We start from the raw sequence: 72,089 nt of genomic DNA on the forward strand, positions 1-72,089 counted from the left end.
CATTGCCATGCCTTATCTGCCCTCCGCTGCTGTCAAACAGGTTTCAGCAGGAAGAATTGGCCGGCCGGTAGTGTTGGGTGCCGACCGGCAAAACAGGTTTGGCCGAGAGCATGATGTTTAGCCGATGACCATTCTAAATGGTCGATGATGATCTCACTCAGCCGGTAGTGTCCCACAACACTCAGAGAAGCAACCTTGGGAGTTGTGCAATTTTCGGAGAAGCAAAACAGTCAAAGCAGAGGCAAACTTGTGCATGGCAGTGACTTTCCGAGCGGGGCCGAGCGCGCATTGCATTGGACCCTCTTCCCGAGGCCGTTTACTACTTTCATTAGATTAGTTAATTTGTTAATTAATTAATTGGTCTGTAATAATTAATTAGCTTGTAGGTTAATTAATTTGTATTATTCTTTTGGTCCCTCCGAGCGAGGGCGAATATGTAATAAGTGTGTGTGCATGTGTGCATGTCTTCCAACCCCTACTTCTTTCTCCCTTTTACTTACCTACTTTTGATGGTTAATATTAGGTCATATTTAAATTAGCATACCTTATGCTATGCATGCGTGCATCCATACATTTGTCTTGCATGCACTGGGCTCGGTGCATCATACTAACTGTATTGTATTTCAATTCCAAGTTGAATATGTGTTAGTTGTAGCATCATCATATGTCATTCATAGATGAGCCGAGCCTATTGTAGCTGCATCTTGCATGTGTTGCATTAGCCATCTTTACATGAACTAGGATCATGCATATGATTACTAACTAGTTTCTGTTTTGGCTTGGAGTACTCGGTGAGCATTTATGTTTTAGCATCCTTGCATGCGTGTGAGTGTTGCCATGACAGCATGCTTACCATGAGGCTACTTGCTTATGTGATATAGCTGCTTGAATGCCTGTGGGTGGAGGTTGAATTACCTAAATTGGAATAATGTATTAAAACTATGAGTTTTAAGCCCACTAGCTAGTGGCAAAACCATCTTTTCTAAAGCCCACTTGAGGGTGGCAAAACTTGCATTTTAGCCTACTTGCGAGTAGCAAACTATTTTCAAAACAAACATGCAATGTTTTGTTCCAATTTAGGCGATTTGGTCTATACTTGTTTGCTGTGCGCATAACATAGTAAATCTAGGCTAATAACCGGAATAAGAACACATAATGTTTTCAAAAACGGATATCACGGTTAGTAGAGGCCGATCTTCGGATCGGGCGAGAGGGGGTGCTCATAGCTGACCTTCTCCAATCGTACCCAAGCTCCCGAGCCGAGGCAACTTTGGTGATGATGGACACGTGGCCTTTGGCACCGAGTCGGGGTTTCTTAAATTCCCCCATAAAAAATATTTAGGTGGCGACTCTGTATCTGGCAAAACAGTCCATGTTTGGCACTTCTTTTCTAAAAATCTGTTTTCTCAAAACGATTTGCCGGATTTGGACTCTTTGGCTAAGATTAAGAACCGTGACAAATTGAGTCCGAACTGTAGTGAGGCCCACGGGCGCATCTACACTTTCATATTTTCGTTTTAATATAACGGGATGAACATTGATATTACCCTCTGGCATGCATCAATCGCACCAGTGTATCTGTCATGTCCGAAAAATGATGTGACGATATGTTCATGGTGCAGAGGTTACATATCTTTATTTAGAATCAAAGTCTACATGTGTAATGCATAAAGGTCATTGACGAAAACATTTGTCAAAATATGTCATACACAATTCACAACGTAGCTTTAAACACTTACTTACCGACAGATATACGGGAAAGAACCAATCAGTGTGCCTCCCGTCATTGTGTAAATCCCTCTGTCGATTAGTCAATTGCACCACCACCAAGTTGATTGGCTGGAACATTGAATGCAAGACACAAGGCAAGTTGATTAGAAAGGTTTCTGAGTTCAGGGGTGCTGAAAAACGCAGATTCATATTTGTGCAGCCAACACTTACAGTGTCGGATAGCCACGACCCTGGTTTGAGCGTGCGCATGTCACGCCAGGTGCCAACTTCACATGCCCGTCCATGAAGATTCATGGAAACAACAATGTCCCTATAAGCAATAAATGACCCTTAGAACGATAGTTATTTCACAGTGGACTGTCATTTAAAATTTGCAAGTAGTAAATGAAACAATACATTTCATTTTTGCTATCGTCAAATACATAGTGAAGAAGTTTTTGTTCCTCCACCGATAACAACCCTTCGTTGTCCAACATCATCAACGAGTCGTACAAAAATAAATAGCCAACTAACAGTACACATTTCATAAAAATATTGAAGCTTACATTACAAGGTCGGTAGTCATAAAAAAGAACGTGAAATGATGTAAAAACTGTGAGCCTCAGAGTTTTCCCAACTTGTGATGTTTGGTGCGGAGTTTGTTAGAAATATGTACTAACATATGGCAGCAGTCATAACTACAAACATGCAATTCTTTGACAACTAGTACAATACAACACAGATGATTGTAAAATTACTGATTCACATTATTGATGTGGGCATGAATTGGGTATTCAGAACTTGTGGGGCATTAAAGGCAGTATTTGTACCTTGTTCACGTTGTCCACACCATCAACATCCACAGGTGAACTGCTGTCGTCAACTCCACTATTTTTTTTGCTATCGATGCACAATTGCATATCCCCGACCTCAGTGGCTTGAACTCCACTTCCGCGCATTTTTCCTTTTCCTTTTCCTTTTCGTCTTCCCTTTGCACTTCCTCTAACGATTCCAGTTGCTCCCAATGGTTTGCCAAGCTTAGTAGGAGAAGTATGCACATCGCACGCCACGTTCTTCACGCCCACTGACTGAAGGTCAAGAGTGTATTTATCTTCAGTTTCATATGTTTCCCCTGACTGAAGGCCTCCCTTCTTGTTGTTGTCCCCACCTTCTTCGATGTTCAGCTTGTGCCCATCATGCAAATGACTTTTGTCCCTTGCCAAGGTTCCCTTCAAAATCTGTTGTTGGTGATCCACCCCTTGTACATCTGAAATATTACACTCCATTGGGTTAACTTCGTCAGATGGTTTGACCACGCCATCGTCATGCGCCTCGACTCCAACAGCAAGGTCCACACCCTGTTTGGCCACGCCTGCCGGTTGCGGTGTAGAGAATATACCTTCGATGAGGTGGTGTAACATTTGCTTCAGTTCACGTAAATTGGTTTGTTCAGTGAACGGTTCGTTGCAGCCCAAACTGAAACGTTGAAGCAGTTGCTTCAGCATTTCCTTCAGTTGAGCAACATTGGAGGAGAGGTTAATGATACACACATCATTGCCTTCCACCTAATCATACATACACATTTGTGAACTTAGTCTTACAAACCATCTTCAAATGATGTGGCTCAACTGTGTGAAAATTGCGTAATGCTTGGATGGATTACCTTGTCATTGCCAACAACTTGCTTGCCTTCGAAATGTCGCAACATCTCCATTAAATCTGTTTGGTTGTGGAGAACTTGCTTCATCATTTCCTTCAGTTTGCGAATGTCAGACTCCAAATTGCTCATACGGACTTCATTGTACTGTCCTGTTTGTTGGTTCTCGACATGGCATGCATCCATGTCAGCATCATCGGCATTACTGTAATCAAACTCCACCTAATCATAGAAACGCATAAATGAAGTCTGACATTGTATGTTGAAGAGTGGGTCGATGGTGTGAAATGTGCATAGTGGTAGGAGTGCTTACCGCAATTGTTGGGAAATTTTGCTTCCTTCTGATACATCGCAGCGTCTCCCGTATTTGGGTATCACCCCAATCATGAAGCCGAGGTGTGGACCGCGTCGTAGTCGAGCTCAGACAAACACAATCAAGGTACAACAGCTGTGGACATTAAGGGGCACACCATAATTAAGTTGTTCTTCCCACAAAAATGAACTATATTCAGTAACAATGACATTCATTATTCTCAATTTTGCAGTGGAACGTACATAGCATACCGATTTTGTTGAAGATACTGTCAACTTTATAGGCACATATCATGCAATGTTTTTTGGGGGAAAAAATGTACAGCACACCAAGGACTTTATTGATGAAACCAAGAAAAAAAATTTATGTACATGTTCCCCTCTTCGCAACGTAGTTTTAATTGGTTCCTCCATTGAGGTTCGGCATACTTTTTGCCCTGTACTCTTTGTTCTTAAATTCATGACGGTAGTCACACAAAATATATTTCTGCAAGTACCATACTTGGTCAGGAAGAGTGTTGTTTGTCGTACTCACAAAGCAGGTACCATTGTATGTCCCAATCAAGGCCAATTTGTTGAACCATGACAGAACAATGCATGAAACACATGAAGGGGGAATGGAAAAAAAAAATCAAGTTATTGGCATACCATTAGTAGGAAAACACATCCAGTTGCACCGCGATGACCTTTATACTTGCGAACGCCGTTGTGAAGGAATTGCAGTGTCAACTTTGCCCAATTACAAGCTCGCATACGATTCACGTCCTTCACGGCATGAATGAACGATGGCTTCAAGCCGGTCATTGTGGTAGGACACAACATGGCCCCCAACACGTACAGCGCAAATTTTTGCCGAAACTCGTCCTCCGCACCAACAGTCTCGGTCAGATAAAGTCTCAACTTGTTCAAAGGAATGACTCCGTTAACAACTCCAACCTCATCGTAGATATTGGGATATGCTTCTAATGACCCAGCCAACTGCACGTCATCGCCTTCACATCGTATTCCCAATAAAACATTAACTTCCTTACACGTGAGCCTGACTTGACAACCATGAACATTCAATGAACTACTGTCAGGATCGAAGTTCTGTACCAACCATGCGCACAAGTCGTGATCTATACATGTACACTTCATCCCCAGGAGGCCAGCAAACCCAATGTCAATGACTGCCTGCTTTTATGCTTCGTTGAACCGGTTAACTAGCTCAACAATTGACTTCAATGATATGCGGAGTTGCCTTTTACCCTGCACATTTTTTACCCTTAAATTAATATAAAAATACAACCAACAATGTCAGCAAAGCAGGACCTAGCCAAATGCATTTACGAAAACATGAAGTACGTAATGACCTTTTCAGACTTCGGTGCACATGGTACTACTTTGGCGTGTTCCTCAGCGCTCGCCTTAGCCATTTCCGCAAACCTCTTTTTCTCATCAGAGGGGAGTGCCTTCCACCTTTCCCCAATCTCCTTTCTAGTCTTTAACCAAGAAAATGACAGACGTACAAGACAAGTAACAACTATGAGTCCAAAATTACTGTAACTACAACTTTATGCCAAACGCAATCCGCGTGCATTGTTGGTAATTAAATAAGATTGCAAATACAAATAACAGTTGCAGCAAAAAGTCAGCGACAAAACGTAGTTGGACTTTTACAACGAATTGAAATTTACAAAAACAATAGGAAGGTGACATTATTACATGCTACAATCCTACAAACGCGAAACAATCAAAAGCCCACTACGACCATTCAATACAACGTGTGGATAGCAACCCAGCGATGTGTTTCCATCATAGTGTATTATAGAGAATACAGATTTCGACACTCACCATTTTTCGTCGAGTGTTGTCTGGCCCTTGCATTTCCTTGAATTGTTGCTGGCTGCATGCAAGTATCGTGAAGCTTATCATCACTAAATGTTAAATATGAATACATATATATATATATATGCAAGTTTTTATGTCAAGTTGGCCCCGAAATCGGCATAAGACAGCTTTCGTACATCCGGGACTAAATCGACACCAATTTAAACATTTTCAGACATGCGGAACAAAACCAATTTGAAACATCACAAACTGAACTTCGACGAGGCGCGTAATTTCAGTACGAAAAATATAATTCCAGATTGTCAAAGTAAACAACTAGTACCTGTAACAAATGAATGGTGCAACTGGCCGCTTTCGACAAGAGCCAGCGATAGTGTCAGACATTTGGATATGTTGTTCGGCAATTGTTTTCAATCTTTTCCTTCCCCTTATGAAAGAGCAAATCATACAAATTAGATTGAAGGGAAAATTACAGGGGTGGTGTACACATTTTGTTCGTTGTCTAATTTGGATCGATGCACTTTAAACTACCTAAATTGTGACAGTCCATTTCAAATTTCGTGGACATTTTCGGTCAAATTGCTAATGTCGTTTGTGATTTTTAAAACAAAGATTGTAATGTCAATTGATTGAGATTATGTAAGTTCAGTAAAGTTATAAGTTGACTACAATAAAAAGTACAGTTGCCACGTATATGCATATTTTCTGATACAAAACAGTGAAGAGTTGTAATCAAATGGACGCAATTGAAACAAAAGTTCAAAATTGATGCTGCAAAGCGAGGCCATTCAAAATTTGTGCAAAACAAATAACACAAACACAAAAGTACACGGGCTGCTGTAAGAATTGATCCGGAAAAAAATCAGCGTATTCCTTGGTGATGGATTTCGTTTGTTTACAAACATATGTACGAAACCAACTGGTAGCAAGTCTTTAAGGAGAAAACTAACATTGTTGGTGCGAGGTGACCAATATCCATCAGATGCAATGACGACAACTCCTGCAAAGTATTCCAATCAATATTTACAAGAACACAAACAAACGGCTGCAACATGTGGCTGTTAACCTCAAAATTTTGCGTAAACACAGACAACAACACGCAGAATTTCCCAACACATATACAGATTTTGAAACAGACAAAAGAAAGGACACACATCAAAATTTTGCATTTCGTTCACACAGCTTACAATTAAAATAATTATGTGTACAAGCGATAAATGCATAATTTCCCAAATATTGAAGAGGAATGACTACATTATGTTTTTCATTTAGGGCTGAAGGACTACACGCACATACTTTTATAAAGGCCCGACTACAAAGGACAAAGAAGCAACTGAACTATTTCATGATGGGGTTAAACAATTAGGACACGATTCTGCTGTCAGAGAAATTGGTGCTCATCCCAGGCACAAAAACCAGATGAAACCCCATCCATCAAGTTGAGGGCTTCAATTTCCTACTAAGCAACTTGGTTGCAGAGAATCGAGGTGGCTGCATCCTGGCCCATGCTCCATTACCTTCGGGTGGTCAGACAGTGGGCAGATCAGAGAAAAATACTTTTCCGGCGTACAAGCAAGTTTCATCAATTGTATGTCACAATGAAACAAGCAAGGAAATTGAAGCCCTCAACTTGATGGCTGGCCTTTCCAACAACTTAAGCGGCCGGAGACGATGGCTGAAAACCAATACCTTCTCCCCACCTAACTCGGACAAGCCTAACAGATTAAGGAAGAAGTTTGCTTTCAGTCCTTCTCTAATATCCAACTTTTCTAAGATGTGGTCCTTCCGGGCATCGTCAATGCCCTCTGTTTCTGTGGTTGACGTGTCTGTAGGTGAACTCTTTAGGAGGGATCTCAACTGTGCGTGCACATACAGTGTGCTCCCATCCCAGGTGATGTTCAACTTCTTAATTACGTTGTTCAGTTCTTCAACTTCACGAACTATCATAAGGGTGAGGTGAAGAAATTCATAAAAGTCAACAAGCCCAGGCAATTCATGAAGAAAATCTCATTCGTAGAAATGGACAACCTTGCCTGCCATTGCACACAGCTTTTGAATGACAGTTACCTTTCTCTTGAAGTTATCATCTTGCATATATATACAATAGTTACATTTGAAGAGGAAGGTAGCAGTCATTCATGAGTTGCGGGTTGTCTGGACTTTATTGAGCGAGTTCATGAAATGCGTACTCTCATTTGTCTTTTTTTATGACCTTCGTGCAGAATGAGAATGGATGGGTAGGTTAGTAATATTTGTTGGCAGGCAGTGGCAGTCTTGCTTGTTTCATTGTCACATACAATTGATGAAACTTGCTTGTACGCTCGGAAAAGTATTCTTCTCTGATCTGCCCACTGTCTGAGCACCCGAAGGTAATGGAGCATGGGCCAGGATGCAGCCACCTCGATTCTCTGCAACCAAGTTGCTCAGTAGGAAATTGAAGCCCTCAACTTGATGGTTGGCCTTTCCAACAACTTAAGCGGCCGGAGACGATGGCTGAAAACCAATACCTTCTCCCCACCTGACTCGGACAAGCCTAACAGATTAAGGAAGAAGTTTGCCACTGCCTGTGAACAAATATTACTAACGTACCCATCCATTCTCATTCTTCACGAAGGTCATAAAAAAGACAAATGAGAGTACGCATTCATGAACTCGCTCAATAAAGTCCAGACAGCCCGCAACTCATGAATGACAGCTACCTTCCTCTTCAAATGTAACTGCTGTATATATATGCAAGATGATAACTTCAAGAGAAAGGTAACCGTCATTCAAAAGTTGCGTGCAATGACAGGCAAGGTTGTCCATTTCTATGAATGAGATTTTCTTCGTGAATTGCCTGGGCTTGTTGACTTTTCTAAATTTCTTCACCTCACCCTTACGACAGTTCGTGAAGTTGAAGAACTGAACAACGTAGTTAAGCAGTTGAACATCACCTGGGATTGGAGCACACTGTATGTGCACACACAGTTGAGATCCCTCCTAAAGAGTTCACCTACAGACACGTCAACCACAGAAACAGAGGGCATTGACGATGCCCGGATAGACCACATCTTAGAAAAGTTGGATATTAGAGAAGGACTGAAGGCAAACTTCTTCCTTAATCTATTAGGCTTGTCCGAGTCAGGTGGGGAGAAGGTATTGGTTTTCAGCCATCGTCTCCGGCCGCTTAAGTTGCTGGAAAGGCTAGCCATGAAAGTGAACGCTTCAACTCTTGATTTAGAATTGGGTGTGGGAACGAATAGCTCTCTACAAAATTTGGAAATCGTCATCCTCATTTCAACTCTTTCAATTGGCTTTCCTATGTTTTAAGTTGAATACCGTCAACTATGCATGAACTTCAGCACTGAAAGAAAGAGTTGTTTACTGTGTTACACAGACTTGGGTACGGGTGTCGGGTGCGGTATGTATGTACAGGTCCGACTCATTAAATCTTAACCCTACATTCAATGGCACGCGGTGTGGGGAAAAAATATCATATTTTTAATCTAATATGTGACATAAAATGGTACTATATGTAACTCACAGTGTCAAAATCACATTTATAGTAATTTCACAATAATTTGCACATATAATAATTGTGTTATATACAATTATATAAGAAGTGTCCGTTGAAAAGTATCCGATACGTATCCCATACCCTTGTCCGACTCTCAGGTGTCCGACACAGGTATTTGATCTATTTTGAAGAGTCCGTGTACCACAGATTGTTTCTAAACATAAGTTCTGGCAATATAAAATCACCGAGTACTACAAAATTGAAAGCAGAATTCAACCGAGTGTGCTACCTGTTGTGGAAACAAGATTAGTCATTGTTTGTTTATCGAGTTTCTTATTTTTTCTTTTTTAGCTACTCGAAAAAAAAAATTTGTTTTTCCCGTGCCAACATTACACAAATTTTTTTTAAAGTCTTCTTTCATTATATATAATCCAACCTAACAAGTTCGCCATGTAAATGCAGAACACCTTTTATGCTTGTTGCTAACTACTATGATACCTATGTTCAACTTGCAGCACTGATAGCAGAGGGAAGACTTCCTATTCGAAAGGGAGAAAATACAAAAATCAAGGACAGAACAGTTCCTATTGGGTCCATTTCGGTTAGCAGAGGGAAGAGTTCCTATTCGAATAGCACAAAATATGAAAATGGAGTACAGAACAGTTCCTATTGGGTCGATTTCGGGTTGGGTGTGAAGGTATATGCGAATGATAGAAGACAAACAAGGAGACAGATAATGTACCAGCACGAAATAAAGGAAATACCAACCGGATCAGACGAATCGACGGTGGTGCTCGATTAACCCTTACGGTTGTGCTCCACCGACAAAAATCAACTTAAAAAAAGTATTTATGCATCCACTTCCATGGCTAGCCTTCCCAAGAACTTAAGCTCGGCCCTCAAATATTTTTCTCTGTAAAACCCTACAGCTACGGGGAAATGGAACAACGGAGAGACGGGCAAAGAGAAAGACAAACAAAGAGAGAGGTCCGAGATAGAAGAGAGACGGACGGGCCGACGGAACTTACACCTCTTCTGAACACTTCTGCATTTTGGAAAATTTTATACTTGTTCTGACAACTTACACCTTTTAATGAAAACTGACATCATTTATAAATTAATTTTCTTCATAAAAGTTACACCTTGGAACTTATATCTTTACATTAATTTTCTTAATAAAAGTTACACCTTGGATCTTTTCTAAAAACGAAACATTCAGCTTTATTGGGATTGGTCTTCTTTGGGAACTTATATCTTTTGTAAAAACGAAACATTCAGCTTCGATGATTGATCTTCTTTGGGAACTTATACCTTTTGTAAAAACTCACAAAGTTTACAACTATTCCTAAATTTTACACGTTTCCTAAAAATTTACACCTTCTCTCGGAAATATTTACAACTTCTTGAAAAATTACACATTTTGTGGAAAAACCTTTTTCATAAAATTTACACTTATTATTTCAAGTTACACCTTTAGTGAAAAACAAAACTTACATCTTTTCTATGGTCATTTACACCTTCTTCGGACAAACATACACCATATTTGAAAAGGTTATACCTTTTGTCAAATAATTTCTTTTAACAAACTTTATCAAAAGCTTATTTTCCATAAAACGTGTAAATTTTCAAAAAAGGTCTAACTGTCTTCACCAAAGATGTAACTCCTATTTAAAAGGTGTAAAATTTTTTAAACATGTTTGCTTCACAAAAGGAGTACCTTTTTAGAAGAGGTGTAAGCTTTTAAAATAAGGTGTAAACTTGCTAAAAACATATTTTTCATAGAAGGTGTAAATTTTTTAAAAAGGTGTAAGTTTTGCTGGCAGAAAAGTTGTAATATCCCATAAAAAGTGTAAATTTTATGAAAAAAGTTATTCACAAAAGCAGTAACCATTCAGAAACGGTGTAAGCATTCCCACAAAAAGGTGTAATCATTCAGAAAAGGTTTATGTTTTTAACAAAAGGTATAAATTTTATTCAAATACTCCTTCCATGCAAGGTGTATATTTTCAAAAACATGTATGTAGTTTTCACAAAACATGAAAGTTATGTCACAATGGTGTAACTTCCCATTGAAGGTTTAAATTTTAGGAAAATATAATTCAGATTTCCATAAAAGGTGTAAGCATGTTCAGAAAAGATGTAACTTATTTCAAAAAAGGTGTAAGTTCTATTCTCAGAAAAAGTGTAAGTTCCAATAAAACGTGTAAATTTTTTAATAGACATGATTTTTAATAAATTAGTAACTTCTCACAAAAGGTTTAAGTATTTCAACGAAAAGGTCTAAATTTTATAAAATAAATTATTTCACAAATGTGTAACCTTTCACAAATAGTGTAAGTTTTTTCACAAGGGATGTGAGTAACTTCGCAAAACGTGTAAGTTCCATTTTTCCCCCCCAAAACCTGGAAGTTCCTAAAATCCAATCACACTGTATTTGTCTTGTTCAAATAATGGCAATGTGAGAGAGAAGGGCGTTTCGGAGGGCTTGGCCTTTCTCTCAGTAGAACTCCGTTTCAGAGACGACGAGTCTGGGAGGGCTTGGAATAGCGACTCCGAGTCCAAATCCAACCAAGTATGTCAATGTAAAAGATAACCGTTTTTAATATAGAGCAACGGACAGGCAGAGAGAGAGAGAGAGAGAGATAGACTGAGATCAACAGACATAGAGACCTAGATGGACACTGATCGACAGAGCAGACACTCCGAGATCGATAGAGGGACCGAAATCGACAGAGATCGATGGAGAAGAGACCCACATGAACACAGACAGACCAAGATCGCTGGAAACAGACTGAGATAAACAGGGATCGACAGAGAGAGACCGACATCGACGGAGAATAGGCCGACATCGACACAGAGAGACCAAGATCGATAGCCAGAGAGAAAAAAACCTTTGATTTGTGGCGGCGGTGCCAGTGGAGGTGCCGATCTCAGAAGGCTGTGAGCACCGGAGGCCATCGACGCTTGGGTGGTCAGCGGGGGTCACGAACCCTTTGATTTGTTCAGTGGTTGTCCCAATTTGTTTATGAACACTTCGAAATGTTACTCATTTTGTGTTTACTACGAATACTTTGAAATGAACACTTGATGTTACTCCTTCTGTGTATACGAACATTTTGAAATGAACGCTTTGTTACTCCATTTGTGGTTATGAACACTTTGAAATGTTACTCCTTCATACTTTTCAAGAAAATACTTACATTATTTTTGAAAAGTTACTCCTTTTGTTCAAGAATTTTTACCATTTGTGAGCGGCAACTTAAAGCTTCGTCGGAAGTCACTTATACCATTTGTGAAAAAAAAAATTCATCAAATTTACACATTTTGCTTAAGCTTACACCTTTTTGTGGAGGGGCTTACACAATTTTTGAAAAGTTACTCCTTTTGTGTAAGAATTTTTGGCATAACATTTATACTTTTTCTTCCAACTTACACCTTTTGTGAAAGCCCAACTTAAAGCATCTTCGGAAGTCACTTATACCTTTTGTGAAAAAAACAAATTCATCAAATTTACCCCTTTTGTTTAATCTTACACTTTTTTGTGGAAGTGATTACACCATTTTTGAAAAGTTACTCCTTTTGTGTAAGAATTTTTGGCATAACATTTATACTTTGTCTTCGAACTTACACCTTTTGTGAGAGCCCAACTTAAAGCTTCGTCGGAAGTCACTTATACCTTTTGTAAAAAAAAAAATTCATCAAATTTACACATTTTGCTTAAGCTTACACCTTTTCGTGGAAGTGCTTACACCGTTTTTGAAAAGTTACTGCTTTTGTGTAAGAATTTTTGGCATAACATTTATACTTTTTCTTTGAACTTACACCTTCTGTGAAACCCCAACTTAAAGCTTCTTCGGAAGTCACCTACACCTTTTGGGAAAAAAAAAATCATCAAATTTACACCTTTTTCTTAAGCTTACACCTTTTCGTGAAAATACTTACACCATTTTTGAAAAGTTACTCCTTTTGTGTAAGAATTTTTGACATAACATTTATACTTTTTATTCCAACTTACACCTTTTGTGAAAGAGTATATAAGCACAAAAGGAGTAAATGTTATGACAAAAATTCTTACACAAAAGGAGTACATTTTCAAAAATGGTGTAAATATCTTCCCGAAAAGGTGTAAGCTTAAGCAAAAGGTGTAAATTTCATTAATTTTTTTTTTCACAAAAGGTATAAGTGACTTCCGAAGATGCTTTAAGTTGGGCTTTCACAAAAGGTGTAAGTTAGAAGAAAAAGTATAAATGTTATGCCAAAAATTCTTACACAAAAGGAGTACCTTTTCAAAAATGGTGTAAATATGTTCCCGAAAAGGTGTAAGCTTAAGCAAAAGGTGTAAATTTCATTAATTTTTTTTTTCACAAAAGGTATAAGTGACTTCCGAAGATGCTTTAAGTTGGGCTTTCACAAAACGTGTAAGTTGGAAGAAAATGTTTAAATGTTGTGCCAAAAATTCTTACACAAAAGGAGTACCTTTTCAAAAATGGTGTAAACACTTCCACAAAAAGGTGTAAGCTTAAGCAAAATGTGTAAATTTGATGATTTTTTTTTTTCACAAATGGTATAAGTGACTTCCGACGAAGCTTTAAGTTGGGCTTTCACAAAAGGTGTAAATTCGAAGACAAAATATAAATGTTATGCCAAAAGTTCTTACACCAAAGGAGTAACTTTTCAAAAATGGTGTAAGAACTTCTACGAAAAGGTGTAAGCTTAAGGAAAATGTGTAAATTTCATGAATATTTTTTCCACAAAAGGTGTAAGTTCGGAGAAAAAGTATAAATCTTATAACAAAAATTCTTACACAAAAGGTTTAAGTTGGGCTTTCACAAACGGTGTAAGTTCGAAGAAAAAGTATAAATCTTATGCCACAAAGAGATGTAAGTAACTTCGCAAAACGTCTAAGTTCCATTTTTCCCCCCGAAAACCTGTAAGTTCCTAAAATCCAATCACACTGTATTTGTCTTGTTCAGATAATGGCAATGTGAGAGAGAAGGGCGTTTCGGAGGGCTTGGCCTTTCTCCTAGTAGAACACCGTTTCAGAGAAGACGAGTCTGGGAGGGCTTGGAATAGCGACTCCGAGTTCAAATTCAACCAAGTATGTCAATGTAAAAGAGAACTGTTTTTAATATAGAGCAATGGACAGACAGAGAGAGAGAGAGAGAGAGAGAGATAGACTGAGATCAACAGACATAGAGACCTAGATGGACACTGATCGATAGAGAGACCGAAATCGACAGAGATCGATAGAAAAGAGACCCACATGGACACAGACAGACCAAGATTGCTGGAGACAGACCGAGATAAACAGGGATCGACAGAGAGAGACCGACATCGACACAGAGAGACCAAGATCGATAGCCAATCTTTCAAAAAACCTTTGATTTGCGGCGGCGGTGCCAGTGGAGGTGCCGATCTCAGAAGGCTGTGAGCACCGGAGCCCACCGACGCTTGGGTGGTCAGCGGGGGTCACGAACCCTTTGATTTGTTCAGTGGTTGTCTCAATTGGTTTATGAACACTTCGTAATGTTACTCCTTTTGTGTTTACTACTTTGAGATGAACATATGTTACTCCTTCTGTGTTTACAAACATTTTGAAATGAACCCTTTGTTACTCCTTTTCTGGTTATCAACACTTTGAAATGTTACTCCTTCATACTTTTTGTGAAAATATTTACACCATTTTTGAAAAGTTACTCCTTTTGTGTAAGAATTGTTGGCATAAGATTTATACTTTTTCTTCGAACTTACACCTTTTGTGAAAGCCCAACTTAAAGCTATTTCGGAAGTCACTTATACCTTTTGTGAAAAAAAAATTCATGAAATTTGCACCTTTTGCTTAAGCTTACACCTTTTCCTGAAAATACTTACACCATTTTTGAAAAGTTACTCCTTTTGTGTAAGAATTTTTGGCATAACATTTATACTTTTGTGCTTATATACTCTTTCACAAAAGGTGTAAGTTTGAAGAAAAAGTATAAATCTTATGACAAATATTATTTCATAAAATGAGTAACTTTTCAAAAAAAATATAAGCACTTCCACGAAAAGGTATAAGCTGAAGCAAAAGGTGTAAATTTGATGAATTTATTTTTTCACAAAAGGTATAAGTGACTTCCGAAAAATCTTTTAGTTGGGCTTCCACAAAAGGTGTAAGTTCGAAGCAAAAGGTATAAATGTTATGCCAAAAATTCTTACACAAAAGGAGTAACTTTTCAAAAAAAATATAAGCACTTCCACGAAAAGGTATAAGCTTAAGCAAAAGGTGTAAATTTGATGAATTTATTTTTTCACAAAAGGTATAAGTGACTTCCGAAAAAGCTTTAAGTTGGGCTTCCACAAAAGGTGTAAGTTCGAAGAAAATGTATAAATCTTATGCCAAAAATTCTTACACAAAATGAGTAACTTTTCAAAAAAAATATAAGCACTTCCGAAAAAGCTTTAAGTTGGGCTTCCACAAAAGGTGTAAGTTCTAAGCAAAAGGTATAAATCTTATGCCAAAAATTCTTACACAAAAGGAGTAACTTTTCAAAAAAATATAAGCAGTTCCACGAAAAGGTATAAGCTTAAGCAAAAGGTGTAAATTTGATGAATTTATTTTTTCACAAAAGGTATAAGTGACTTCCGAAAAATCTTTAAGTTGGGCTTTCACAAAATGTGTAAGTTCGAAGAAAAGGTATAAATGTTATGCCAAAAATTCTAACACAAAAGAAGTAACTTTTCAAAAAAAATATAAGCACTTCCACGAAAAGGTATAAGCTTAAGCAAAAGGTGTAAATTTTATGAATTTATTTTTTCACAAAAGGTATAAGTTACTTCCGAAAAAGCTTTAAGTTGGACTTTCACAAAAGGTGTAAGTTCGGAGAAAACGTATAAATCTTATGACAAAAATTTTTACACAAAAGGAGTAAGTTTTCAGAAATAGTGTAAGCACTTCCACGAAAAGCTGTAACCTTAACCAAAATTTGTAAATTTGATGAATTTTTTTTTTTCACAAAAGGTATAAGTGACTTCCGAAAAAGCTTTAAGTTGGGCTTTCACAAACGGTGTAAGTTCGAAGAAAAAGTATAAATCTTATGCCACAAAGAGATGTAAGTAACTTCGCAAAACGTCTAAGTTCCGTTTTTTTTGTAAGTTCCTAAAATCCAATCAAACTGTATTTGTCTTGTTCAGATAATGGCAATGCGAGAGAGAAGGGCGTTTCGGAGGGCTTGGAATAGCGACTCCGAGCCCAAATCCAACCAAGTATGTCAATGTAAAAGAGAACCGTTTTTAATATAGAGCAACGGACAGACACAGAGAGAGAGAGAGAGAGAGATATACTGAGATCAACAGACATAGAGACCTAGATGGACACTGATCGACAGAGGGACCGAAATCGACAGAGATCGACAGAGAAGAGACCCACATGGACACAGACAGACCAAGATCGCTGGAGACAGACGGAGATAAACAGAGATCGACAGAGAGAGACCGACATCGATACAGAGAGACCAAGATCGATAGCCAATCTTTCAAAAAACCTTTGATTTGCGGCGGTGGTGCCAGTGGAGGTGCCGATCTCAGAAGGCTGTGAGCACCGGAGCCCACCGACGCTTGGGTGGTCAGTCGGGGTCACGAATCCTTTGATTTGTTCAGTGGTTGTCTCAATTGGTTTATGAACACTTCGAAATGTTACTCCTTTTGTGTTTACTACTTTGAGATGGACATATGTTACTCCTTCTGTGTTTACAAACATTTTGAAATGAACCCTTTGTTACTCCTTTTCTGGTTATCAACACTTTGAAATGCTACTCCTTCATACTTTTCGTGAAAATATTTACACCATTTTTGAAAATTTACTCCTTTTGTGTAAGAATTGTTGGCATAAGATTTATACTTTTTCTTCGAACTTACACCTTTTGTGAAAGCCCAACTTAAAGCTATTTCGGAAGTCACTTATACCTTTTGTGAAAAAAAAAATTCATGAAATTTGCACCTTTTGCTTAAGCTTACACCTTTTCCTGAAAATACTTACACCATTTTTGAAAAGTTACTCCTTTTGTGTAAGAATTTTTGACATAACATTTATACTTTTGTGCTTATATACTCTTTCACAAAAGGTGTAAGTTTGAAGAAAAAGTATAAATCTTATGACAAATATTATTTCATAAAATGAGTAACTTTTCAAAAAAAATATAAGCACTTCCACGAAACGGTATAAGCTGAAGCAAAAGGTGTAAATTTGATGAATTTATTTTTTCACAAAAGGTATAAGTGACTTCCGAAAAGCTTTAAGTTGGGCTTCCACAAAAGGTGTAAGTTTGAAGTAAAAGGTATAAATGTTATGCCAAAAATTCTTACACAAAAGGAGTAACTTTTCAAAAAAACTATAAGCACTTCCACGAAAAGGTATAAGCTGAAGCAAAAGGTGTAAATTTGATGAATTTATTTTTTCACAAAAGGTATAAGTGACTTCCGAAAAAGCTTTAAGTTGGGCTTCCACAAAAGGTGTAAGTTCGAAGAAAATGTATAAATGTTATGGCAAAAATTCTTACACAAAATGAGTAACTTTTCAAAAATGGTGTAAGTATTTTCACGAAAAGGTGTAAGCTTAAGCAAAATGTGTAAGTTTTCGTTTGTTTACACCTTTGGTAAGTCAACTCACAAAAGGAGTAAGTGTTTATAAAAGGTGTAAATGATTTCACAGAAGGCGTAAGTTTTCAGAAAAAGGTGTAACTTTTCAAAAATCAGTTACGCCTTTTTCTGAAATTCCTTATGCCTTTCGTGAAAATATACCCTTTTTGTGAAAACTTATACATTTTTTGTGACCATTTACACCTTTAGTCATATAATATATTATTTTATTAATTTACCTGGAAAGTGACCTGCTTAGCAGGTCACCAATGTGTAAGTTTTCAAATATTTTGATATAACCCAATACATACAAATGTGTAAATGCAAAATAGAAGGGTGTAAGTGCCTTGCATACCATATGCAAGGCACACTATAACGCGCCCACGGAGGGCCTCACGCTACAGTTCGGACTCGATTTGTGTCACGGTTCTTAATCTGAACCAAAGAGTCCAAATCTAGCAAATCGTCTTGAGAAACAGATTTTTGAAAAAGTAGTGCCAAACATGGACTGCTTTGCCAGATACAGAGTCGCCACCTAAATATTTTTAAAATGGGGAAATTTAGGAAACCCTGACTCGGTGCCGAAGGCCACATGTCCGTCATCACCGGAGTTGTCTCGGCTCGAGAGCTTGGGTACGATCGGGGAAGGTCAGCTATGAGCACCCCCTTTCGCCCGGTCCGAAGACCGGCCTCTACTAACCATGATATCCGATTTTGAAAACTTTACGTGTTCTTATTCCAATTGTTAGCCTAGAATTACTATGTTATGTGCGCAGCAAACAAGTATAGACTAGATTGTCTAATTTGGAAATAAGCATTGCATATCCGTTTGTTTTGAAAAGCGCTTTGGAATTTGCTACTCGCAAGTAGGCTAAAACACGGATTTCAATGAGTTTTTCCAACTCAAACAATCCAACCTTCACCCACAGGCATTCAAAACATTTTATCACATAAGCATCTAGCCACATGGCAAGCATACTGTCATGTTAACATTCACACGCATGCGAGATGCTAAAGCGAAAATACTTACATTGTACTCCATGCCAAAACAGTAAACTAGTTAGCAAACATGCGTGTCCTAGTTCATGTTAAATTGCCTAATGCAACACATACAGGATGCAATTAGATAGGCTCGGCTAACCTAAGCATGGTATATGAAATGCGATCAACTACCACGTATTCAATTTTTGAATTGAAATACAGATGCAGTTAGCGTGATGTATCGAGCCTAATGCATGCAGTACCAAAACATGAATGCACGCATGCATAGCATAAGGTATGCTAATTTAAACGTGTCCTAATCTACCATCATAAGCAGGTAAATAAAAGGGAAGAAAGACGTGAGGTTGGAAGACATACACACACTCACGCACACTTATTACAGATTTGCCCTCACTCGGAGGGACCAAATAAATATTACAAATTAATTAACTACGCAAGCTAATTAAATATTACAAATTAATTAATTTAATTAACAAATTAAATTAAGCTAAGAAAACAGATAAACCGCCTCGGGAAACGCGCCGCCATGCATAGGCTGCCTCTGTTTTCCTTCCTTCACTCCTCTGGAGGCTGTCAAAACCTCAGGACTGCATCTCTGGACACTGGGGAGTGCCACCGGCTGAGTGGAATTACCACCGGCAGTGGCGTGTGGCCATCGGCACAAAATGAAGCTGTCGGCAGAGGAATTGTTGCCGGTCGACACCTTACACTGCCGGTCGGCAGAGTGTTCCTGCAGAATCTGCAAATGACAGCAACAGAGGGCAAGGCAAAGCATGGCAGCACAATTCAAGGCATATATGCACCAACCATGTCCCTTATCATGATAATGACTCAAAGGGGCATGTGCCTCGATTCTCGGACCACCAATCATTCATTTCCATGCATGATGGCCCAAAGAACCAAGTATGCAACTTTGATTTCAAATGAAATGCAAGCCAAATCAAACCAAAGTCCTAATCCCTATCACCAAATCAAGGGGCAAGGCATGCATGCAAGATGCAATGCAACCTAAGCATGCAAGCTAAGGATGCAACATGGCATGGCAACTAACCTATGCAAGCATACAAGCATACATATGGCAATGCAAATGGATGCAAAGATGGACTTATGCATGAATTAGGAAGCTCTAAATAGGCCTAAAACAGTAGCCATAATGCTATAAAGTGGAGGCTAAACACACATGCACACATATACATGTTATGGTCCAAACCTTAGGCACAAATTGAACAACTCTCAAACACATTTGAAAGGGGGAATCATGGACTAATTAGCATGCAACATGAGCTCTAAAAATGCATGTTAGGATGGTGCCAAACCAAGCAACAAAATAAGCTAACATTCACATGCAAAATGGTCCAAGTGTTCAAAGCAAGCCAATGAGGCATTGAACTACACTTAGTAAGACCAAACATGGCAGGGACTAAATGACTAAAAACAGAATTTTAGCACATAACATAAGGCCCAAAAGACCACTTAGATGGCATCTAAATGGCTCAAAAACAAAGGCACGCACAAATGGTCAAAACATAGAGCATGCAACACATGCTTCCAAAGCATCAAAGGGGCGTGCAAGGCAATCAAGCAGCATGAAAATGGGACTGAAATAGCTTATAGGGTGGCCCCAAATCACCAAAACAATGCAAAGATGCCATGCTATACATTCATATACTCAAGGCCAACAAGCCTAAATACAAAGGAGCTATATGATGCATGCCAAATTCGACCCAAACAACCTAGGACAGACCTAGAACATGGCAAAACATGCACAAAATCTTCACAAGACTAAGCCTAAAACATGCTCCAACAAAAGTTAACAACCTAAGACATGTTAAGGCATAACAAGGCATCACAAGGCAACTATGCTAAGCATGCATGGAGTACCAAAACCAACTTAAAATCATGTTATATTATGGATATATAAGCATGAAAAACAGCCTAAACATGCTCAACACACACTCAAGCATAGGCTCTCTCAAGAGGCCAAAACATACCCTTTTCAAGGACAACAAGGAGAGGGGGTGGCCCTCTCCTTCTTGGGACTTCAAGGCATCATCTTCACCACTGAAATCCCTCAAGATTTCAGTGGTGAAGAGACCCCAACACCAAAATCCCGGAGCTAGCACAAAAGGGCACAAAATGAGGCCTTTCAAGGCCTAAGGGGGGTCAACCACCCTCAAACAATAAAACACTCTTAATAAACAATAAAGAGGGTCTAAAAACAGAACTTTTTTATGTTATACAATAAGCACAAAAACAGCTCTAAGATAGGTAGAAAATCAATGCAAAAATGGGGAATATAAAGTCAAAATTGTTACCCTTGAAGACTTTCTTCACAAATGGTGGACCAGCTGGTTCTTCAAGCTCAAAACCACTCAAGAACACCAAGAACAACCCTTTAGAACCTCAGTAGCTAAAGAAAGGTGAAACACTATGCGTTTGTGTGCAATAGTAAGACACAAACACACTAAAACACACACAAGAGGGAAAAAAAGAGAGATAAGGTGTAACAAACCCTAACCCTAGATCTCAAACCCTAACAATGGCTGTCTAAGCTCTCAAAATATCTCAAAATGTCTCTCACCTCAGCCAAGAGCTCTCTCTCTCTCTATATGGCACTTCTTGTCTTGTAAAGCTTACAAGACAAGCTTCATAAGAGGGAGATCCCTCCATACACGTGTATGGAGGGGAGCAAAAGTAAGACAGCTGTCTTAAAATATCTGCTAAAGCAGATGCACAGTAATCGGCCGGCCAAAAATGCCATCTTGGCCAAAAAGAGTGCCGGCCGGCACTAAAAAGTGCTGACCGGCAACAAATAGTGCCGGCCGGCAATATACATTGCCGGTGGCAGCAAAAACCAGCCGGTGGCCTCTAGCCACTGCCGGTGATGGGTGGGGATGGTCTACAAGCCCTACCCTGCCTCTCCAAGGAAAAACACAAGTGTTTGGTGTGAAACCAGACACTAAACAGTCAAGTTCGGAGATCCTGAGGCAAGGCACGTGAGCCGAGACCTCCGGGAACTCCAAACGAACACAAACATGGATGATCACCGAGTGTTCAAACGGTGACATCCAAGTCTTGAGGACGGTCAAAAATGGGGTGTCTACACACACTTAAGAAAAGTCCTACATGGACAAGTTATGGCACAAATTGAACTTCTTCTTGATTTCAGTAAAATAAAATAAAATAAAAGGGTAAATTAAAAAATACAATTTAGTGTGTTTGATTTCAATTTTTTGAATTCAGTTTTCTAAAAATTGAGTTTTTTAATTTTTATATTTTTTAGTGAATATTTTTAAAATTTCAAGTATTTTTTTTTTTACTTTTTTAGATACACATTACTTAGATATATCTAAATAGTAAAATATTTGTAAAAAAATATTTTAAAAAATTAATAAATACACAAAAATATGAAATATGTACTAATTTTCTTATTTTTTAATTTTTTTTTCATATTTAGTAAATTTTTTAATGATTTTTTTTTTCACAAATATTATACTGTTTTAAATGTATTTATGTTAAGTGTGTCAATTTTTTTTAAAAAAAAATTCATTGAAAACAAAAAAAAAATACGAAAAATAAAAAAATTGAATTTTCTGAAAAGTGCTTTCTGGAAACCAAAACCAAACAAACTGATTAGTGATGTGGATGAAAAACAATAGTGTTTTTCTAAAATGACCTAGAAATCAAGTTGCTCGAAATCGACTTTTAAGCATACCAGGAGGAAGGTCTCGAAGAGAGGAGTCCTGACCCAGAAAAATAAGCCCAAACAAAGACTGGGGTGGAGCTTACGCGCCCTCTGAAATTAGCGAGTGAGGACCAATCTTGGATACGTACCGCACGATTGTCTAAAGAGTAAAGATGAGCAACTTTCACCAAAGCCGAAGTGTTTAAATATTATTTGAGGGATAATAAATACAAGGTGTGCATTTGGCAGAGTGGATAAGGTGTTGTAGTTTGTATTTGGTCAGGGGTTTAAAGCCCCCCAGATGCGCCCTAAAAATTAATATTTTTGAGTGAAGGATGACGCAGTGGTGGCATTAGTGTTGACACAGGTAGACAGTGGCTGACGAATGAACGAAATATTCCTTTGTATAAATGGAATATTCCCTGAGTTTCTAGAAATTGCAGAGAGTCCCAAATTTTTAGAAATTTGTGGTGTGACCCAATTTTCGGGAAGTTTTTCAGTGAGGGCCCCGAAAGTCCAGCTGAACTAACCGTTCCAGACACAACCACGAGGTTAGAATTGTGAGATTCTGAAGGGTTTTTTGAAGATTGCCAAAACATGGGAGTTTGCCATTTGTAATAGTCGGAGGAAAGTTATTGGATGTTGTGGAACGCTGCAAATTCATTGAAGAGGTTAGAATATGTAGATTCTAATCGGATTGGACAACCATATGCAGATCGAGAGATAGATCATTGGAGATCAGGCTTGATCAAGTGGCGGATCAGGGGGTATCATGATTGGTCATGGGCGATTAGAGGATTGTATATGATTATCTTAGAATCGATCGGAAGATCTGGTTCAATTAGAAAGGAAGTCCACTTCATCGACGGACAGATGATTTGGCAACCAGTATAGGATCAAGGGAATGTTGTGACAGTTGGAGCTATTGTCAAACAGAATACGAGCACTACTGGTAGTATGTAGACGTGTAGAACAATAGTTGTAGAGGACCATACTAAATGCAAGAGCATAAATGTAGATGTGCAACAGTGTAATAATATGCTAAAGTGTCGTATAGAGCCGTGAGAAGAGTGTGTAGCAACAAGTTGTTGAAAGTTCACTGGTAAAAACTCCAAGCAAAGAAGACAGAGGAAGTTGACCAGGAAAAGCGCATTGCTTGGAACACGAAGGGTGTTTTATTTTGCTCCTGTGTTGGCTATGCAAGGTGATGCATGGCAATGGACATCCCAGGTAGGGGGTGCAGGGCATCCAATTAAGGAGTGTCGGATATCTTGGTTACACAAGTTCAAGCATAGCAGGTGAAAACATCCGAGACAAGGAAGCGTGGAAGAGATTTGTAGAAGATATGAGCAAAGGCTCTCTAAAAGAGAATCAATGAGTGGTGTGACTTGAGTTGAGGATGTAAAATTCCCTCCTCCTCTTATATCTATGTATTTTCCCCGATGTATTATCTCTACTTGCAGGGGATGCAGGTGTCTTAGTGAGGAGATGCAAACTATGTTGGATTTTGGGCGTGACAGGATTAGCGGTAGTTTTTGCTACGGCTCACTTCACATAGGTTGAGAGAGTGATTTGTTGGATATCACCCCATGTGAGGGGTGGTCTTCTTTCTCTTCTACTCATGTAAAACCAAGTTCAAGTTTGGATGAAGAAGTTAGGAATGACATAGACAATTGTAAGAGGTGCTGGATTTGGTACAACAAATTTGGAGTGATTTGCGAAAGAGTGTCGGCCAACCTTCTTTTTCTTTGGTGTATAAATAGAGAAGTTGAGGAATGAACTCAGTGTGAGGGTGGAAACCGTTGAGACAGTTCAGTGTGAGTGAGTTGAGTCTCCTTCTGTGTGAGAGATGGAGACGTATGACTATCATGAGAGAATGAGGCAGAGATAGGCTTCCTCTATGTGAGAGGGGAGCCTAGTGAGAGTAGAGTGAAGATGTGGATTCCCTCATCCTCCATTGTAATCTCTTTGTAATCTCCATTTATAATGAATCTCCGGTTACTTTCCTGTGGACATAGGCATTGGGTCGAATCACATTAAATATTGTGTCTCCTTTGGGTGTATGTGTTGTTTTTCTACTTCGTATGATTTTTAGAACTTGGGTGGGATCTCGGATCCCCAACACAGACGTTGTCGAGGAGGCCATAGAACAGGGCTTCTCTGTGAAAGAGATTTTCAGGGATGTTCGAAGGGATATAGAGCTCCCTTGTTCTGAGGAGGTCGAGGAGTACTACGAAACAATCTGGGTTCCAATCAATGAAGTAATCACCATCATCATTAGCAGCATAATTATGTGTTTGGAGGTTCCAAATGTTGTCAAACATGGCTGCGAAGAAGGAATTACAGCCACCGTTGGTGATGGTGGTGGTTGTGGTCTTGAATATTTTGCCACCAACGTTGAATTTTACTCTTTTTGTGAATTACCATTGTTGAAACAAGAAAAAAATTGGGTAAACCCAGATGTGAATGTGAATTGCCATTGTTGACACAAGAAAAAATTTGGGTAGACCCCTATGGGATTTTAAAATAGGCTAGTCATTGAATTGATATATTTTAGTTTGTCCTTTCGGATTCTTGTATCAAGCTTGAACATTTCATTTGATTAGGTTAGTTGGCTCCTCTTCAATCCGTTATTGGACTGAAGGGTAGTGTTGGGCTATTTTGGGCTCTAATTCGGGCGAATCTCGATAATCCAAACTGTTGAATGCGTAGAGCCCATCAAGTACATCACCCATGCAAAAAATCACGGTGATCGGATATTGATAGCCACTTGATCAGATCACGTTTCTATCACAATTTATTTTGAAAATTATGCCATTAACTGAAATGTGATCTAATAAAATGTTTATCAATATCCAATCAACGTGATTTTTTGCAGAGATGATATACTGGACTAGTTTTACAGATTGAATGGTTTGGATTATTATGATAGGCCTAAATCAAAACCCACAACAATCAAACAGTATCCTCCAATATGATAGAGAAGCTAATTCCTTCTAAATTTTGCTGTCTTTTTGAATTCCTGTTTCAAACACTTCATCTGTGTTTCCATATACGGTTTCTCACCAAAAGCATTCACAATTATTGCGGGATCATCACCCCGCCATATAGTATACCAATGAGAAGTTACGGCACAAATTGAACTTCTTGTTGATTTCGGTAGAATAAAATAAAAATAAAAATAAAAGGGTAAATTAGAAAATACAATTAGCCCCGACTTTTAAAATTGGTTTTTGTTATCAAGTGTCTTAGGCACTTGTTAAGAATTCATTAAATATACTTAATTACCTCCACTATCATAGAAAAGATAAAATATAATAAATATATTTTGTTAAAGACTAAATTACCTTTTTATTTAATTCCTTCTATTTTGAAATTATATACTTTTATAATGGAGTTTTTATTTATTTATTTATTTATTTTTATACTTTTGTTTTATCATAAAAACAAAATAAATACCTTTATTTTTAAACAACATTTCATGGATTTTTTAAAAAAATTTTAAATGTCATCTATTTTCAATCATAATTAAATTATATGGTGTAATAAAAATAAAGGATATATAATTTTCGTTTTTTTTTAAAAAAAAAATTCATGTCCTTTATTTTTATAAAAATATAAAAAAATTATATGCTCTTTATTTATTTATTTTTCAATTTTTAGATTCATTTTCTTTACACCGTATAATTTAATTATGATTAAAAATAGATGGCAGTTTAAAATTTCTTAAAAAATCCATGAAATGTTATTTAAAAATAAAGGCATTTATGTTGTTTTTATGATAAAAAAAACGTTTAAAAAAAAAACTCCATTATAAAAGTGTGTAATGTTAAAATAGAAGGAATTAAATAAAAGTGTATTTAGTCTCTAACAAAATATATTTATTGTGGTTTATCTTTTTTTTTGATAGTGGAGATTGTAAATGTATTTAATGAATTCTTACCAAAACCCTTTAATATAATTACACTAATATCTGTTTTAGTATAGTTACGAGACCAAAACTAATGTCAATGTGGGTAGATTCTGAAATAAATAAAGATAAATATAAATTTTAGTAAAAAAATGTATGATAAAGTCATTTTGTTAATCCATATAACTAATGAATTACTAATAAAAAAATATGCCTAAGTGTTATATAAATTAAAAACATGAGAAAAATTAGTATAATTATGTCAAAATTGTGAAACTAATTATATATAGTTTTTTTCAATCTTAGGGGAGGTGATTGTAATTTACCCAACATAAAAAGTAAAGTGGATATTTGTTTTAAGCCAAAAACATTCTAACCATTTGGTTGCAATCTATTTAGGTTTCGTTTGGCATTCAGTTAAAAATTTTATATACGTATTTTAATATTTTTTTTAGTGATATTTTTAAATTTGTATTAATTATTATTTTTTTTTTTTGGTCTAGTGAAGAATAATTTTAAAAAAAAGTAAGAAAAAGTATGCCATGTTTGGTTTGATTTTTAAAATTTTATTTTAATTTTTTTTTGCTAAAAAACAAAAAATGAATTTGTTGAAAGAAACAAAAAAATAAAAAAAAATAAATGTAACATTTTTATATAATTTTATCTTTTGAGAGGCCAAAAATAATTTTAAAAATTTGAAATTATATTTTTAATAATTTTTTATCAAATTAGTTTATACTTTTTCAAACAAACTTCTTAATGTTTTTTTTTTTGAAACACAAACCAGACATGGACTTAAATTTCTTTTAAAAAGTTTACTAAATACAAAAAAAAAAAACAAAAACAAAAACAAAACAAAACAAAACAAAACAAAAACAACAACAACAACAAAAATTGAATTTGCTTTGGATTTTGTTTTTGTTTTTATCTTTAAAGAATTTTATAAAATTATTTATTTATTACTTTTTTAGTTCATCTAGTTGAGTAGAATTTAAAAGTGTAAATTGTTTTTGAATTTTTTCATAAAACGTTCAATAAAGAACCAAAAAAAAACAATGAAAAAACACTCCCTATTTAACAATGGATTTAATTTATTTTTTTTTTCTAACATGATCTGCATACCATTTGACAAAGTTGTCTTCCAATGAATTTTAAATTTCTTTTTTTAAATATAAAAGAATTTAACGAGTAATTTTTTTTTTTTTTTTTTTTGTTTTTAATTCATAAAGTGCTACATACTAGCAAGGAATAGGTCAGTGCAAAAGGAATAAAACGCCTAACCACATAGAGGTGATCTTTGGGTTAGACCTTAAAGCTTAGTTTGTTTAGAATAAAATGGGTAAAAATTATTCACCCAAAGAAATTGGTAAAAAGTGAAAGAAAGAGAAAAAAATTAACTTTTATAAGTTTGTTTAGCTTGAAAATAGGGGAAAGTATAAGAAAATTAATTTTTTTGTACAAGGCATAGTAGCATTGTAACTAATTTTTATTTCTTAAAAAAAAAAAACACAACACAAGAAAAATTGAGGTTGTTTGGGATGATCTATATAAGTGTACTTTTTGACTTTTTTACTAAAAACGTAGAGGAAAAAAAGATGTATGTTTGGGATAATTTTTCAACTTTTTACGAAAAAAATATGTATTAAAATATCGTATCAAATAGCAAAATTACATTGCTACCCTTATGATTTGAGAGCTTCTTTCCATGCATGTCAGTCAACTCGTATTTATTTATGAAGTTGTGGCTTACATTGTGCCACGTCATTGCATTGAGCTACACTTTTCTTTTCTTTTTTAAATTTCTTTTTGCACCCCACTGAACTACACTGCTGCTTTCCATGCATGTCAGTCAACTTGTCTTATTTTTTTATTTTTTATTTTTTATTTTTTATTTTTCCCGCCTAAACAAGGTAAACCGTATGAACTTTTTTGCTTTTCTAGTAACTTTTTAACTTTTTGGCTTTTGTAGGTGATGCCAAACCGGCGAATGTGTGAGTTATCTATATCTAAACTTTTAAATTTTTCTGTCTTTTTCTTACAAAATTTTCATCTTAATCAAATGTTTGCAAGAAAATATATATTTTTTCTATTTATTTTCTTTTACTTTCACTTTCTACCAAATTTTCTTTCTAATCAAACGGAGCCTCAAGAGCCGAGACCCCAGATGTCACCCTTAAGTGGTGCTATATAGTAGGACTATTCAATCATATAATGGTAAGTTGCATCCTCGCACAAGGATTTGAATCCACATTTTTGACACTGGGTACGATTCACTTAAGTTTGAAAGATTCGTTCTATCAATCATATGCACTATTGAGTCAAAAGGAAAAAGACAATGTATTTTGTCATCAAGTAATTTTAATATGGGGGACTTACCAGCCGGTCCCATAGAAGTAAATTAATACCAGCCAAGTCCTGTCTTATTTCCGTTTTCAATTTTACCCTTCAATATATGACACCACATACGTGAAACAAATAAGCTGCTCACGAGCACTCCCCTGTATGTTGTCTTCCTTTTGTTCCTTATATATTGTTCTTTTTGTTCTCTCATACTCACTCATTAATTCACAAAACCACATCCACACACTTAATAATTCACAATAATTTAGCAATGATAAATTTATCATTGAAAAAATCTTATCAGTGATAAATTTCATACTCATATACATACATACTCACTAATTTACAAAAACAAATTTACAAAAAAATCAATAGTGATAAATTTATCACTGGTTCAAACAGTATTTTCTACTTTTACTCCTACACTCAACACTGTAACTCAAAAATTTGAGTGATAAATTCAGAAAAATAAACTTATTTAAACAGTGATAAATTCACAAAAACAAACTTGTTACTGGTTTAAACAGTGATAAATTCACAAAAACAAACTTATCACTGGTTTACTACTGGTTTAAACAAATTTGTCACTGATTTATCACTAGTTTAAACAAATTTATCACTGGTTTAAATAGATTTATTACTAGGATCTTCCCCCAATATACAAAGAGAGAGAGAGAGAAGACCCGGAGGCAAAGAGCCTAGATCCTAGATCTAGAGGTGGAGGCGGGCGGTGGTCGGTAATGATGGTGGAACTGAAGGCGAAGACATTGGTGGAGGTGGAAGCAATGGTGAAAGTGGAAGAAGATGCCGATTGAGGTCGCCGACAATGACGATAGTGGATGTGGCGGTGGTCGGCAACGGTAAAGATGGTGACGGTCATTGATGGTGGAATGTGTAGAGACGGAGCTTCTTTTTTTCTTTTTCTTTTTTTTCATCTTTCATTTCACAGATCTGGATATAAAACATGAGGGCAAAAATGGAATAAACAAAAATGTTCAGGACCTATAGGCAAAAGAGTTTCATTAAGGACCGGTTGAATAATAACCCTTGAAAATAGGACTGGCCGTAAAAATTCCTTTTAATATTTAGAAAGCGAGAGACCTATCAAAAGGAAATACACTATACTCCCAATGGTTAAAACGTACAACAATACAATCATTTAATATATTGTTCCAATTGAGAATGATTTTTTAATAATTATATATATAAAAATATGCAAAAAAACAAAACAAATAAAATTGTTTTTATATTAATTTTTTTTACTAAAATTCTAAATTTCCAAATATAGTGTTAGTGGATTCAAATCTTTGGACAATCATTTTATGTATTATACCAAAAATTAAATTTTTATATAATTTTTTTTCTTCTAAACACACATTAATATGTACTAAAGGAATATTATTTTTTTAGTATTAGTGTTTGAATGTTATTGTAAGCGACCTCTACCGGCCAATGTTACAACATATGCGTGGTGAGACTCTGGCTAGATTTATAATCTGTTATTTTCATCATCCCTTTTCGATTATTGTCTTCCAAGGGGAGAGGGGGTGTCAATTCAACCTCCCTCTGTTTTTTTCCCTCTCACCCCTGTTTTTGATCTTTCTTACACTTGTTGAGCATGTATTTCTTTCTCTCACTTCCTCCTCTAGTTCGATCTACACCTTTTGCACCTCGTCTAGCAAGGCATTAGCAATAGTTTTGTATTTCGATGAGGTTGATTGTCGATCGAAACAGATTTGTTGCGAGAGAGGTTGAGTTCTGATCTGTTCTTTTTTATTATTGTATTTAGATTGTTGTAGTGGTAGTGGCTGTGGGTGCTGTGTGTTTGTGCAATATTATTCGGTTGTTGTCGTGGTTGTTGGTTATGTGCTTCTTGTTTTTTGGGATTGCAAATATATTGAAAAAGACATTTTCTCCTCAACTTTACATCATTTTCGTTGAATCTATCAACATTTAGATATAGATTTTTTTGCAACCATAGTATGGAACTCGGGTGGCAGCTGTGCATTTTGTACAATAGTCACTGTTGTCTAGTTGTTTGAGTTCACTTTGGGTTCTATTTTGGCCGGAAAAGTTTTTGTTTTTTTTTTTTTTTTTTTTTTTTTTGGCAATTGCCACCTGTTATTTGAAAAAAAAAATTTGTTTTTGATATTTTTTAAATGTAAAAATTATTTTTTTAGACTAAAATGACAAACTATTTGGCCATTTATTTAAATTAACAAAGAAAATTTAAAATAAAAATTAATTTGTCACTGTAATTTTAAAAAAATAAAATAACATTTTTAAACAAAACAATCAAAAGTAATTTTAAAACACTAGTTGAATATTTTTTTTAACAAAAAATATTATATATTTTTAATATTTTAAATAAAAAATATTTTTGGAATTTTTTAAATAAAAAATTTATTTTTTTTCAATAATTATTTTTTAAAATTGAATTTTAAAAAGAGTTTGGTCATGAGTTTTGAATAGAATTTTAAATAGAGTTTGAGTTGTGTTTTTGGTCATGAGTTATAAGCTTTTGAATTGAGTTTTGAAAACATAACCAAACAACTTTTTTTATTTTAAAACTCATTTCAAAAATTTAAAACATTTTTCAAAACTCATAACCAAACAAATTTTCTCTTTTCAAGTTATGATTCAACAACTCATAAACTCAAAATATAATTCCATTCTCAAATTATGATTCTAAAACTAAACCAAACGCTACCTACAATTCTCTAGAAATAGAACAGGAGTCCTAGATTATTCAATGGTAGCCATATAAGAACTCAATTGAAGAAGCTAACGGAAGATAAGAGGTTGGGTGAAGAAGAAGACAAAGAGATTAGAGAGAAACTAATGGCAAAGCTCCCATATAATCTCCCGCTTTCACTCTCTCAAGAACTAAGAATTATGAAGAGTTATCTAAGTGAATTCTCATTCTCTTTTGAAAGCAATGGGTGAGTGCTTTATATGGAAACTCAAAAGCTACCCTCTGAGGGAGAGGTAATCGATCAAGATTGAGTCCAAGCTCTAGGTTTTTTTAGAACCCTTTTGAGAATAATGTTCCACATCGCCTTAGAGGGACTCGCACTTCCACCTTATAAGTGCACTGGCTCCCTTCACCTGTTACGAGGCCTTTTCCCCAGAGGAAAAACAAAGCTGTGAGGGCCGACCCCCAGAGGACTACCCAAAGCAGACAATATCGTGGCATGACGCGAGAGGACAAACGTTGCAAATTAGGCACTAGAAGGAGGGTCGTTCGGCAAACTCTCCCGCTATTGCGGTCCAGTACGTTGGGGGGTTATGATGAGGACAATGTCCCACATCGCTTGGGAGGGACTCCCACTTCTACCTTATAAGCGCACTGGCCCCTCCACCTGTTACGAGGACTTTTCCCCAGAGGAAAAACAAAGCCGTGAGGGCCGACCCCCAGAGGGCTGCCCAAAGCAGATAATATCGTGGCAGGGCGCGAGAGGACAGACGTCGTGAATTTGGGGTTGAGGGACAGATCTTGTCATCCACCCCTCATGGCTTTGTTCCTCCTCGGGGGAGAAGACCTTCGCGACGTCTGTCCTCTCACACCCTGCCACGATATTGTCCTCTTTGGACAGCCCTCTGGGGGTCGAGCCTCATGGCTTTGTTTTTCCTCTGGGGAAAAAGGCCTCGTAATAGGTGGAGGGGGGCAGTGCGCTTATAAGGTAGAAGTGGGAATCCTTCTTAGGCGATGTGAGACATTGGCCTCATCAATTATTATTATTATGGTCTCAATTCGAAGATGAGCGAGTGAATGTGTGTAGCTTTTTGGGTAAAATCTTCCATTCTTTGATCTTTTTTAGTCCTTCTTATTATGATTGCATTTGCATTTTGTTTGGAGATGGGTTTTTGGTGAGAACAGAGTCGGAGTGCAGTGGTGGTGGAGGGATGGGAATGACTGGCGGAGGCTGTGAGGAGAAGATATTTGTGTCGGTGAGGTTGAGGCCTTTGAATGAGGAGACTGCAAGGAACGATCTGTGTGATTGGGAATGCATCAATGAAGATACCATCATTTTCAAGAACTGTAATCTTCCACTTCCAGATCGTTTCATGTACTCAACTGCCTACACTTTTGGTATGCTAATTTACTTCTCTTCATTTTTTGTGTGAATTTTTTATGTGTATGTGTTGTTTTTGAGTGTTTAAATTTAAGACTGTGTGGGGATCTTTGATTTGATTTGATTTGATCTGGGTAGTAATGTGTGGAGTGAGAAGGAAATGATGGTGAAATGTGAATGAATGAAGTATAAATTAATTTATTTTATTTTTTACATTTTCATTCTATTTTCTCTTTGCTTCATAATTCTCTATCCAAATTAAGATCCAAGACTAGAAGTTTGTGTTAAACTATGTGGGTAATTTTATTTTATTTTATTTATTTATTTATTTTTTTTGTGGGAGAGAATTTGAGCCATTATTTGAGCTAAAATCTGCAACATTTGCTGTGGTTGATGATTCAAATCTGAAATGTCTGAAAATAGGAAACCATTTTTGTTCTTTCTTCATTTAGCCGATTCTATTGGAGTTTTCCTTGTAAAACTATTCCTTCCAGGAGGGTTCAAATTTAGGGTCTTTAATTCTTTTACATTAGTATTTATTTATTTAAAATTAAATTAATAGTGTAGAACAGACTTTATTCCCAAATTATGTTAGAACGTGGTTAGTAACTCGCACGCAAAAAATAAATATTGCTAACCACACTTTTTATATAATGTGAAAAGGTAGTTCAGATAGTGGTATCTGTTAAGTAAAAAACGTGATTAACAATCGCATTTTTTAAGAAGTATGATTGCTAATCATGTTTTCCTGTAGTTTGAGAATATAGTGTGTCCATACACTATTTGTTTAATTTTGAATAAAAGAACTGTAAAAGGGTTGAAGGCCTTCAAATTCAGGTCTGTCTGGGTAACAATTTTACAGAATCTATTGCCACAGTTAAGTTGTGAAGTTTCTTGTTAAACGTAAAGCTTTGCATATGGTTCAGTATGTTAGATTTGAGAAACCTAAGTTTGAATGCTACTTACGAAGAATTATTGTTACAATTTCATATCAGCATTGGTGTCATGGCTTGGATACTCGTGTTGATCTTTCTTTTTCTTTTTTTTCACTGTTAGACAGAGTATTTAGGAGTGACTGCTCCACAAAGGAGGTGTATGAGAAAGAAGCCAAGGACGTTGCTCTTTTAGTTGTCAGTGGTATTAACTGTGAGTATTATTTCTCTTTGCTTCTCCATTTTTCCTGATATTGAGAATTTCACTTGAATTCCATTGACAATTTTCTTTATGTCAAATAATGGGCATAAATTTCAGCTACTGTTTTTGCATACGGACAAACAAGCAGTGGGAAGACATTCACGATGATGGGAATTACTGAGTATGCCGTAGCAGATATTTATTATTATATAATAGAGAAGGTAATTAAGAAACTACTAATATTCACTGTTTCTCACTACTTGATGTTTCTGCATTCTATTATAGTACTCTGTTCCTTGGGCTTTCTCCTAAGAAGCACCAATACTTCTAAGAAGATGGCATGTCCATGTCGGACACTAACACTCATTTGATACTCCCCAATGCGTGTTGGACCTGACATGCATTGGATATTTGAAGGACACACAGAGCCACCTCTTAGACATAGATGAAACACATTATAAGTTTAAAAGAAAAACAAAATAGTTTTATGCCTATTAGCAAAACTTTAGGAATTAATGTTATGTTGCATTTTTTTTAATTATTATTTTTGATAAAATATTCATATATATAATAAATGACATATAAAACTATATATTTTGCATGTGTCACACATGTGTTGTCTTGCTTTTTTGAAAATTTTCAGCGCCAGCGTGTATTTGTGTCATGTTGCATGTCAGTGCTTATGCTTCTTAGGCTTCACCTGTTTGTTGCTTACATGTTTGTTTTATTTGTAGCACAATGAAAGAGAATTTCTTTTGAAGTTCTCTGCTATGGAGATTCACAATGAATCTGTCAGGGACCTCCTCAGCACAGATAGTACTCCACTTAGACTTCTAGATGATCCCGAGGTCAATTACTTTCTTGGTCGACTAAATAATTAGTATTTGATATTTTTCCATTATGCTTAATTCTTAGCTATTCACACAGAGGGACAGTTATTGAGAAACTCACAGAGGAACCTTGTCACGACCCAAACCTGACCCCATGGGTTTAGCACCGAAGGCCTGCTTAACAGTAATACAGTAAAACAGAGTACAGGGCCTGGCGGAAGCCAATACAGTAAATAAACAGTGTCCAATGAGCTGTGCCAGTCAGTATGCAAAAGACTTTTCATTCATATATACGTAAACAATACAGAACAGTACTGTACATATATTTACATGCATTCAGAATAGGGACTCCATCCCTTATAGAGTAGTACAGTACAGTGCTATCAGTCTATACAGTTCACAAAACAGATACAGAGACAGAAGGGGGAAATAAAAGATCCCTAGCCATAGCACGGCAGGCTCGGAACCTCGCAGTGAGGCACATAGGTTGGCTTGACAAAACTGGAGTTAACCCCGACGCTTCTAGTTGCGGTCTGGTGCCTGGACACCTACATATATATATATGAGCAGTGAGCTAAAGCCCAGTGAATAACACAATGCGTAAAGGGGTTAAGAATGAATGTCCTTATAGTAATGAAAACAGTTCATTAAATCAGCATTTCAGTCGTTCAGTCAGTGCAGTCATATGTGGTACATCTATTAGCATAACAGTACAGTAAACAGCAGGTCTTAAAAGACCGAGCAGCAAATGATGGCCATCAGTCAGTAACAGTAGTGGTTCCAACGAGGGAACCGGCAGAGATCTCTGTAACAGTAACGGTAAGCAGTAGTTGCTAAGGATGCCACAATACAGTTCAGAATATAGGACATATATTCATTCAATTAACAGTAACAGTTCAGAAAACAGTACAGTTCAATTGTTCAGAAAATAATCATTTCAAACATATCTTTACACAGTTGTTACTCACAGAGTTCTGGGCTACAGTAAGCTAGAGCGTCTCCTCAGAAAGCCAAACCTACACAGTTACAGATTGAACACACACTAAGTTACACAGTTGGGAAAGATAAAGCTTAACCCTAATTTGCCTCGGCGTGTTCTACATCTATATCCTCATTAAGATGTCTTAAACTAGGCCTAAGAATGCCTAGAACGAGATGAGGATGCAAAGATGCACTTGGAGAAGCATTTACAGACTTTTCAGAAAACAGAGGTCACGCTCGCGCGTAGGTTACCCCGCTCGAGCAGACATGCAAACAAAGGTTTCCGCTCGAGCGTAGACTTACCCGCTCGAGCGTTCTGCAAAACAGTCAAAAGTGCTGCATAGGTGAAAATCACGCTCGATTGGGTGCTCGACACCCGCTCGAGCATGAGACACACTATCCCGCTCGAGCGTTAATTATTCCGCTCGAGCGGACTTCAAAACAGAACAAAATGCTGGGAGCACGATTTCCACGCTCGAGCGCCAGTCACCCCGCTCGAGCGTGAGTCCAAATTCTGGAAATTCCAGATTTGAACCTCAAGCTCAAAACCAAGTTTAAATGCATCAAAACCAATCCTCTTGGGCTGAATTTCCAGAAAACACTTGTAAACATATAGAATGACATGATTTCAAGCTCAATTTAAGAAATCAAAGCCTAAGGGTGTTTAATTCAAACTCAATTTCAACCAATTTTCATGAACATGGTGAACATGCAACATGCATGAATTCAAACCAATTCAAAGCTTCAATTTCATGCTCTAGTGAGCCAAATCTTTCAAAAACATGATGAGTTCATGGTCTTTTGTAAAAATATGAGCATGCATGTACAATTTTATGGAAGACAACTTCAAAACTTCAGAATAAAGGCATGCATGCATGAACTAGGCTCCAATTCAACATACATGGACCAATTCAAGGCTCAAATCACTAGAGGCTCAAGAACTAAGCATGAACAAGTTCAAATACATCAATAGAAGGTTAAATTCTCATACCTAAGTCTTGAATTCTAGGCAAGGAAGCTCAATTATGCAAATTTATACTTCAATCCCTTCAATTTCCAAGCAAATCTACAAGTGAACTCAATTTCTCACTCTCACTCTCTCTATGGTCGGTTGTGTGCAAGAAATGGGGGAAGAAATGTTTTGTTTGAGTGTATGAGAAGATCAAAAAGGCTCAAGTAGTGGGCCATTTAAGTGGCAAAATGGTAAATAAGGCCAACTATGCAATTTAACTCATTCCAATCTAATTTAATCATACCTAATCAGTTTTCAGATAATTACACCATAAAATAACATAAATTACGATGATCATAAAATACTAATCGGTTTCCGGTTCGGCCGCCGATAAGGCCTTCAATTCGCAAATTTAAACATAAAAACACAAACAGATAGTCAAACAATCAAACAGATAGACATACAATTGAACAGATATACTCAGTCAATTCAGTTTCAATTTCAGTCAGTCAATTCAGTAGTTTATTCAGTTCACTTATCAGTCATAATCAGTTCAGTTTAACGGTAATCAGTAGTTTATCGGTAAATAGTGACGAGGGTTATTACAGTCTCCCCTCCTTAAAAAGAGTTTAGTCCTCTAAACTCGAATTACCTTCATTCTGGAAGAAAACAGGATTTAGTGGAAACAGTTCAGGATATCTTTTAGCCATGTCATCTTCCCTTTCCCAAGTGGCATACACGCCACCATGGTTCTGCCAGTCAACTTTCACTAACGGGATCTCTTTGTTCCTCAACTTCTTGATCCGTCTGTTTACAATCTGAATGGGCCGTTCCTCGTAAGTGTAGTCGTCACTCAGCACTACACGAGTCGGCTCTATCACATGGAAAGGATCCCGGAGGTAATCCCTCAACATAGAGATGTGGAAGACGTTATGCATATGCTCCATTTCAGGAGGAAATGCAACTTGATACGCCACCGGATTGACTTTCTCAATAATCTCATATGGTCCGACATATCTTGGCGCTAACTTGCCTTTGACTCCGAAGCGAGTCTGGCCTTTCATCGGTGTCACTTTCACAAACACGTGATCACCCACTTCATACTCTCTGTCTCGTCTTCTAACATCAGCATAACTTTTCTGTCTGCTCTGAGCGATTTTCAGTCTCTGTTGTATCAGTTTCACTTTCTCAGTTGTTTCGTATACAATCTCGGGCCCAAGCAAAGGCCCATCTCCAACTTCTGCCCAGCAAATCGGAGATCTACATTTTCTGCCATACAATGCCTCAAAATACACCATACCAATACTTGAATGGTAGCTGTTGTTGTAGGCGAATTCAGCCAATGGCAAATAGCTTTCCCAGTTTCCCTGAAAATCAAGGACACACATTCTCAGTAAATCCTCCAGAGTCTGGATGGTCCTTTCTGATTGACCATCTGTTTGAGGATGATAGGCACTACTTAGTCTCAGTTCGGTACCCAATGCAGTCTGTAGGCTTTGCCAAAATCTCGATGTAAACTTCGAGTCTCTATCAGAAACAATGGACAAAGGCACTCCATGCAGTCTAACAATCTCATCAATATAAATCACGGCCAATTTATCCGCATTATAAATTGTTTTGACAGGTAAGAAGTGAGTAGATTTAGTCAGTCTATCAACAATAACCCAAATTGAGTTCATACCTTTGCTGGAGCGAGGCAATCCCACAATAAAATCCATGGTGATGTGTTCCCACTTCCACTCCGGTATTGGTAAGGGCTGCAATAAGCCTGCGGGTCGTTGATGTTCGGCCTTGACTTGTTGGCAATGAAGACATTTTGATACAAAATCAACAATTTCTTTCTTCATTCCTGGCCACCAGAAATTCAGTTTCAAGTCTTGATACATTTTCGTATTCCCTGGATGGATAGACAATTTTGAGTTGTGGCCCTCTTGCAGAACTTTTCTTTTTAGTTCAGTATCGTTCGGTACACACAGTCTTTCTTGAAATCTCAATACATTATTTTCAAACTTGAACCCCGGTCTCGGTTTAGTTTCCCTTTCTTCGATGATCTTCTTCAAGAAGTCATCCAATTGCTGTTTCTCTTTAATCTCTTCAATCAGTGCCGATTGAGCAGAAATAGTAGCTAAGGTTCCACCTTGTTCTCGTATAACAATTTCTATATCAGATTTTTCAAGGTCACAAAGCAACTCTTTCTTTCTGGTAAGCAAACATGCTGAGTTTCCAGTCGATTTCCGACTCAATGCATCGGTAACGGTGTTGGCTTTTCCCGGATGGTACAAAATCTGTAGGTCATAGTCTTTAATCAGTTCTAGCCATCTCCGCTGTCTCATGTTCAGTTCTTTCTGTGTGAAGAAATATTTCAAACTCTTGTGGTCGGTATATACTTCACATGTTGCCCCATACAGATAGTGACGCCAGATTTTCAGTGCAAATACTACTGCAGCAAGTTCCAGATCATGGGTCGGGTAGTTTTTTTCATGCGGTCTCAGTTGTCGGGAAGCATAGGCAATTACTCTCCCATTCTGCATTAAAACACACCCCAAACCCTTATGAGAAGCATCACTAAATATGGTAAAACCATCCGTACCTGAAGGTAAGGTAAGAACTGGTGCAGTCACGAGTCGAGTCTTCAACTCTTGAAAGGCTGATTCCCTTTGGTTAGTCCAGTCAAATGATATCTCCTTCTGTGTCAGTTGAGTTAATGGTAAGGCAATTTTGGAGAAATCTTTGACAAATCTTCTGTAATACCCGGCTAGTCCCAAAAAGCTTCGAACTTCTGTCCAATTTGTTGGTCTAGGCCAGTTCACTACAGCTTCAATTTTCTGTGGATCAACAGAAATTTCGTCTTTGCTAACAACATGCCCCAAAAACATAACATGATCAAGCCAAAATTCACGTTTAGACAGTTTAGCGTAAAGTTTCTGTTCTCTTAGGGTTTGTAGGGCAAGTCTCAGATGATGTTCATGTTCTTCTATACTTTTGGAGTAAACTAGTATGTCATCAATGAATACAACAATAAATTCATCAAGGTACGGTTTAAAGATTCTGTTCATTAGGTCCATAAATGCAGCAGGTGCATTGGTAACTCCGAAAGGCATAACTAAAAATTCATAATGCCCATACCTCGTTCGGAAGGCAGTTTTGTCTATGTCTTCTGGTTTAACTTTCAGTTGATGATATCCGGATCTGAGATCAATCTTAGAAAACACTTGCGCTCCTTGTAACTGATCGAATAAGTCATCAATACGTGGCGATGGGTATTTATTTTTCACAGTTACCTTGTTCAGTTCACGGTAGTCAATGCACAGTCTCAGTGCGCCGTCTTTCTTCTTCACAAATAAAACAGGAGCACCCCAAGGCGAAGTGCTAGGCCTAATGAACTTCTTATCTAACAGTTCCTGCAATTGCACTTTCAATTCCTTCAGTTCAGTTGGAGCCATTCAGTAAGGAGCTTTAGATACTGGCTGCGTTCCCGGAATTACATCAACGGTGAATTCAATCTCTCTGTCAGTCAAATCCCCTGGTAGATTATCTGGAAAAACATCTGGGAATTCGTTAACTATGGGAATATTGTTCACATTAGCAATACCGTCAGTAGGTACAGTCAATACAGAACACAGATATCCTTTACATCCCTTTCTAATCAATTTAACAACTTTCACGAATGAGATCAGATATGGGAGAGGTACTACTCCAACCCCATTAAACACAAATTCAGGCAAACCAGGTGGACGGAAAACTACTTGTTTCGTTACACAGTCTATGGTGGCATGTTATTTCGTTAACCAGTCCATCCCCAATATAACATCGAAATGGTCAATGTTCAGTGACAGTAAATCAATAAACAGATGTGCATCTCCAACAATAATTTCACATGCAGGATACATATATGCACAGGTCATAGATTCCCTAATGGGTGATGATACAGCTAACAGATAATTCATGGGTTCTAATGGTCTATTCAGTTTTCGCGAAAAAGCATGCGACACATATGAATGCGTAGACCCCGAATCAATTAGTACATAAGCATTTTGGGTACAGATAGAGAGAATACCTAACACAACGGTCTTAGTATTCTGCACGTCTCCCGGTACTAGGGCGAATACTCAGCCCTGCCTCATAGGCTCTTTCCCGGTAGCTTTGGGGTTCGATTTTGGTGCAACAGTCGATGCTGCCACGCTTGGCGTAGCTTTACTACTGGCTTGTGGAGCAGAAGGGCAGTCTTTAACCATGTGGCCCACCTTGCCACATCTGTAACAAGCTCCAGATATTTTGTAACAGACCCCCTTGTGCTTCTTGCCACACTCAGAACAGGGTGGTATGAAACCACTTCCTTGGCTGGGGCTAGTTGTTGACCCCGTATTCTGTTTCTTATTCAATGGGTTATGCTTGCCTTTCTTAAATTTGAAACCCTGCCTTTTACCCCGCCATTCAGACGCTGGTGTTTCGGTTTTCAGTGCCTCGATGTTTAATTCAGCCATCAAGGCTTGGTCAAGAACATTTACATAGTTTGGTAGCTTCAGAACATTAATTCTGTCAAGAATTGCAACATTAAGGCCACCTTCGAACTTTCTGGCCTTCTTGTAATCAGTGTCCACCATATGCGGTGCATATCTCGCAAGCTCGGTGAACTATGTTTCATATTCAGCAACGGACATTGTGCCCTGTTTCAGCTGTTCAAACTCAGTCACCTTTCTATCCCTAACACACTGAGGGAAATACTTCTCGAAGACGGCTCCCTTGAATTGAGCCCATGTCATAACTGTATTTTCATTACGGATAAGCATCCACCACCTTCTAGCTTCCTCTTGTAGAGTAAAGGTAGCCAACAGTACTTTGTGTGCCTTGGAGCACGGGAATACTTCAAATAATTTTTCAGTCTCAAGAACCCACGCTTCAGCTTTTAACGGTTCAAGGCCTCCCTGAAAGGATGGCGGTTTCATCTTGCTGAACTTATGGGTGAGAGCTATTATGTCCCCATCATTAACGTTAGTATTCTGTTTTGATACAGCCGGAGGAGGATGTGGGGGCTATTGATTCTGTTGCTGGTCTAATCTTTCAGTTATCAGTTCCATCATCCGTTCCAGTCTGGCCATTCTGGCCTCAGAGGATGAGGATTCGGTTGCAGTGTTTGCATTATCTATTTCACTATAAGCAGTTATAAGAATTATCAATATAGGCAGTCCTTGTTTATACAGGTTCATACTTTAACATATATTCAGTCAGTCATATCACACACTTATCATGCTCATGTAACGCCCTAATCACTTTTCTAGGACACTCTATAGCTCATTTGGACACGTGTGTGCGGTATAACTCGTGTTAAACGTCGCCCTGATACCACTCTGTCACGACCCAAACCCGGCCCCATGGGTTTAGCACCGTAACCGGCCAGTAATCCGAGATTACCGAAAGCCTGCTTAACAGTAATACAGTAAAACAGAGTACAGGGCCTGGCGGAAGCCAATACAGTAAATAAACAGTGTCCAATGAGCTGTGCCAGTCAGTATGCAAAAGACTTTTCATTCATATATACGTAAACAGTACAGAACAGTACTGTACATATATTTACATGCATTCATAATAGGGACTCCATCCCTTATAGAGTAGTACAGTACAGTGCTATCAGTCTATACAGTTCACAAAACAGATACAGAGACAGAAGAGGGAAATAAAAGACCCCTAGCCATAGCATGGCAGGCTCGGAACCTCGCAGTGAGGCACATAGGTTGGCTTGACAAAACTAGAGTTAACCCCGACGCTCCTAGCTGCGGTCTGGTGCCTGGACACCTACATATATATATGAGTAGTGAGCTAAAGCCCAGTGAATAATACAATACGTAAAGAGGTTAAGAATTAATGTCCTTATAGTAATGAAAACAGTTCATTAAATCAGCATTTCAGTCGTTCAGTCAGTGCAGTCATATGTGGTACATCCATTAGCATAACAGTACAGTAAACAGCAGGTCTTAAAAGACCGAGCAGTAAATGATGGCCATCAGTCAGTAACAGTAGTGGTTCCAACGAGGGAACCGACAGAGATCTCTGTAACAGTAACGGTAAGCAGTAGTTGTTAAGGATGCCACAATACAGTTCAGAATATAGGACATACATTCATTCAATTAACAGTGACAGTTTAGAAAGCAGTACAGTTCAATTGTTCAGAAAATAATCATTTCGAACATATCTTTACACAGTTGTTACTCACAGAGTTCTGGGCTACAGTAAGCTAGAGCGTCTCCTCAGAAAGCCAAACCTACACAGTTACAGATTGAACACACTCTAAGCTACACAGTTGGGAAAGATAAAGCTTAACCCTAATTTGCCTCGGCGTGTTCTACATCTATATCCTCATTAAGATGTCTTAAACTAGGCCTAAGAATGCCTAGAACGAGATGAGGATGCAAAGATGCACTTGGAGAAGAATTTATAGACTTTTCATAAAACAGGGGTCACGCTCGCGCATAGGTTACCCCGCTCGAGCGGACATGCAAACAAAGGTTTCCGCTCGAGCGTAGACTTACCCGCTCGAGCGTTCTGCAAAACAGTCAAAAGTGCTGCATAGGTGAAAATCACGCTCGATTGGGTGCTCGACACCCGCTCGAGCATGAGACACACTATCCCGCTCGAGCGTCAATTATTCTGCTCGAGCGGACTTCAAAACAGAACAAAATGCTGGGAGCACGATTTCCACGCTCGAGCGCCAGTCACCCCGCTCGAGCGTGAGTCCAAATTCTGGAAATTCCATATTTGAACCTCAAGCTCAAAACCAAGTTTAAATGCATCAAAACCAATCCTCTTGGGCTGAATTTCCAGAAAACACTTGTAAACATATAGAATGACATGATTTCAAGCTCAATTTAAGAAATCAAAGCCCAAGGGTGTTTAATTCAAACTCAATTTCAACCAATTTTCATGAACATGGTGAACATGCAACATGCATGAATTCAAACCAATTCAAAGCTTCAATTTCATGCTCTAGTGAGCCAAATCTTTCAAAAACATGATGAGTTCATGGTCTTTTGTAAAAATATGAGCATGCATGTACAATTTTATGGAAGACAACTTCAAAACTTCAGAATAAAGGCATGCATGCATGAACTAGGCTCCAATTCAACATACATGGACCAATTCAAGGCTCAAATCACTAGAGGCTCAAGAACTAAGCATGAACAAGTTCAAATACATCAATAGAAGGTTAAATTCTCATACCTAAGTCTTGAATTCTAGGCAAGGAAGCTCAATTATGCAAATTTATACTTCAATCCCTTCAATTTCCAAGCAAATCTACAAGTGAACTCAATTTCTCACTCTCACTCTCTCTATGGTCAGTTGTGTGCAAGAAATGGGGGAAGAAATGTTTTGTTTGAGTGTATGAGAAGATCAAAAAGGCTCAAGTAGTGGGCCATTTAAGTGGCAAAATGGTAAATAAGGCCAACTATGCAATTTAACTCATTCCAATCTAATTTAATCATACCTAATCAGTTTTCAGATAATTACACCATAAAATAACATAAATTACGATGATCATAAAATACTAATCGGTTTCCGGTTCGGCCGCCGATAAGTCTTTCAATTCGCAAATTTAAACATAAAAACACAAACAGATAGTCAAACAATCAAACAGATAGACATACAATTGAACAGATATACTCAGTCAATTCAGTTTCAATTTCAGTCAGTCAATTCAGTAGTTTATTCAGTTCACTTATCAGTCATAATCAGTTCAGTTTAACGGTAATCAGTAGTTTATCGGTAAATAGTGACGAGGGTTATTACAAACCTCCTAGGGACTGGAATCATGTAATGGAACTCCTCTCCATCTGCGACGGTAAGATATTCTTTAGTCATCTGACTTTTACTAGATGATCGTGACTGCATATTTAAATGTCTTGGTGCATTCATGAAGCTCAAAGACAAATTAGGGCAAACTGCCTTGAATGAAACAAGCTCCAGATCTCATCAAATAATCAGATTGGTAGGAATGTTGTTTTCTTGAATGATTGTTCTAAACATAGCTTATTGTTCTTTCCATTCAATTGACTAATGGGTTTTTGCAGACAATTGAAAGTTCTGCTCGGCAATTTTTGGGCAAGGACAACTTAAGCACCCTTACAGCTGCTGTGGAATGGATCGTCAAGTGTTTGTTAGATTAATTTGGATGGTTATTAAGATGTTAATATATACCATGTTGAGCTATATTAATATTTTTTTGATACATTCTATGTATAATTTTGTTGATCTTGGGGGAAGTGAGCGTACATCTCAATCATTATCAGCTGGCACCAGGCTAAAAGCGGGTTGCCACATAAATCGTAGTTTGCTGACCCTGGGAACTGTTATCCGCAAGCTAAGGTTAGCTAGTTTTTCAATTTTTTTAATCATGTTGATAATGAAACTAACTTGAAGTCATTGCTTGAAAAGTTACTGGTGCTATAGCCTATATGTATGAGAACTGAATTCTACACTTGATTATCCGATCCTTCAGATTTAGAAAGCTGTGACAGAGCTTTAGAGCTCCAGCGGTGAAGTTTTAAGGTGTGGCATTGCTAAACTAGCACAGTTCAGCAAAAACACTCACTTTTACCATAATTCTAAAGTAGCATAATGCTATTTCCTGTCCAAAACTTAGCACAAGAAATAGCACAATGGTATTTTATACTACACTTTGACCATTTGGCTTTTTCAATAAAATTTACATCTATGCTATTCTATTATAAATTTGTGGGCAATTTGGGCTTAGCCAAGTTCAATTTATTGAGCTCGGGCCAGGCTTGGGCAGACAAGATCGGGTTGGAGGTTGGGTTTGGGCTGGTTTGGGCAACTCTCAACACAACTTGGGTTTGGCCTGAACAATCTCTCAACTTGACTGAACCTGCCCAAGTTGCACCCCTAAACAAAAGCAATATTATCAAAATCTGTAGAAGGCCTGCAAATAATAAAAACCAATAAAGTATATGCAATCCAGTTTTGAGTTATTTATTTGTTTCATCCTTTTCGAATTTTCGCACCAAATGTGAAAAAGTTAGTGACACCTTGATGAGTTCAATGGGCTAATGATCAGATTCAGAGCATTTAGACAAGCAGAAACTAATTTGATGAATAATATCAATATGATGGGAAAAATGAAGACCAAGTAAGTTCACTGAGTGCATCACAATCTGTGAAGCAAGATTGTCAGTAGGATACCAATGCTCCATAAACTCCAATGTCCTGTCTAATCCACAATTACATCTAGAGGCTGACACTCCAACATTTGGCAACCACCAAGTTAAATGCAATGATGTAATGAAATAATTTCCACATGAATATATTTTAATAGGAATTTCCTTCCACAATTAGTTACAAAATGTACTATGTGGTGGAACCTTGAGAATAAATACCCTCATGAGCAGAGTCAATTAAGAATGCCCATCATTTGGGCCAACTCAAAATAATCAAGTCTTTAGAAGATAGGAGATGTTCCACTAAATTTAAGTTCCATCATTCATGATCGTTTACTGTGGTTCAACGCATGGTAAATTATGAACTTTTGTTGTCAATACTAGCACCATCTCTGAGCCAACTATCCTGAAGAAGTATACACAAAATATATTAAGAAGGTATGTGGTATCTTCTGTGAAAGGTTTAGCTTCTAAAAAGCCTCCTCCAAATATGAGAATGAAAATGTATGGGGAGTGCAAGAATGAGGATGAATTCCATGACAATATTTAGCTATTAAGAAATTTGGCCACAGTCACATATTACATTGACGTTTTCTCCACAACAAAATGCTCAAAGCTAGAACATGGAAGGATTGTGAAAGTCCAAACCTCCCTCTGTAACAATAAGGGGTAAAGAGACGATAATTCAATCCAATGGTACATAGGAAAAATCATTATCTAGTTGTCAAGGATTGCATTCATCTATGTTGTGAAAACTATGAGTTGCCTTACTGCTTGGCTTGAACAACAAAGAGAATTGAAACAAAGCTGAACACTCCTTTCACTGAACCATGGACTTTTTGCTCTTTTTTTTCCTATTGATTGTCTTAATAGGAGCAAGAGTCAAATGAATTGTTTTAAAGCAAAAAATCAAGGACTACTTGAATTATCTTCATCAGATTAACTCAAACTTGATTCTGACCATCATCATTTAGGCCATGATTTTCAAATTCGTTGACTGGTAATCACTTATATCAACCAGGTGCTAGTAATGGTTAGTTGTTTATTTTATTAAGACAATGCAGTTGTCAGGATCATACGTCTAATCACTTGGTCGTGCTGCTTTACTCTACATTCTCTCAGATTACTATCATCACTTTTGGCTAGTACACTCCTTTGGGTAATCATGATAATCTTATTACATCAAAGATTTGTTGTTGTGGTCTTTTTAAATCAACATAATGGTTAAATTCTCAGGAATTTTGTGCCTTTAATCCTTTTACCTGCCTTTTCTTTTTCTTGTCTGTGTTTTTTTTTTTTTTTTGGGGTTTGATTGTATGATGTTTCATCCTGAACATTACCATTTGTTGATTGCAAGTTTTGTTATTATTTGTGTTGTCCTATCATTGGGTGCAGCAAGGGAAGAAATGGGCATGTTCCTTTCAGAGATTCTAAGCTAACTCGCATATTGCAATCCTCGTTGGGAGACAATGCTAGAACTGCCATCATCTGTACCATGGGCCCGCGAGAAGTCATGTTGAGCAATCAAGAAATACGCTATTGTTTGCAAGTTGTGCAAAGAAGTAGCAACTAACGCTCAAGTTAATGTAGTCATATTAGATAAAGCATTAGTAAAGCATCTGCAGAAAGAATTAGCTAGGTTGGAGAGTGAACTAAGAAGTCAAGGGCCTACCTTTGTTGCGTCACATTATTCGGCATTGCTGAGAGAGAAAGGCCTTCAGATTGAAAAGGTAATGATTGGGCTTTCATTATCAAATTGCAATACCTCTTCAATAATAATATTGAACGGTTCATAAATTTCTGCGTAATCGTTGCATGAGAATATAAATTTCCAGACTCTTTAAAACCACAATGTGGTACTTCTGAATCTTAAATTAAATTATAGGAAAAATTTCACTTCACCCCCTTGTGGTTTGGCCTATGTGCACATAATCCATTGTCATTTGGAAATAAGCACATAACCCCCTCTAGTTTGTGGACTAAGAAACCCTTGCACATAAGTAACTTGACCATGCAAACCACAAACATTTTTGTCATTTTTTTGGGAGACAATTTACTTTAACCGTCTTTGTTTTAGTCCATGTGCAATTTATCCCTCTGACATTTAGAAATGAGGGCATAACCCCTTTATGTTCTGGCATGTGTTTCACACTTGTTAACTTGGACATAATGCCTGATGGTGCACTTCAGTCCACAAACTACAAGGGGATTATGTGGTTATTTCCAAATGATAGGTTAAACCACATTAGAGGGTAGAGTGAAATTTTCCCTAAATTATGTCACATGATCACATCCACTAGAGTGAGTTAGTTTGGCAACCATAAGTGTAATCTTTGCTGTTAAACCCTTATTTCTGTGTGCATCCTTCTCCATCATTTCTAATTAATTCCATTTTTTCTTTTAGGTTGCATAACTTCCATTCCATTTCACTGTCTGTTTGTCATATTAAGCCTTTCGTATATTTCTCGTTCTGCACGGAACATGCAAAAAGAATATTCTTGGTCTATTTACTCATTTCTAATCTTTATTCGTTGTCTTGCTTCTAATCCTTTGACAATGTCATTTCAATTTTGGTTGGATTTTTAGAAGGACTTTTGTGATCTAAAAGCAGAATGTTTTTGTAACTCTTAGATTATAACAATAGAGGACCAGTTGAAATGTCAACAAAATCCCACCTCAAGAACAATACCAACTTGAAAATATGAGATTTGTTGATGAACCATTTAGTCTAATAACATTTCAAGGATGCGGTTTAGATACTTCATTTGACTTTTACTTCACTGTAAGGGATATCTTTAACAACTTAACCTAACAGAAAATGGTAACTAATTTGGTGTACCATCGTTGACCGGGTCAAGATTCTCTACAATGAATTCTGGACTTCTTCTAGTAATCCAATGGCCTATGTTTAAAGTTAAGCAAAACTATGTCGTTTTAGGATGTATGGTTTTAATGTCATTTTACTTCAGTTTTAACTCAAATTGTTAAATTATGTACTTTGCTAATGTGTCTTGATTTGATAAAAAAACACAAGAAGATCATTGCAGAAGGAAGAAGTAGGCTTAAAAAGTCCAAAGAACCATGGCATTACATATGGAAATTCTTCTAATGTCCGCTTATTTGACTTTTTGATAGCTGTAGGCTTAAAAAGCTCAATCTCAAATGACATTTTTGGGGACAGTTAAGAGTGCACCTTGAGCTACTAACATTTGAAGTATGATTCACGAACATGCTGCAAATTTTTCCATCCATTCAAGAAGCAGCATTTGTCTAATGGGCTCATGCGTTGAATGCCTTTATCTTTTTATTTATATGCTTTTTCTACTTGTGTAGCTGGAGAAGGAGATGATAGATCTGACTGTTCAACGAGACTTAGCTAAATCTCAGGTTCAGGATTTGCTACGACTCGTTGGGGATGAGGAACATTCAATGACACGGGTAACTATAGTTAAATTGTTATACCGAAGCATCCATTCCATCTAGGTGTGCCTTGTTTAGTTGAGTTTATTTATTTTTTCCTTTTGTACTTCTCCAGTTAGGTTTTAATAACTACCCACACTTGCAAGTTCGGAAGTCACCTGAATGTGAAAATCCAGTACCAGATACATCCCCTTTGGCAAGTCCTCACTCCTTGGACATTGGTGTTAGATCAGTCAACAGATATCTTTATTCTTATGGACATAGTGGGAGAAGTTCTGATGATCACTACATACAAATTCTTCTTGAATTTGAAGAGAACTTTGTGCCAAATGATACTTCTCCACAGCTGTTGGTTGGTGCTTCTATGTTTATCCGAAGCAATTCTGGACAGAGTTGGGACATGATTGAAGAAAAAACCAAAGCAGTGTGTTTGGTTTTAGTTTTCTAAATTTAGTTTTTTTAAAACAGAGTTTTTTGTTTTTCGTGTTTTTTTTTTTAGAGAATATTTTTAAAATTTTAAGCATTTTTTTTTTACTTTTTTAGATGCACCTTATTTAGATGTATCAAAAAATTAAAATATTTGTGAAAAAAATATTTTTAAAAATTAATAAATACACAAAAATACGAAAAATATACTGAATTTTTTTTTTTGTTTTTTTGGTATTTAGTTATTTTTTTAAAAAGATTTTTTTTACAAAAATTATACTTTTTAAGTGTATTTGTGTTAGGTGTGTCTAAAAATTAAAAAAATTTCTTAAAATATTAAAAAAATTTAGTAAAAACAAAAAAATATGAAAAACAAGAAAGTAGAATTTTCCGAAAAGTGTTTTCAAAAAACTGAAAACAAACATGATGAATGGAACTTTGGAGGATTTATGCAGGGAAGTTCGATGCATAGAGGCATAAGAATCGAATAGATCATCATCTCCTGAACAAAACACTGAAATCTCTGAATCGATGGTGGCTAGGAGCGGAGATCCAACAGATCACAGATCAGGAGTTCGTGTCACCGCCACTAAAGGAAGATAGTATGTTAAGTTACATCCCCCATTTCGTTGCTCATTCTCATGAAAAACCATCTCCGTGGCCGTTAACAGAGTACATGTCTGGCTCTCAAAGCTTGACGTTAACTAAAAGTAGAAGCTGTAAAGCAAGCCTGATGACTAGCCCATATTCACCATGGTTTGGGAAGGTGGAAAATAATGATAATGAGCACACACCACCAAATGGGTTCTAGAAAGAATTCAGTGGAAGACCTGAGGATATCCGAAGAAGGCTTTATGAATTGAACTATGGTGCCGACATTGAAAGGCTAACAAGAAAAGGTTCTCAATCTTCTATCATGAGTGTTGCTGCTATTGATCTTGAACACACAGAGGCAGAACTTCACCTGATGATAATATTACTAGTGTTAATACATGCATTGTATGAATGGAGGAAAAGGCTGAGCTTCAGCAAGAGAAGCAAGTTGCTGATAATCCAGTGAGTTTTATTTCTATTTTCGGCTTTTATTTTAAATATTTCTGTGAAAAACTATGGCTCAACAGAGTTTATGCTGATGCCAAAGCAGGAATTTGTAAACAAGTTCTAGAGAAACTTTTATGTGTTCTTTTCATTTATCAGTTATATATGACATCATTATTAATTAAGCACAGTGAGAATAGTCAACACCTATTATGCTATGGGGATTCATAATAAATGCACTTTATGATTTACAGCAGTCATTTAGCTAAGCCCCAGTGGCTGAGATTCATGGCTTTGTTCTTCTTGTTGTATCAATAACTTGAGTAGCATAAACACGAACAAGAGACACAATGAAAATGCCAACATGGCGAAGTGTAGGGCATGGACACAACGGTACATGGAAAGGTAATTATGAATATTTTCATATAAAAAATGTACTCTCTTTATTAGTTTGTGCATACAAGGCTCATCAAAAAGTTCATAGCCCACAGTCCGGCCTGAGCTGGTCCTTGGCCTAGTCCTGAAATATGAGCTGGGCTTGGACAAAAGGGTAAGGCCCATGGATTGGCCCATAAGTCCAGCCCGATGGACTACCTAAAACCTAGACCAAAGGCCCATGCACAAGGTAGCTGGTTGTTGTCATGCGTGGCATACCTTGGTTAAAATTTTGACAATTGCCATTTAGGACCCAACTTTGTAACAACGACACTCATTTACACTTCCAAACACACACCCATGACTCTGTCTATGGGTGTGTTTGAAAGTGTAAATGGGTGTGTTCCTATCTTTTCCCCCTTTAGGACCTGCATATATATGGGTGTGTATATATATACTAGCGGTGGATGCAAATGCAATGTGTTTGCAATTTTATATTTAAATTCTTGGATAGTTCGAAGAGTCTTTCGAATTGGCCCTCAGAATTCAAGACGCTCCAAAAGGAAATTATTGAACTTTCGGATGTCTGTAATGTGTCATTGGTCCACAGAACTTACTTCTTCCTGCTATTTAAAGGCGACCCAACAGACTCTATTTATGTGGAAGTGGAGCTCAAGAGGCTATCATTCTTCAAGGATATGTTTTCTCGAGGTAGCAAGAGGGTCATACTCTCTTGCCTGCTTCGAGAGGTAAAATTTATATTCATCTAGTAGGTTGTGGGACCCAAAAAGAAAAATGATCTGCTACTAATATAGGATTCATTTTCCTGCAACTCTCCTTTTGTCATTGTTTGGCCAAACAAAAGGAAAAAGGAAATAGAAGGTTAATTATTCAATAGACCTAGACCACCATGCAGGATTATTTACATGGTGCTCCAACCAATCATGTAGCAAAAAAAATTATGGGCAAGACATACTGACTTACTTTTGTTAAGTGGTTAGGATGACCTACTTAAATGTGTGCTGACAATGCCATATAGTACTTTGGGAGTATCTAATAAGTTTCCAAAGAAAAGAGCCCCAATCTGGTATTTGTTGCAATCATCAAATTGCTTCTTCACCGTGTGGGCATTGACGAATGTCTGCCATTTTTCCTGTGAACATACATTGTTTCATTTTAGTATTGTGATGGGATTTTCTACAAGGGACAGGAGATTGATACATGGAGGTGTGAGTGGGTTTGTGTCCGGTGCAAGTGAAAGTTGTGGCATGGGATACAGCTCTCCTTGCAGCCATTTACACCTTCATTAAAGTATAATTATTTTGAATGGTCTCTACTTCTCTTCTATTTGTCTTTATACCTTTATGTTCAACTAGTTACTGCAACATGGAGACCTCGCATTCAGTTTGATAGGACAAACATGTAGGGCCCATATTGGAATTAAATAATTTCAAATATTTTTTTGATATGCGTTTGGCTTGTGGTTGGTTTGGCAAAAGGGATTGGGACATGATATTTTTAAGAATTTGTTTGAAAAGTGATTTTTTTAATGAAATAATTATTATTTTTATTATCTCACTTGAGTCATGTTATATAGATATATATTATTTTTTTAAATAATTGTACATCACCAACTCAAAATGAAGTGGGTCCCACATTATCGGGTCTACTTTCATTGTAAATTCGTAGTATAAAATAATGTGAAAAAATAATGCATTTATAATTTGATTTTATAGTATTCATTAAATTTATACTGATTATAGAACATAATATTAATTATAAAGGTTTTTGTTGCTCCTACAACACGACAAAAAGAGTTTCAAAATTTTTTTTACCAATTATAAAATCTTTTTTAACACTTTTGACTTATTTATAAAACATTTTTCACCAACCCATAATCAGAAGAATTGTTAGCATTTGCCTAACAACCAGAATAGTTAAATCTAAAAGCAAGTGGATTAGTAGTAATTAACTAGTTCTATTCAATAGCCATCCCTCTTTGAAAATTATTTAATTACTACTCAGCACAACAACCTGATTTTGAAAGTCCCCTCCGTGTGTTTTTAAATTTTTGGACATTCTTTAAAGACTTTTCTTATTAGTTTGAAAATCCGAACATAGCCCCCACTAATCTGACTAGTCGGCTTTGTGGAGTTCTACATATTCACTCCACACCAACCTTATATATGAAAAATGTTATGAATTCTAAATAATTTATTAAATTTTTTACTGAATTTTTTACATGGGTATAGAACCCACACAAATGGGTCCCACACTGTGAGAAATTTGATAAAAAACTTGATAGATTATTTGGAGTCCCTAATATTACTCGCCTTATATATTATTATTGTGTCATTTGTATTTATGATTAGACAAAGTGGGTGTTTGGAAAGTTGTTATTTTAGTAGGTTTTTTTAGTTTTTGATTATTTTAGGAGGTTAAAATTTGTGTTTGGGAAGATAGTTGGGTTTTTTTGTAATTGGATAAGATGTTTGTGATAGAAAAAGTGAAATGATTATAGGTTTGATGTGACTTTTTGTCTGGATTTTTTTTTTATATTTTTTTAACCAATTTTGTCTGAGTATTTTTTTAGCAAAAAAAAAAAACACTTCCCAAACACCACCAAATTGACATCCAAACACGTCGCCGAAATTATGAGTAAATATTACATGAAAATATTGTGAAATACTTAAAATAATTTTTTATTATTATTTTTTTTTTTATATATATATATTTTTGCCTCATTAGTAATCATAGTTGCTTACCCTAGGAGTATCATGACTGCTATCATGAATAGAAGAACATAAAGTTATTTCAGATATTTTGTCATATTTGAGATATCATGTATAAGTCACATAAATTCTTAACAAAAAATTTATATTATTTAGTTATGGAATAAAGTAAGTGATGGTTCAAAAGATAAAATGTAATTTGCCTTATCCTCATACCAATCTTATTTGGTACATTGTACCAGTCATTCATGTTCTAGTTTTAATAGAAGTCATGAGCCATTTAATAAGTGATTTTGGTGAGCAATTATTCACTATTACATATGATAGTAACATAGTCATGCCATAAATAAATTCAAGTTGTTTATTTATGTGAGATTTATATGAAATTCATATAAATAAACGATTAAGATTTATTTATGACAGGATAAAATACATTTTTCATTCTTATAATTTGATTTAAATTTCACTTTGGCCCTATTATTTTAATTTGAATAATTTAGTTCTTATACTTTAAGGCCAATTTCAGATGGTCCTTTGATCTAAATTTTTGTTAATTTTTTGTACATGTACACCTTAGAAGATAGCGTTCTAAAATCATTAATTTTAACCTGTAATTTAAACAAAACAAAAAAAAAAAAAATCAAAGTGAAACTAAAGTTAAAATGTAGGGACTAAAATAAAATTTGAATCAAATTATAGAAATTAAAAATGTACTTTAGAGGCGCACACGGTAGATTTACCACAAAGTTGCATAACACACCACAAACATTTATAACTTTCACCACAAAACTTTCTTATTGTGAGGCATTTTTAGGAGTGCACGCTATGGATTTCTCCAACATGGGTAAAGGTTACAGGTGTTTTTATTTATTTATTTATTCATATATGATATTACAATGAAACTCAATGAATTACAATTACAGTAATATATATCAAATACAACACAATCAATACAAAGAAACTCCCAAACTTGGACAGACAGCAAGACCCACCTCTAGGTGTGGAGATTCAAATCATTAGACAGCAATATCAAACTAGCAAAGATATTAGAAACCACAAAAATATATGGTGGAATCTAAAATGTGAGAAATTAGAGATTAAATGTTTGAAGAAACAGTATGATATTTCGAAGTGACTAATAATATGTGGCGTACAATTGATGAAATGCATTAAAAATAGATCGAACCAATTATGTATTCCAGAGATTGGATTCACAGCATTACATTGTGGAAATTATTCCCAGTTAAATTAGACAACCCCACACAGAAATAGCTTCTCATAACCATGTAAAGGACATACATCTAATGCTTTGATTGCTAAAAGACTTGAGCCTAAATATAAAAAATATATTTATAGATATTGAAACTTTGAATCTCCAATCTTCTGTCATTCGGAAACCAAGGAAAGACAATATCCAGCAGTGGAGGTCATTTCAATTCTCAATATAAGAAACAGCAAAACACAGATTTTTTTATTTCATTTTTGTTTCTTGTCCTTTTATCAGTGATCAACCCCCACAATAAATGAGGTGTGAGGCAGCATTGGAAAAACTAAGAACAGATATTGGAGCTCTCTTATGCATATATCATTAAACACTAATATAAATACTGATGTCAATAAAACTGACAACTTAGGCATAAGAATGGAACTTACAGTCCAGATTATTCATCTGTGCTGCTACAAGTAAAATTTGGATGGAAACAACCAGCAGACAGACATGAATTCTTGAACCCATTATTGAAGCAAGAACCACGTAGATTCTTCAACTCACTGAATGACAATGAAACACTTCGAAACCACCTAATTCTTTCCTGCAGTTCCAGTTGTTCAGTATAACTCTTCAAGATAAGAAAGTTTCTTCATGACTGTAGTCAACATATGCATAGTTGCAATTAGGACAATATGAAAGCACATGGACATAAAAATTATTTGATAACCTAATTTTTAGGTCGTTTATCTCAAAAAAAATATTCTTATTGTTACGTGCCTAAATCATCTAAAGTCCTAATAAAATAAATCTCATTTTGATGCTAGGTCCTCATCCTCAAAAAAATTTGGCTTATTGTTACGTGCCTAAATCATCTAAAGTCCTAATAAAATAAATCTCATTTTGATGCTAGGTCCTCATCCTCAAAAAAATTTGGCCCCTTAGCAAACAAACATATAATTTTGTACGAAAATTTTACAAAAAAATTTATTTGTAGATTATTATTACTGTTATCCATGGCCCCCAAATTTTGAAAAATCTCATCATTCCATGCACTTTTAAGACTTTACAAGATAAAATTAGCATTTTGATCCCTAAAATTTAGGACGAATTACACTAACGGTCTCTGTAGTTTGAGATTTGTGTTACTTTGGTTCCTGATCTTTCAATTATAATACAATTGACTCTAAATTTTAAATCTCGTGCTAAATAAGGATAATTAAAGACACAAACTCCTTTGCAAACAAAAAATGCTCCATTTCAGGGGAAAAATAGTCAATTTGATAAAAATGTAAACTAGTTTGACAAAAATAAATGTTAAAAAGTTATTTTTGAATTTTTAAAAATTATTTTTATCCACCAAAGGTAAAATTATATAAAATACATTTTTTTTTTTTTTTACCAAATTAATTTTTAGTATGTATTTGGATGATGATCATGTAATGGGTGGTTGTTTTGTTGATGTTTTTGGATGATTATCATATAATAGGTGGTTGTTTTGTTGATGTTTTTGGATGGTTATGATGTAATAGGTGGTTGTTTTGTTAAAGTTTTTGGATGGTTATCATGTAATAGATGGATGTTTTGTTGTTATTTTTGGATGGTTATCAAGTAATGAGTTATTAGACTTTTAATATGTAATCGCTATGTTTAATATATAAAATGTTTTTAGTTTTGAATTTTTTGATTTAATAAATTACTTTAATAATGACATCAAAGTTGTCACCATATTTGACTTTTGAAAAAATCAAAACTAATTTAATGAAAATAAATATAAAAAAAAATTATTTGTAAAAATTATTTCTACCCTTCCAACAGATAAAATTATATAAATATGGTGTGTTCTTTATTTTTTTCACCAATTTAATTTTTAGTTTCTTAGAAAAAAAAATTCAATATAGATTGTGAAAACCAAATCAAATAAAATTTTATAACCAAGAAAGTGTCATTATTATTCATTAAAAAAATGTCGTTACATTTTAAATAACATACAAGTTAACCAATGCAAAATAAGTTATATGGCGACTTTACTCTTAAAATGGACCATTGGCAAAAGAAATATCTTTGATTGTTCTTGTTTTGAATAAGATTCAAAATTCAGGGTCAAATATATCACAATTGAAAAATCAAGAACCAAAGTAACACAAGTCCCAAATTACAGGTACTGTTAATGTAATTTGGCTTAAAAATCATATAATTTTTTTTCGGTTATTTACATAAAAACCTCAACTATTGAAAAGTATCACTTTTACCCCCTTAAACTATAAAAGGGTAGATATAGGCCCCTAAACTATTGAAAAGTATCACTTTACCCTCTAAATTATAAAAGCGTACAAATATCCATAAATTATAAAACGTACAAATTGGACTGTTAAAGAAAGGAGTCAAAATGAAACACGTCAATAGTGTAAGTGGTTTATTTCCATGTTTTTATAGTTTAGGGAGTCTATTTATATGTTTTATAGTTTAAGAGATTAAAATAATACTTCTTAATAGTTTAGAGTCACTAGGTAAATTGCTCAATTTTATAGTAAGCAAGATAATTTAACTTGCCAATTTGTTAATTTTTGGGTCCCCTACCAGCTGTCAAACATAGGCATGGGTTGCCTTGATAAGAATGCATCAGTGTTTAATTTCCAACCGAGTATTCCTTGAGATTTTAAAAATTTTACTAAATATTTTACATGAATATAGAACCTACACCATGTAGATCCTACATAAATCCTATATCCATATAAGACATTTAATAAAAAAATTTAATAAAATTTTTAACGTCTCAAGGGTCCACCCCACTTCAATATGCTTGAGGTTTGTTTGGTAATTTTCTATATATATATTTTTTTTAATAAAACTAGGGGATAAGATCACTTGATGGGTGTGCTATTAAATTTATAAAATATAAATTTTAATTTTAAATTAAAAACATATGTAGTGTTTGTTGATCAAGTGGTAAGGGTGTTGTTTTCCAAACCCAAGATAACTAGCGGGTTATCTTGTGCACTTCAATTTAAATTTTTTTTCTTCCCTTTTTTGATATAAAAAAATCCATTGGACAAAAAGAGAAAGTAGGCTTTAGGAGTCTAAATTGAGTTGTTCGCATATATAATAATTAGTGGGTGGCACATGCGATGTGTGTGCAATACAGATAACTAATAATAAAAACAAATAATAAAGAATTTAATATCATAATATGTGTGTTACTTAAGTGATAAGTATGTTCTTAATAAAACTCAAGGTCTTGGGTTCAGGGTTCGAAACTTACTTATGCTGTGTATAATATTTTTTATTTTATATAAAGTTGCCACATGGCATGAAGAGAAAAAGGTTTCACTAAACCAATTTAGATCTTTACTTAATAATAATAATAATAATAATAATAATAATAATAATAACTAGTGCATATGCGATGCGTAATCAATTAAAATAAATAAAAACAAAACTCAACTTTTAGTATATATATGGGGTATGTCATGCAAGTGGTAAGAGCCTTATTTATTAATTCAAAGGTTTAAGGTTGTGTCTTACGCTTGTTAACTATCTAATTTTTATTTTATTTTATTTTATATTTCAAATAGGAAAATGAGGACATGTGGCATAAGGAGAAGTCACCAAAGTTTGGACACCAAGTGAATTGTTCACTTTTAATAATAGTATAGATATATAGATAGATAGATAAAAAATTTAATATATTTGAAAATAATTTTTTTGATTTTTTTATAGAAAAACGTCAAAAAGTAGTATGAATGGGAATTAATTTTAACAAAAATGCTTCGTAACTTGAATTTGTGTGACACGAATGATTGGAATGTATCACAAAGACATCATTTTACCCCCAAAACGACGTCGTTTTGAAACATTCGAGCCATGAAAATTCAGGCTACTAATCATTGGTGTTTAATTTTAAATATGTCCAATCTATAAAAATATTGAAAAAAATCATTTTTTTTTTAATAAATAAAACAAGCTTTGATGTAATGTACAAAAGAATGGGAACACCAAATAGGACTCTAACCTGTGGTGTTGTTGTTGTTGTTGTTGTTTTTTTTTTTTTTTTTTCAAGTTAAATTTAACAATATTATTACATTAACCATATTTTTTAATCACATTTTATTTGCCATGACAAGAACTCGCGAATATTCGACCTAAGAGTTTATCTCGTAGAGGGGTGTCTTTTATGAGACTCAAGTTTCTTATTCTAATTTATATGTATCTATATATTATATAAGGAGAATGATCTTTTTAGTAAGGAGTCTTATAAGAGTTTTAATATCTCATACTAATTTTCTTAATTTTCTTAATTTTAAATAATTAAGAAAATCTCCATTAGCTAGCTTTTATTTGATAATCTCACATCGAGAAAATAATGAAAAAAAATGAGTTGTTTTACTCATATAAAAAAAAATTTATACTTCCATCCCATTTAATGAGGAGCGTTGAGAGTTTGAATATCTCATACTAATTTTTTTGATTTTCTTAATTTTAAACAATTAAGAAAATTTTCATTGGCTAGCTTTTATTTGATAATCCCACATCGAGGGGAAAAAAAAAAGAGTTATTTTACTTATATAAAATGAATCTTATACTTCCATCCCATTTAATATTGTAGTATTGTACATGTTTTAATTCAATAGAGTTTAAATTTTAAAAGTTTTAATTAATTAATTATAACCTAGCCGATTAGGCTAAATCATTTTTTATTTGATTGATTTGTTGGTTTAACCACGATTTTAGCGGTTTTATCAAAATATATTGATTAGATTTGTTTGATTTGAAATAAACTAAAGATTGAAAGACTGAGATTGTTTGATTAGAAATAATATAGCGATCCCGGGTTTACCCTTGTTGTACAGTGATCCGGACATGTGTCCGTGGATGTTGGTTGTTGTTTATTATCGTGTTTGCATCCTTTGTACTTTGTATTTGAGTTATAGGATGTGTTAGGCAGGTTTGTTACAGGTTGGTTGTGTTCGGGAGCCTAGTGTTGCTGCCCAGAATTTTGGACCTTCGCTCGAGCGAGGAGTTGGTCGCTCGAGCGAGAGTGGGGTTCGTATTTGGTGGGTCGAGCCAGAGTGGCTCACTCGAGCGAGCGGTTGCACCTGGTTCTGGACCTGAGAGCTGTCTTTCTTGGCTCGAGCGAGCTTCCTTCGCTCGAGCGGTCTGGATTTTTCTTCGCTCGATCGAGAACTTCTTGGCTCGAGCGAGAGTTTTCTGTGTCTGGTCGCTCGAGCGACCAAGCCTTCGCTCGAGCGAGCGTGTTTTATATCAGCGGACAGCAGCGTCTAAAACATCACTTTTTCACTTTCTTTTTGATCCAAAACCCTTAATCCGAGCCTCTCTCTCTCTAAACTTGCACTCTCTCTAAGGTTTGATCTCCCTAGGGTGTGAATCTAGCCTAGGGCCTTTGTTAAAAAGATAGAGGGCGTTGAGAGCTTCGATTTAATCTGAAAAAGTTTGGATTTGGAGCACGTTGATCTTCGAGTCTTCATCTCCTTTTTGGCTGAAACTTCAAGGTAGGGATATCCTACTCCTCTCTATGGGTTTTGTCTTTAAATTTTGGTATTTTGAGATGTTGGGCTTGGTTTGGTAATTTTGTGAAAGTTTGGGGCTTTTGTGTAATTTTACAAAAGTTGGGGTTTTATTCATAATAAACCTAGATGCATGTTTGGCATAGAAAAATGGAATGGTTGTTGAATCATTGATGAAAATGGGACCTAAGGGTTGAAATGTTAATTATGGGAATCGACCTAATTACATTGTTTAATTAATTGGGATAATTAATTGAGAAGAATGAAGAAATGAAATGTTGATTGAATATCCATTGTGCATTTATTTTCTGTTTAGAAATAACTGCTTTGGGCTATCGGTGGAGGATAGTCGTGATTGTTGTAGACAATGCATGATGATTAGGCAAACTGAAACTAATCAATGAAATGAGTCATGGAACTTGACGGTTGATAGAATACATTAACTGTATGTATTGGGTGATTGTATATAGAACCAATGTGTTTATATACGTTATGTGTAGAGGAGGAGATAGGGGATGTACTCCGCGGTTTAGGGGAAGATAGGGGATGTACCTCTAAACCGGATAGTGATGGGAGAAGATAGGGGATGAACTCCGTAGATACAGCTCATATGCTTGTCTAAAGAAGTGAAGATAGAGCTTATATGCTTATCTTTGTGATGTGTGGATATAGCCTTTATGCTTATCTGTGAATATTGTTGTTATACATATCTGTTATAGAATGTGGATATAGCTTATTTGCTTATCTGAGAATGTGGATATTGTTGTTATACATATCTGTTGAGCATGTGGGTAGTGCTTATATGCCTATCTGTTGAAAAAAAGGGAAATGAAAAGTAATTGGGACTTGTAAGTCGTTTGACATAAATATATGATTTATGTGATTGTATCAGTGTTGGCCATCTATCAATTGCTAATATTTTAGGCATTGTTCATGGTTGGTTTAGTGTATTTCTACTGGGCTGTGGCTCACCCTATATGGGAATATCATTTTCAGGTGCAGGTAGCATGCCACCTCCAAGGACATAGCTGGGAGGCTAGAGGCAGGCATACTTTTGTTGCTTAACTTTTGATGTATTACATGTAACTTCAAGCCTAGGGCTTAATGTGTAAACGAGTTAGTACTCTTTTGTTGTAACCAAGTGTTAACTTGGAAAGCTGTAAGCCCGTAGGGCATTTTGTTATGATGTTAACATGTAATACTTATGTAATGGAACTCTAAGGAATAGAGAAATGTGGTTAGTTTATATGTCAATGCATGTCTTATTTGATGGGTTTAATGTTATTATTTTGAGGGCGTTACAAATAAACTTTCGTTCAAATAATTGTTAACTTTGATTTTATAATCTCACATCAGAAAAAAAAAAAAAAAAAAAAAAAAAAAAAAAAAAGAAGAAGAAGAAGAAGAAGAAGAGTGAATTGTTTCACTTATATAAGGTGCATCTTAATAGTATAGTATTGTGTATACTTCAATTCAAAACAGTTTAAATTTTAAAATTAAAATAACATTTAAAAGTTTTAATTAATTAATTTTTGTATAAGTTGGTTGGTCATTTGACCTAACCGATTAGGCTAAACCATTTTGGTTTTGACCGATTCGCTGATTTAATTATGATTTCTCATATTGATTTTATTAATTTTAAACAATTAAAAAAATTTTCATTGACTAACTTCCATTTAACCATATAAAAATAAAACTCTAATTAGTTTATGATTTATTTTATAATCCCACATCGAGAGAAGAAGAAAAAGCAAAGTTTGTTCCACTATCTATCTATATATTATACAAGAAATTGGGGTTTTAGGAAGAAGACTTCTAGGAGCTCCAAACTCTTATTCTAAAATTATTGAATTTTCTTACTTTTAAACAATTAAGAAAATTCTCGTTGGCTAGCTTCCATTTACCTTTTATTTTACAATCCCACATTGAAAAAAAAAAATAAAGTAAATTGTTTCACTTACATAAAGTGAATCTTATGCTCTCATTTATATAAAAAAAAAATGAGATTTTTAGTAAGAAGCCCTATGATCAATATATCATACTCATATTTTTTTGATTTTCTTAATTTTAAACAATTAAGAAAATCCTCATTGGCTAGCTCCCATTTAACTTTTATTTTACAATCTCACATAGTTTTGATTTTAAAAATAATTTTGTATGAGATTTTGAAACTCTCATTTTAAAATAATTACAATCTCATACCGAAAAAAGAAACAAAAAAGTGAGCTGTTTCACTTATATAAAATGTTACAATCCCACATCAAAAAAGAAGAAGAAGAAAGTGAGTTGTTTCACTTATATAAAAAGAATCTTATAACTGAAGTTTTAAGAGAGAAGAATTGTAGAAGCTCCAAACCCTCATTCTAAAATTATTGAATTTTCTTAATTTTAAAGAATTAAGAAAATTTTTATTAGCTAGCTTTCATTTACCTTTTATTTTAAAATCCCAAATTGGGAAAAAAAGAAAAAGAAAAAGAAAAAGTGAATTGTTTCATTTATATAAAGTGAATCTTATGCTCAATTTATATAAATTATTGAAATTTCTTAATTTTAAACAATTAAGAAAATCCCCATAGTTAGTTTTCATTTAACTTTTATTTTACAATCCCATATCGGGCAAAAAAAGGAAAAAGTGAATTGTTTCACTTATATAAAGTGAATCTTGTGCTCTCATTTATATAAGCAAAAGAAGATTTTTAGTTGGAATCCCTATAATCAATTTCATTTTTTTTTATTTTCTTAAATTTAAACAATTAAGAAAATCTCCATTGGTTAGCTTCAATTTATCTTTTATTTTATAATCCCACATAGACATTTCGATTTTAAAAATAACTTTATATAAGATTTTGAAATTCTCATAATATTTAACTTTAAAATAATTACAATCCCACATTAAGAAAAGAAATAAAAAGTGAGTTGTTTCACTTATATAAAGCAAATCTTATACTCTCATTTAATATTATAGTATTGTGTATGTTTCAGTTCAAGATGTTTTAAATGTTAAAATAAAATTTAAAGGTTTTAATTAATTAATTTTGTTGTAAATTGATTGGTCTTTTGACTTAGCCGATAAGGCTGAATCGTTTTCAGTTTAACTGATTTATTGGTTTGATCACGGATTTAACTGTTTTATCAAAATATATTGCTTAGATTTGTTTAATTTCAAATAAACTAAGACTGATCTTATTAAAAATTGAACGACTGAGATTGCTTGATTAGAAATGAATTTCCGTCTAAACAACTGATAACTTTTATTTTACAATCCCACATTAGTAAAAGGAGGAAAAAATGAGTTGTTTCATTATATAAACATTTTGCTTCCATTTAATATTGCAGTGTTGTGTATGTTTTAGTTCAAGACAGTTTAAATTACAAAATTAAAATAAAATTTAAAAGTTTTAATTAATTAATTTTTGTATAAGTTGGTTAGTCTTTTGACTTAGCCGATAGGGTGAATCGTTTTCGGTTTGATTGATTCACTGGTTTATGTCACGACCCCAAACCGCCCCTAGTAGTTTGGTGCCGTGATGGCCAGTAATCCGTAATTACCGAAGGCCAACTTTTCGAAACTTAACACAATCAGAGTATGGATATAGGGGGCTCACAAATGCGGAAGCAATAAATCAAATACAAGTGGTCCATAAGAGCTGTGCGTAGATCAAAGCAATGCCAAACATTCCAATTAACTTCACAACTTGAATACAATAAGGTAAAAATACATGTTACATCTTGATCAAAAGGCTTCTCGAGCCGACATATACAAAATACAGCTAATACAAGTCAAGAAGCATGATTTTCAAGATTTGCCGACATGTAAAACAGGGCATCGCCGACGTAAATACAAAAGTAAAGCCGACATAAGCACGAATCCAAAACAAGCATCCAAAACGATCTAGGCGTCGCCGCCGTCCTGCTCATCACCTACATATATATAGAGGGGTGAGTACAAAACTCAGTGAATGGTACTAAAAATAAAGGTTTTGCATGAATATAGCCGAGGTCCTTCAAAACGAAATACATCAAAACTTTAACAAGACAAAGGATGAACCGTATTCATCAATCAATTATTACAAGTATCCAAAGATGTTTACTGACATAGGCAAAACAAGGGATGAACCGTATTCATCATTCGAGTATCATAACATCGGCAAAGCAAGGGATGAACCGTATTCATCAGTCAAGTATCATAACATCGGCGAAGCAAGGGATGAACCGTATTCATCATTCAAGTATCATAACATCGGCGAAGCAAGGGATGAACCGTATTCATCAGTCAAGTATCATAACATCGGCGAAGCAAGGGATGAACCGTATTCATCATTCAAATATCATAACATCGACGAAGCAAGGGATGAACCGTATTCATCAGTCAAGTATCATAACATCGGCGAAGCAAGGGATGAACCGTATTCATCAGTCAAGTATCATAACATCGGCGAAGCAAGGGATGAACCGTATTCATTAGTCAAGTATCATAACATCGGCGAAGCAAGGGATGAACCGTATTCATCAGTCAAGTATCATAACATCGGCGAAGCAATGGATGAACCGTATTCATCATTCAAATATCATAACATCGGCGAAGCAAGGGATGAACCGTATTCATCATTCAAATATCATAACATCGGCGAAGCAAGGGATGAACCGTATTCATCAGTCAAATATTACAACATCGGCGAAGCAAGGGATGAACCGTATTCATCATTCAAATGTCATAAGGCTGTACGATCCGTAATCGTTTGGTCAAAAGTATTGCGAAAGTTTAGAGTCCTCCAATACAAGGGACTTGTGCACTTGGTACCGCGAAAGTTTAGAGTCCTCCAGTACAAGGGACTTGTGTTACTTAGGCCCGTAGCCCGATTTAACAAGGACCGTATCCTTTTACACATAGTACTGCGAAAGTTTAGAGTCCTCCAGCACAAGGGACTTTCCGAGGATAACAATCAAACAAGGCCATTTATTCATGCTTAGCAAATACCACGTCAAAACAAACCAAACAAGATTTATCAAAGCAAGTATAACATAGCTTTATTAGAAATACCACTCACCTAGTTCTTCAGGTGTAGACTCAAAGCAAATATCAAGGACCTACAATCACATGGCAAGTCACATTCTCAAAGCAAGCTCTATATGCATGCAAATGATCTCGGCATTCATGCCAGATCCAAGTCAAAGACAAAGCAAAACAAGCTGGGAGCTTAATCACTGCTCCCGTTTCTCGAAAACACACTGGGTACCGTCCAGGGCTAAGCCGAGGTCCCGTTAAACAAAGTCAGGAAAAACCTGGGTCTTCCTTGAAGAGTATGAAGAACATGATCATTTGAAAGATGGATGCAAGATCACAACTTTTTACAAAAATCTGAGTTTTCATGCCAAGAGTTCAAAATATATGGACCTGGGTACCCATTCAAGAGAGTCATGCAAGAACAAACACAAAACATGGTTTTCGTTTCAAACTTTTCGATCAAAAGGAGACTTTCTTCAAGAACACATGGAAAACCATTTTCTCTTTCCAAAACCGACTTCAAAACGATGCATGACATGCAAAACAAATCCGATCATGCAATGCAGCTAGGTAATCAGCAAGAACAACCAAAGGAGATCAAGATTCTAACCTCAAAACTCGGATCTAACGGTTCAAGCCACGAAGATCAAGCTTGGGAGACTTACTCTCACTCAAGAACTCTCTAGAGCTTCTCTCTCTAAAACAAAGATTTGAGACAAGAAAATGATATGTTTTCAAGATCTGCCGGCTGCCTTAACAAACAGCTCGGACACGTGGCGTTATCGGGTTGGTTCAGCCCCAAAAAGGTGATTGATAGACAAGACAAGTCTCTGACAAATCGTATGCAGCAAGCTCGGGTAAGACACATCGGCAAAGAGATGACATCGGCTCAAAACAAGGATCCAGCAACATGATAGAAAAACATCGGCTAGGGAGGACGACACTTGACTAAGCTGTGCCACACCTTGGCCGGGGTGTGCCACATCTCGGCCTAGGCCATACCTGCCTGCGGACAAGGTTCAAGTGCGAAACATCTCGGCAATGGATGCCCGAGGTGAAGATGGGGTTGAACAAGATCTCAAGATAGTTCTAAGTACAAGGGTCAAAGGCGGACTAAGCTCAAGATGACCTCGGCTACGCACATACACAAGCAAGGATCAAAATCAAGCAAGCAACTATAGCAAACCAAGGCAAGATAAAACCTTCAAATTAACATAACAAGTAAGACCATGCAAGAATGTATGCAAGTATGGCAAGAGTAAGGTGAGGGTTGTTACAGTTTAACTGCGGTTTTAGCGATTTTATCAAAATATAATGGTTAAATTTGTTTGATTCAAAATAAATTAAAGATTGACCTAATTAAAGATTAAACCGCTAAGATTGCTGGATTCAAAATAAATTTCCCGCCAAAACAATTGTTAACTTTTAAATAATTAAGAAAATCTCTATTGACTAACTTTCATTTAACTTTTATTTTATATTTTCACATCAAGAAAAGAAGAAAAAAGTGAATTGTTTCACTTATATAAAGTGAATCTTATGCTTCCATTAATATAAGCAAAATGATATTTTTAGTGAGAAGCTTTATGATTAATATCTTATACTATTTTTTTTGATTTTCTTAATTTTAAATAATTAAGAAAATCCCGATTGACCAGCTTCTATTTAACATTTATTTTACAAATATAAAAAAATTAAATATAAGTATTATATTTTTATTAAATAATATATTATTTTATTCCGTGCATAGCACGTGTGATATACTAGTTGGATATTAATGAGATTCATACAAAATCCATTAAAAACTTTGTTTCACTTTAATAGATAATTGAGTTGATAGATACCAAAAAAATAAAAAAAAATCAATTAATTTATGATTTCTCTTTTATTTATATGTTAAAATTGAATGAATGTGACATTTCTTCTGTTTGTGTTAAAACTACATATATATATATATATATATATAGTATTAATTTAGTATTAAATATTGGTTTATTTCTCATTTTTAAATTAAAATATGACAAGATATGTGAACAAAGAGTAGTTCCGTCCATATCTTGTTATCATCCTTTGCATTGTTATCACCAAAGGGTGGGGGGCCACTGCCACCCTTAGTCCATGAGTAGTTCTGTTCCGGTCCTTACTCCTAAACTACCTTTCAAAGACATGATAGATGACTTTGTGCCCCTTTGGAATTTTATGCATATATTTTCTTCAATATCATTTTTAATTATTTTGTTGCATTCATAAAGTTTTCAACGAATACGGCTTGAATTATATCCATTTGACTCCGAACCGGTCTTTACGCCACTGGTTCACCATCCGCAGTAGGAACTAATTAATAGCATCCAACTAATAGTAAAAATGAGACTTAATGTTCTATGATAAATATTTGTTAATTTAGTAAATATATGAATATTTTAATATAAAAAATGGTTATAGAGTATGTTACGACTTACGTGTGTTAGTTGAGAGTGAGATCCACTTGTGTTAAATATAAGACATAATTATAACACATATTTTTAAAAAGCGTGTACCATACTGCCATGTATCTTAATTATAATTTTTGTGGTCTTTGATTATAACCTGTTTAGGATGCAATAAAGATAAATATGTTATTTTAGCTAATAAGATAAAATATCATATCCAAACTATAATCAATTTATTTTTTCACTAACAACCATTAAATCAATTACAAAAAAAAAGTCAATTATCATCCCAAACACAAATTTTTTAGCCAGAATAAAATAATCAAATAGCCAAAAAGTAAGATTAAAAAAAGTTCATGCCAAACATTTTTATTTCGTATCATCACTCAAATTTATGATCTAAACACAACCATAATGATCCTTATAGCAATCCCGGTTTCCCTTTTCTTTAATTGTTGTATCTGGACTTAGATTCCGTGGAGTTGGTTGTTGTGTATACCTTATTCACATCCTTTCTTACTTTGTATCTGAGTTATAGGATGTGTTGGGCAGGTTTGTTACAGGTTGGTTGAGGTTTAGAAACCAAAACTAGTTGCCCAGATTTTGACCTGTCTGCTCGAGCGGGGAGTTTGACGCTCGAGCGGGGATCCTTTTGTTGCTTGTCCGCTCGAGCGGGAGTTTTGGCGCTCGAGCGGGAAAAACACCCATCTAGTATCTCCTCTGTAGTGTTGTACGCTCGAGCGGCGATTGTGACGCTCGAGCGGGGAGTTGGACGCTCGAGCGGAAGACCTGTCTGCAAAAGTGCTGGGAGTGTGCATCCGCCGCTCGAGCGGGAGTTTGGCCGCTCGAGCGGGAGTCTGTGAGTGATGCTCGAGCGGGGCGACTGGGTTAAAGCTCCGTGTTTTGACTTTTTAAATCACTTTTTTTCCACTTCTCTTCTCTCTCTTACTTTTCCAAAAACACCATTGTTGAGCTTTTCACTCTAGAGCTCTACCTTCTCTCTAGGTATTGATCTAGTAGGAGTGATTTCCTCACCTTTGGCCTTTACAAAAAAGTTGTTGATCGTCGAGGGCTATCTTTTGATCCGAAAAGTTCGTGGTTTGGAGCATTTTCGTTTCCATCATCTTCTTGGTTGGGTGTCATTCTTTGAGGTAAGGATAACCTACTCCTCACTATGGGTTTTGTCTTTAAATTTTAGCATTTTGAGATGTTGGGATTGGGTTGGTAATGTTGTGAAAGTTTGGGGCTTTTGTGTAAATTTACAAAAGTTGGGGTTTTAGCTATATAAAGCCTAGATGCATGTTTGGCATGGAAAAGTGAAATTAATGTTAAAACATTAATGAAAATGGAACCTAAGGATTGTAATATTAATTATGAAAAATGCCCTAATTACATTGGTTAATTAATTCGCATAATTAATTATGTGGAATGAGAAATTGATTTGGAAATGTATAGAATTAAAGGATGTAGTTGGATTATTTATCACTCACATGGTTGAAATGTTGATTATATATCCATTGTTGCATTTATTTTCTGTATAAAAATAACTGCTTTGGGCTATCGGTGGAGGATAGTCTTGATTGTTGTAGACAATGCATGATGATTAGGCAAACTGAAACTAATCACTGGAATGTGTCATTGAGTATGACGGTTGAAAGAATACATTAAATTTATGTGTTGTGTGATGATGTGTATAATTATTGTTTATATGCATTGTGTCGTGTTGGAGGAGATAGGGGATGTACTCCACGGTTTAGGGGATGATAGGGGATGGACCTCTAAACCGGATGTTGTTGGGAGAAGATAGGGGATAGACTCCATTGATAGAGCTCATATGCTTATCTAGTAATGTGTTGACATAGCTCATATGCTTGTCTTTGGAAGTGTGATAGTGCTCTTGTGCATATCTATGGAAGTGATGATATAGCCTGTATGCTTATCTGTTGATGTGTTGATATAGCTAGTACGCTTATCTAATATGAATTGGGAAGAAGTTTAATATGAGTTACTGTCTCATATAAGTTGTTTGGCCAGGTTCTGAGCCATGGTTATAAATTGAGAATTGAAAAGAATTGGAAAATGGATTGTAACATGGACTTGTATGTCATGAAACCGTAAAGTGTGATAAGGGAAAGTATCAGTGTTGGCCATCTATTAACTGCTAATCTTTTAGTCATTGTTCATATTTGATTTAGTGTATTTCTACTGGGCTGTGGCTCACCCTATATGGGAATATCATTTCAGGTACAGGTAACATGCCACCTCCAAGGACGTAGCTTGGGAGGCTAGAGGCGGGTAGACTTTTGTTGTTTAGTTTCTTTGATATATTACATGTATATTCAAGCCAAGGGCTTAATGTGTAAATGAGTTATCACTCTTTTGTTGTAACCAAGTGTTAACTTGGAAAGCTGTAAGCCTTTAGGGCATTTGCTTTTGTCGTTAACATGTAATACTTTTTGGTAATGGAACTCTGATGAATAGAAGAATGTGGAGCTTTTATATATCAATGCATGTCTATATTGATGGGTTTAATGTTATTTTTTTGAGGGCGTTACAATCCTCTTCCACAATTTCTAATTGAGCACATGCGAAGCGATGTGAGCTTAATCAATATTGTAATAATTATTTTTTAATTAAGTTATTTAAACGGTAGAAAAAATATTTTGAATGTCTCAATCGGGCCATCCCTCATGTGGAAACCATCTTAATACCTTCCTATCGCCGCCCCCCCCCAACAATGAAACCCTAGTTCTGCCAGCATAGGAATAGTTTATTCTCTTTAGGAGTAGTTTTAATTTAATTGTTCTATAATCGTTTTTTGGTTCTTGTAATCAGTAATTTTTTTTTTCCTGGTTCTTTTGTATTTTTGTTATTGTTATTGTTCAAATCTTTGTAACAAGTAATAATTTCAGCAATACAATATCAGTTTTTAGTTTGTTTCTATCTGTTCATAACCTCCAAAAAGGTTCTTGAATCTGTCAAAACATAGAACGCGAACCACAATTGCATGATCTGTTTGTTATTGTGAAATTTTGGTTTTCCTGTTGAATCCATTTTGTCGATTCGATCGAAACTAGATTTTTACTAACAAAGGGGCATAATGAATGGTGATTGGTGAGGGAATATAAGCACGTGATACTTTGGGACTATTGTATAATTTTCCTGTGGGGGTTTTACAAAATCAAAAATAAATTAATTAATTAAAATAAGTGTGTTTATATATTTATTTGGACAAAATTATCATTTGGCAAGTGACGAAAATAGCGAAAATATTAAAAAGTCACTACAAGTTGTCACATCAATCTTCTTACTTTTTACCACACCTTAAAAAGTTAATTAAAATAGTCAATTCTCAAACCAATCCTTAGTGAAAAGCTCCTAATGTAAAAGGCATAAATTCATAAATTCTTTTCAAATAAGTTTTGATGTATGGCAAATTGCACTTTTTATCCTTGAATTTTCATTCAAATTTTTACTTTTTATTCTTTCTCTTCTAATTGCAACAATTAAGTTTTCAAATTTCAACATGTATTTTAATATGGGCCTTCTTTTATTCCATCGTTTAAAATTTGAGTGAAAATTAAAACAAGAGGATTCAAATAAAATTTTAATAAAAGTAAAAAGATGAATGATGGAATTTTTCATCCTTTGCGTTGTTATCACCAAAGGGTGGGAGGCCACTGCCACCCTTAGTCCATGAGTAGTTCTGTCCCGGTCCTTACTCCTAAACTACCTTTCAAAGACATGATAGATGAGTTTGTGCCCCTCTGGAATTTTATGCATTTATTTTCTTCAATATCATTTTCAATTATTTTGTTGCATTCGTAAAGTTTTCAACGAATATGGCTTGAATTATATCCATTTGACTCCAAACCGGTCTTTACGCCACCAGTTCACCATCCGCCGTATTAATAGGAACTAATTAATAGCATCCAACTAATAATAAAAATGAGACTTAATTTTATATGATAAATATTTGTTAATTTAGTAAATATATGAATATTTCAATGAAAAAAAGTGTGTTACGACTTGCATGTGTGTTAGTTGAGAGTGAGATTCATCACTTGTGTTAAACATAAGACATAAGACATAATTGGAAAATTTTATTATAACACATATTTTTAAAAAGCGTGAACCATACTATCATATATCTTAATTATAATTTTTGTGGCCTTTGATTATGACTCGTTTGGGATGCAAATTTGAGACCTTTTTTTTTTAACACAATTTGTGA

General features: G+C 35.6%; 1 protein-coding gene and 1 pseudogene across 2 annotated transcripts; one reads left to right on the forward strand and one right to left on the reverse strand.

The window, feature by feature from the left end:
- Window positions 1–4,822: 4,822 nt before the first annotated feature.
- Window positions 4,823–5,967, reverse strand: LOC145823336 (uncharacterized). The gene is made up of 4 exons (XM_082922900.1): window positions 5,832–5,967; window positions 5,513–5,564; window positions 5,032–5,160; window positions 4,823–4,927 (listed from the first exon to the last, which is right to left on the reverse strand). Exons 1-4 carry the CDS (start codon window positions 5,954–5,956, stop codon window positions 4,859–4,861), a joined length of 375 nt encoding a protein of 124 aa, XP_082779026.1. The 5' UTR covers window positions 5,957–5,967; the 3' UTR covers window positions 4,823–4,858.
- Window positions 5,968–32,117: 26,150 nt separating this feature from the next.
- Window positions 32,118–50,772, forward strand: LOC114263822 (kinesin-like protein KIN-7G; annotated as a pseudogene). The gene is made up of 13 exons (XR_014366495.1): window positions 32,118–32,651; window positions 33,691–33,780; window positions 33,886–33,989; window positions 34,503–34,632; window positions 34,698–34,730; window positions 34,967–34,970; window positions 44,325–44,380; window positions 44,451–44,512; window positions 44,595–44,659; window positions 44,764–44,889; window positions 47,094–47,428; window positions 49,032–49,136; window positions 49,234–50,772. The product of XR_014366495.1 is annotated as a kinesin-like protein KIN-7G (transcript).
- The last annotated feature ends 21,317 nt before the right edge of the window (window positions 50,773–72,089 follow it).

This window comes from Camellia sinensis, chromosome 4 (assembly GCF_055761805.1).
Source record: "Camellia sinensis isolate YWXY chromosome 4, ASM5576180v1, whole genome shotgun sequence".
Classification (NCBI taxonomy): Eukaryota; Viridiplantae; Streptophyta; class Magnoliopsida; order Ericales; family Theaceae; genus Camellia; species Camellia sinensis.

Bases quoted from the DNA above. Each gene is read 5' to 3' on its own strand.
- LOC145823336 (XM_082922900.1), bottom strand. From the start codon at position 5,956: ATGATTTGCTCTTTCATAAGGGGAAGGAAAAGATTGAAAACAATTGCC. The intron at 5,161-5,512 runs GTGAGTGTCGAA...TCTTGGTTAAAG, and splicing joins ACAACACTCGACGAAAAATG to ACTAGAAAGGAGATTGGGGA. The intron at 4,928-5,031 runs GTCATTACGTAC...AAAAATGTGCAG, and splicing joins GTGCACCGAAGTCTGAAAAG to GGTAAAAGGCAACTCCGCAT.